Raw genomic sequence first — 72089 nt, forward strand, 5'->3', positions numbered from 1 at the left:
ACTGCATAAGTAATTTGTCCTTGAAAATCATACCCATCTCTTTTGCCTGAATCCTCAGTTTGAAACTAGTCGTGTCATGTGCAGTGTGCAAATGTTCGTTGTTCAGCTTGATCCCTCTAATAAGTTCGAACTTGCCTTGCGACCTAGCCGTTAGCTTCCATGGACAACCATCAATGACGCAAACCAACCTATAATATGAACGACTATTGTCCAAATACTTGAATGTGAACTTGTTCAACACAGAAAATAGGATAATAGCCTTCTTAAAGAGGCTGGGGTTGTCAAATAGTTGGCTGTCCCCAGTTAGAATGTCTTCACCTTACTGTTGGGAGTATGGCACCAAACCCATTTCGTGGCAAACACTCAAGCTACCTTGACTAGGCAAAGAAATTCCTCCACCGGCTGTGGAGGGGCTACTACTTAACAAGTTGGACTCCCTACAAAAGGAAAGTAAATGAAACACTTCTCAATGGAAGACAAAAATACAAGTGTGAAAATCTTACTATATCTCTATATACTTATGAAATTTGTAGCATACATACCTGCTGCTTATGTTGCAAGGCAAATGGTTAATAGTCTCTTTTTCTACATAAATGTCAACCTCATCGTCATTTAAATGGAACAACATAGCAACACCATCTCCATCCCTAATACGCAAATGCTTAGACTTGTCCCTAGAAGTATTATAAAATAATGTCTTCCCATCTCGGCTAATATCCATACAAAAGCAAACTTTTTAACTAACTCATCAAACAATATGCCCTCTTCGATGATTGTGGCTTCAGAAACACCACCCGCATTCACTACAACAATTATGGGTTTTTATAGCATTAGTTAATAGCGTTCTTTTAGAAATGTTGTCGTAGGGGTACATTTATAGCGTTCAACAGGAGAAAAAGAAGGAAACCTCGCGCCTTGTTTACAATAGCGTTTCATTATGTAAAAAACAGCGTTCCGCTAAAACTAAGAGGCGCCATCCCTCTGAGCCCTAATTCCATACCCCTTTACAAAAGATTTCAGAGATGGAGGCATGGCACATCTCCTCCCTCTCCCTCTCTCTCTCTCTCTCTCTCTCTCTCTCTCTCTCTCTCTCTCTCCCCATCAGACATTGACATCGACTCATGATTTGCTAAATTTCAAGATTTTAGTATTGGTGTCATTCGCACACCGACTCCCCCTTCGACAATCTCATCAACGCTCTGAGAAACCCTCACATCGATTTCACTAGTTCCTCTCCCTCTCCCCTCCATCTTGTTCTACAAAGAAACCCTAGAACCATGGTGTATCCATGGCGTTCATCTCCTTCAGTAGCACCAACGGTCGACGGCTCCCAACCCTCACCTCTCTACTTCACGAGGTATCTCTCTCGATAGACCCAATATATATGTACGTATATACATATTTTTGTTTGGGGTTTTGATTTCAACAGTATGGCTACCAAAACCCTAGTTATCGATTGTGATGAAGGATCAAAATTAAGTCCTCCTGTTTGCTAAATGTAAGTCCTTGATTTCCTCATGTTCGTCAAACTTTGGATCACTCTCAATCTCTATCCCTCGATTGCATAGGCACAATAGCACCCAAGCACAACCGATCTCTGGCTTTGGCGAGCAAAATTCCACTACTAGCAGCCCTAAACAAGTGTAATTACTTAAGTGAACTTATTTTGTTTTCGTATATTCAGTCAATTATCTAGGTTTTGCTTTCTCTTCGGGATTTGCTTATTGATGTTTGATGTTTGTAGGTCTAATTCTATTTTATTTTTTTTTGGTGCGTGTGTGTTTCAGTAAAGCTTTTTATGTGACTAATTTGAACTTTCTCAAGTATTAGGCAATGGAGGTTTTGAATGATTTGAAGATTGTTAACCAACAAATGTTTTTTGTTCGTAGAAGGCTTTACATATCTTCATGTTTTGCTCTTTCAATTGCCATTCAAAGTGGGCCAGGGAATTCATACAGGGACTATTCTTTAAGTGTATATATTTTCATGACTTCATGTTTGTTGATGTCTTTATGATTAGTTTTTTGTGTTTAAGGGTTAGTTTGGATATTGATCGATTGATGTTTGGATTAATTAGTAAGAAACTTAGGTCTACTAATTTTTCAAGTGCCTTACGAGGCAAACTGTTATATATGTTTTCCTCTATTTTTTCATAAGTATGTTCTCCCTTGTTATATTGGGTATTTTTATTTTTACAGCAAGTATTTTTCTTGTTACTCATCCACTGAGTTTGACCCCCTCTACCTACTATCCATTTTTTTCACAAAGTATTTGTTGCTTAGTGATTAATGTATATTGTACTTGTTTTGCAGCAGTCACGATCTGAATTAGGATGGTATCATTGGAAAAGTTAATGGTGATTATTTTGTGGTGGTGTCATGGTTGTAAACTTGTAAGCTTTCTTAAACCGTAGAATTATATGCTTCCTGCATTCAAAGTTCTTTTAGTACTTATTTCCGGAGAGAGTACGTGGTCACTAAAACTTGTCAAACACGGCTATGCAACTGTACGAGGGACTCAATTTCTCGTGTTACTATAGTGGAGGTATAATAAGATATATAGTCACGTCGTCTTTCATGGGCATTTGGCATTGAACTCTAGTCATTAGCTTGGTTTTATTCTTAAGAAACAGCTACACGCATTCTCATTTTTCTTTGGCTATTAGTAATTATTCTTCTATGTTTGTTGTCGATAGTTGGTGATGTTCTATTCGTCCCATGTATCTGCAACCAATTGCAGGGTCATTGGGAAACTTCAAGCAGGTATGGTCTAAGTGTTTAAATGATTAAGACAAACTAGTATTCGGTTGTGCAATTTAGGCTTATATATTGTGTACGTACTCCTTTTGAGCATGACGACATATTTGGGCATGACCCTATCTAAGTCCTGATTGTATTCTCTTTTTAGGTAATCTAGTGAGGGATTGGGCTTTTTGCTAAGCCATTGGGTTTTCCTTTTTTATGTTTGCCTTTTCTTGCTGATCTATTAGTGCTTGAGGTTTGAGTAGCAGGAAATGGGAATTTAAGCAACTTGTTGTATCTGTTACTCGATTTTACAAGTATATGTTTTGATCACCAATTTTTGCAAGTATATGTTCTTCTTTCCAATGCTCTTTCAGCCTCATTAATCCTTGTTTTTCAGAAAATGGATGAACTTTGGAGATCCTCAAAGTTAAGATTAGGTTAAAAAAATGTCAAGGAAAAGAAAGGTATGTGCATTTTGGTGTAGTTTTAATGCTTGTTGGCAACTCGTTATATGCGTTAGGTCATTATATTGCAAAAAAGGTGTGAAAAATGACATGAAATGGTTGTTATTAGCCTTCACTTAGTTCTATACTATGTGTCTATGTGTTTGAGAAAATGCTGATGCAGAACATAGATAAAAATAAGTTTGAACATTAAAGCAGAACAAATGATTCATACATACTGCATCCAGGTCTCTATGTTAAAACTTACAAATGTAGTCAAATAAAAATAAGTTCGAGCATTAAAGCAGAACAAGTGATTCATGCGACGTTCCTACGAACATGACTATATACATCAACAACCTCAACGAGAAGATCAAGCTTGAAGGTACTCATTTCCCTTTCCCTATCGTATTTTTTTGGAGTATTTGTTTTGCCCTAGTTCCTCTTTCTCTCTCAAACGGAGCTGTTTAAGTTTGAGTTTGATTTTTTCCAGAGTTGAAGAAATCCCTGTTGGCCGTTTTCTCTCAATTCGGGAAGATATTGGAGGTTTTAGCGTTCAAGATGCTTAAACACAAAGGTCAAGCCTGGGTTGTGTTCGAAGTCGTGTCTTCCGCCTCAAGTGCACTTCGCCAAATGCAAGGCTTTCTGTTTTATGACAAACCTATGGTATTGCCCCATATTTCGCTACCCTTTCTTTTCTGTTTTCACGAGTACTTGATGGCATCGTCAGGTTAAATTCAGTGCAATTTAAGTATCGCAAGAACCGATGTGATAATTAGGAGAACTGCATCACATATTGCTGATTCTTGCTAGTTTATAGTTATAACTGGAGCGGCCCAAGGTAGCCTCTCTGAGGACCTTGACTAGGTGTTACTTAGCTAGAGCTCCTCGTAGTCAATGTGCGTGCTACAAATTGTTTAGTCAATTGAAAAATTGGAACTATGGATTCTAAGATAGTTCATTTCGTTATGTTACTATTTTGGTGGTGTTATCGAACTGAAGTAGCAAAATTCTTCAAGGAAACAAAAAGAATTCAGGAAGAACTGTATTTAATTTGCATTCTCTTTCAGTAAACTCTAATATTCTTCGTGGTTTCTTTGTGTGAATTCTCTACCGCGGCCAATTTCTGTTATATCATGGACAGTTGTGCATTTATACGGTTAGGATAACTTAATTATGAAGGCAAAACAGATCAATGCAAGTTATATTCTTCTTTTTTCATGACATTGTTAGTTTCTTTGAATGAGAGCATATGACGATAGTGTCGACCATTAGCATCTACGACGATAAATACCATTTGATGACAATAACACCATCAGACAAATCAAATTTCATTTTCATGGTATAATTCTCATTTTAACTATGTAAGGGTCTCGTATGATGAGCCACCTGGTCCATGATTGAGCCCCGTGGACCACAGTTAGTCTTGTTCCCAAGCAAGAATTGAACCCACTGAAGATGTAAGAGTTAGGCATGTGTGCCTTTCAGACAGCGACCTTGATTGGTTGCCATACGCAATAACTTGAATTTGGACAGCTTATTTTTCAATATCACATGCAATACCAAGCGCTACTGGTCTAGGATTGTTTATATAACTCTTATCTAAGGTTTGAGGTGGCAGTCCATAACTAGTAACCTGCGGTCGGGCAGCTTGATTTTCATTGTCATTAGCAATTCCGAGCACTGTTGAAAGTACCAAGCTCTATACAAGTATGACTTTGTGTTGTTAATGGTTGATAGTGGTCCTTTGAATGGTGGCCTAGCTATGTATTAGAGCTGGAGCTCCTTATTTTTTCCCTCCTGCCTGCTCCGTTTGAGAAATGTTTACATTCGAGAAGATTCAATGGGAGTTGAGAAATCTGTCTCCTTGGTGGAACAGATACTTTATGATTGCGGTTGCAATGTTGTTTAGTTCACTTTTTTGACATCATGGCCATGTCATGTTTTTTGCTATAGTGCTCAACTAGCTTATTGTGTTCTCTCATATGGATGTTTTCTTTGCCCCTGTTTTGTTGCCTACTTGGCTCTATAGGACCAAATACTCAGGAAAGGGACGCCAGGTTTCTGGTAAGGTAACCAACTGATGCACGGATTTTGTGTTTTGACTGGCCTATTAAAAGAAAAAAGGTAATACTTTTTTCCCCCTTGTATACATATCAAAAAGGAATATGATTTGTTCTATTCCTTTGTCTATGAATTTTGTGTAGTTGAAATTTTTATGGCTCTATCAAATTAAATGTTTGCTTCTACCATATGTAGGTTCATAGGCTGATAAACAAGAGAAGTTCTTTTGTGACTTTTTGCTGAAGAAGTAGATATCATCTTGCTAGTGTGCAGGTTGTCATGATCCTTTGGTTAAAGCCTCTTTGGTGGCAAGACTTGTACTCCACTTTTTGGGGTACATAGTTGTTTTGGTTGAAGCCTTTTTGTTGGTATTTTGTAACAAGGCTTGTACTCGACTATTGGGATAGACGGATGTTTTGGAAGGATGTAGTACACTAATTTTCTTCTATGTAATGCTAGTCACTTTGATATTCCGAGACATTGTTGGTTTTGTATGCGATATTGTTAATATAAGGAATGAGTATCCGGGCCATCTTGCTTTATTTGATAGCGGTTGTTGTATGAGCTTGCTATGGAATGCTAGGGCAATATGAAAGGTCGAACGAAAATTGCACAAAAAACACTATAAAAAATATACAACGAATAGCAGGCAAGAAACACTATAAAAAGTGTACAATACATAGCGGGTCAAGAATGCTATAAAAAGTATACAATAGATAGCTTGCAAAAAACGCTATAGAAAGTACCAAAACGACGGCGTTCGAAAAACGCTATTAAAAGTATAGAAATGACAACCTTTGTAAAACGCTATTATAGGTACAGAATAGATAGCGGGCAAAAAACGTTGTTGAATGTCTATGGCTTTTAATAGCATCGGCTAATACACCGTTTCCTAGAACGCTATGTATACCTTTCCATAGCGTTTTTGGAACGCTATAGAATGTGATTTTTGTTGTAGTGATTCACCATGCGCTCACCACCGGAATAACAAAAGCACATCAACTTCTGAGGAGTCGTGGACATGGCTGCACAACCATATTTCCGATTTCATTATATAACTAGTACACAATTGATAGTCAATGAAATGATACAAGGTTATTTATAGACGAAATGTTAATTTGACAAAATTGGGAATTAGAGGATAACTAAATGCAAATTTCACACTTCAATACTAATAGATACATGTTGAGAAAACTCATGTCCACACACAAATTTAATGTTCATGTACCACTGACATAGTTCTTGGATACCACAATAATAAAACATTAAACTAAGTTACAAACTGTCTACAAATATAAATGCCACAAACAGAATACATTGGAGTACTTAATATTGTCTTCACATATTACATATAAGAACCATCTTAATTGTCTCCACAATCAGCTTTGATTACATGTTCTTTTGACAAAAAGGAACCACCTACTGGTCCCGCTTTGCAAACTTCAAAAACCAAAGCATACGATCGCTCCTCCAACGAGGCAATCCCAAATACTTTTTTTCAAACTCATGACCAATCGAAATGATAGCAAAAATGATCACAACCAAAATGGAATATGCAACCCACGCTACCCACATCATTCCAGTGGTTTCCCACACTTTCGCCTCCAAATCATTAATCTTTTTCTCAAATTCTTTCATCTTTCTCTCATACATCTTACATTTGGTCTTTGATCCTTACACTTAATTTCATTTTCTTCCATCTTGCTCTCATATTCCTCAATACGCTTATAGAGTGATCTTGTGTCCCTCCCAGCTCGGCGAGCCACTTTCTCTTGTTCACCTATGGGACCATCCAACTACTCGAAGTAGTTGCAATGTGGACCATTCCTCTTTGGCGCACCAGGAACCAAGAAAGGGCACCCAAAGAACCTCCTACCCGGATTCAAATCAGTCCAGGAGGTGTGCACTACCGTTTCCTTGTCATGGTCGCAAAGTCGTATCCTCAAAGGACTTGGAGTACCACTATTAGAACTAGATGTCATGACTCCCCTACCATTAAAAAAACGACTAAACATGAGAATAATCTAATTCTTGGAATTCCAAACAATATTCCAATTCATCTTCAATATTATTTTAAGAGTTAAACTATGTAGGTAAAGTCAATAAACATGGCTTCTTCCTTCGGTAGAGTAATAGTAAAAACTAAATATCTACCTAATAAAACACAAGGGTGTGGACCCCATACAAGCACAAGTTGTTAGAATGGCTAAGATTCATTTGATCCTAGGGTTGAAAAGCTTTCTCTTCATTTGATTAAAGTGCCCATAGTTTTAAACTTAATTACAAAACTGCCATTAAATCCAAGGCCCCAAAATTGCCCCCCAAATCCTACGGAAAGCCTCTCTCTCACAAACAGTGTACTCTCCCTTCTGTTATCGGTCACTGTACAGTGACGTAACACCATTTTTCACCCTTTTTCAAAATTTTAGTTTTTTGGGTTAGAGGGTTCGATATGATTTATGTGTTTGGATGCAACTTAGTAGAAAAAGATGCAGTAATGATTTGAATGCAGCTTAGCAAAAGTGGAAAAAAGGTTTGGTAAATTTTGATTTGAATGCAGCTTAGCAACAGGCATTGTGAGGGAAGAGGGGAAGTGCTCCTGGGATCTCCAACCACCAACTTCTCACTCCATCCTCCTCTATCACCACCACCAGGTCGTCAGCCCTCACTGCAACTCATTCCGACTGATATTTGCCCCTCTTGGCCTTCTTCCATCACTGCTTTTGCTCACGGTTTAGACCCAGCTGAGAAGGTATGCTTTTGCCTACAACATGTTTGTGAAAATGCATGTTCAGGAGATTCAAACAGAGGGGAGGGAAATTATATGTTTGTAGACAGTGTACTCTCAATTTCATCCCTATTTTTACCCATGTCTATCCTAAATTTTCTAATTGCACGCCAATTTCTATATGTTTGGATGCTAGTTTAGGTTGGGAATCATAAAAATATATTCCTATGGAAGAGTAAGACCAAACTCAGTCATCAATCAAAATCCAAAATTGGTTCTAGTTGAATAAAATACATGAGAAAAAAATGTGACTAACGGTGAATAAACCTACCATTATTTAAGCTTCGGCATGATTTTTTTTTCCCGACTCAAGAAGAAGAATTTTATTAATGGGAAGACGGTCAACAAGCCCTAATTTCTTCTAAGCTAGAGATTGCAATGTCCTTTTGCCATGTGAGATAATTGATAGGAAAGCTTTGAACAAATTTGAGTATTTCAAGAAATCAAATTTGGAAGAAACTGAAATCTTTCTTTTCGTCACCATTTTGCACGATTAAAGAGGAGTGCCTTGTATTTACTAGGATTCCATAACCAAATTGATAGTTCTTTGTAGCTAGCTTAAAAGTTTAGTTGGGGGAGTGCCGTAAGCATGAGTAATTTTCTTTCGTGCCACTAAGAAGAGAATCACATACAACACACTAATGAACCAATTTAGTGTTTGCGGCACTAGCTAGCAAGTGCCTTAGGCACGGGCAATTCCAATCGGGGTGCGTAGTGCCGTAGGCAAGGGCAAGCACTAGTACCCAGATAACCTACAAGTTTGCCAAAGTTAATCAAATATCTATCAGGTTTTTTAGTTGCAGGTGAAATGTGCATATGGACCACATACATGTTCTGTAAAGACAAAGTCACCTAATCATAAAGATCAAAACTCTATACCGACCATGGAAACCATAAACTCTGTTCAAATCAAAACACTCAAGTTACACGATATCTGTATTAGTACAAACCCACATGCCAAACAACAACATGAACTAAATAGAGTGTATGAACTAACAAAATCAAACACAGTGACCTAAACATGGACATAATACAACAAACTCACCAAAGTACTTTCTGTCAAACCTTCAATCAGGGTTCACACAACAATTTGGGCCAAAATTTGCATAAACAACTAAAAATTTGTCTCAATGGCCGAATACTACGAGTGTCTGTATGTATGTGTGTGTGTGAGAGAGAGAGAGAGAGAGAGAGAGAGAGAGAGAGAGAGCGAGCGAGAGGGGGGGGGGGGGTTTGGAGTGAGGTTTTCTTCGATTTTTAGAGGACATGCACACGCACAGCACACACAGGCAGGTAGGAAAGAGAGAGAGAGAGAGAGACCAATTGTGCAGAGGCCCTTTTGCTCATAGAGAGATGGAGAGAGAGAGAGTCGAGAGCGGATGAGAGCAGATAGGGACAGATTTGGGAGGGAATGAGTATTAGGGCTTTTTACTAATATATATATATATATATATATATATATATATATATATATATATATATATATATATATCGGGATGGTTCAAGGGACACCCAAAAAAATACCTAAAAAAACACCCCAAATCTCAATCTCATAGTTCCCGATCAAATTTTTATGATCCGAACCGTTCAATGTGTGCAGAATGTGATTTTAAGAGTGCCCGTGAGAAATTAGCAAAAAAAATGACCGGAAAATACTTTATTTGAGCAGTTTTTATTTGAATCGTTCAATAAAAAACTGTTCAAAACTATTCGGATCAAGCCCTTCCCGGTCATTTTTTTTGCCGATTTCTCACTGCTACCCTTAAAATCACGTTCTGATCACATTGAGCGGCTTAGATCCTAAAAATTTGATCGGGAACTATGAGGTGTTTTTTTAGGTGTTTTTTTGGGTGTCCCCGGAACCGCCCCGTATATATATATAGGGTTTAATTGTCAATTCGACTAGGCATACTATGTGTTGGTAAATATTTCCCCTCATGTCATGCGAGTGGTGATTTTGAGAGTAGAGACCATCAGTTGGTGATTAAAGCCAGTCCACACATCCTGCCGATAATTTTCCCATTGAGATTTGTTCTTACCCTTTTTCTACCCAAACCCAAAACTTGAGTAAAACCACTTGAAACTACCTCCAATGGCATACCCTTTTGCCTACCCATTTTGAGTTCTACCTTTTTCTTAGCCAAATGAGGGGAGACCCAAATCCATACCCATTTTTCTCAACACGTCTTTTCACTTTCTTAAGTACTAACAAATGTGCCATTTTGACTCAAATTTTGGTGGGAAAGCCTAAAAAACATTAGGATTGGGTAGGGAAAAAATGGTTATGGCATTGGAGAAGACATATCCAATAAAACTTTCAAATTTGGGTCAGAGCTGGAGATGGGTCTTCTTTTCTTTTCTTTCCCAATTAAGTAACATGGTTCTTCTTTTCTTTTCTTTCCTTACTCTTTCCACTATCTAAAGGGGCTGTAATAAGTGAATCAAATAATCTAGCCTCGAGAACGTGTGCCCGATTTCAAGCACTTAATGCCTTGTTTGGATTTAAACTTGAAAAAAAAAAATTCAACTCAAAAAACACTCATTACCCATACTTTCAATCATTACTCTCATTTCTCTCTCCTCTTTCCTCTCTCCAATCATTATTCTCATTTTTTTCTCTATCTCTCTCTACTCATTACTCTTATCTCCAATAATCACTCTATTTCTCTCTCCACTCATTACTTAGAAACAAAATCCAAAAATTTTCAAAAACTCATCCAAACAAGACATAAATGTTGTGCGCAGGGATCACCACGCAGACAACCCACATACTGATTTCAGAGGAAAAACTCAATTTATATATATACTCACACAATATATACAAACTTGAAAAACCCTCTCCGGGGAGAGCCACATTCCGGCTCACCGCCAGGGAGCCACAACCGGCTCCCCCACTCAGACCTCACCCTCTCCCTTACATCTCAGCTCACCACACCTAAACCTCTCAAATACAACACATATTTATAGGGAGAAAATAGGGGGAAACTTCCAAGAGCATTCAATGCTCTTTGCACGTGAGGATTTCCAGGAGATCTTAAGGTCAAGATTTGGCAGCCTAGTCTCCTTTGGCACCCTCAAAACCAGCTGCAATCTCAGCAGCCCATGTGGGAAAATCAACACTAAAAAATGAATAAACAACAGAAATGGCAAGGAAAACCCAATGTTGGGAATACCCATGAGTGAAAGCAATAGAATATAGGAGGAGGAGGAAGAAGATGAGGAGAAGGGGTTAGTGAGGGGGTTACCTCAGTGGAGAAGATAGGGATAGACGAATGGGTCTGGTGGTACTGAATCTAGACAAATGAGGTGGAATTATCGAATTCAATCGACTCCTTGAATATCCTATTCCTTCCTCTCTAGTTCCTAATCTAGAATTGGATGGGATAAAGCTTCTGATAAAGGGTGCCGACATCCTTTGAACACTACTCCCACACAAGCAACCTCTGAGACTGAAGACAGATCAGACTCTCTCTTCTCTCTCACTCTCTCTCTCTCTCTGGCATAAACAAGTAGGGACTAGGGACATTAGAAATGAGGTAGAGATGAGATTATTCAATGCCCCAGCGCCTGACTTATTTATGTTTTCGGCCCTAATGTATATGTTAAATGTCATTTTGCATTCCCAAATTATCAATTGCGCGAATTTGCTCGTTAATGTTTAGAATGTACATCAAATGGCTCATAGCTCATTCGGTGGTAATTTTGGCCATCAGAAAAAGGAGGCATTGTGGTAATTTTGAGGAACTGGCTGCTCTCCCATTACTCTCTCCCCAGTCCCCATCAACAACAATCGGGACCGTTCATGTTGTAAATCTCGTCAAGAACTTCAACCATACCAAAAAATCATCTTGATCAAATATCGTTTGATACTTGATCAGTACACCTTTATATTAAAAATATATATCGTTCACACTGGATTCGAACCCACTTATGTGTGTTTTCTCAATCTAAATGTGTGCCGATCAATTATTAAAAGGTTTTAAATCAAGATGATTTTGGGTGTGGTTGAAGTTCTCAACAAGATCTACAACATGAACGGTTTTCGGGCCCACAAATTACAAACTGGATGGGGACGGGAGAGAGAGTAATGGGAGAGGAGCCGTGTAACACCCCCAAATTCTGGGTACGTTAATAAGACTTTTTATTACAAAACAAGTAAGTCTGGCTCATTATTACATCTCAAAGTCTTACAAGAGTACTTTAAAACAAACAAGGAGGGAACTAGGGTTCCTAACTACTGCTTTGCTTCTTCCTCCATCCGGGCTAGCTCTTCGGCTCCGGAGGCCTCCAAGGTGTAGAGTTCACTCTGTTCATCTATGAGGTCTGACATATTATACCGGCGTCGCCACCAATATAATAGGTCAGGGTCACCAAAAAGGAAACACCGTGAGCTACAACGCTCAATAGAATAATCCAAACCCTCTAACCCTTAACTTACAAACAATACATCATAAAGTCAACAATTTCCACATAACACATGCTAATCTAGCCAAAATAATTAACAATGACAAATCCACATTCGATATTCAATCAACGTTGGTGTCCAAGAGTTATGAGTTTCTCCTACGCGACTCATCGTAGACCGTGTCACTATTTTCACATACCAATCATCATTTTCCAAAATCCTTTGTTTAACACACCCAACCTCGGTTCCGCCGTTCCGGGTTCCCGAGTATCCTCACAATGGTTCCGCCGTCCCGGGTTCCCATTGGCACACATTGCATTGGCTCCTCTCCACGGATAACCAAGCACACACCCAACCTCGGTTCTGCCGTTCCGGTCTCCCAAGTATCCTCACAATGGTTCCGCCGTCCCGGGTTCCCATTGGCACACAAAACACACACCACACAATGGGCTACCACGTCCGGCCACATTGCGGTTTTCAAAACATTTCACCCTTTTCAAAACACGCCTTTTCATAAACCACACCCTAGGTGTCATGTTTCTACTTTCTCGATTTCCATGTCTCGTTTTCATGCATTGACTCTGCGGTAGGACTTTTCACATACGACATCATTCATTGTAATCTTTTAATCTAGCAAGATCATCCAACTCAATATTATACCACAAGCAATTCATGTATGCATGCTCATAACCAACCTAAAGATCAAAATACGAATACTTCTAAACAAGCGATAAGTTTTAACCTTTCAAAAACCGTTCTTTCTTCCTTTGTGGGAAGTTCAAAACAACATATGTTTATTAGAAGTTAAAAGTTGATTATTCCAACATGCTCAAACTTCCATTTAGCGAAAATAAGTTTGTAAATTATCATGCATTTCAAACGTCATAGGTGAAAGATAACCATATATACTTAAAGAAAATGGTTAGGGACATTCTATGTATACTTGGAGATAGGGGATAAGGATAATCTACCTTGATCAGAAAACTAGTCGGGGCCGAATAAGCTAGTTGGAAAATCCTACGGGTGATGAAACTCTCAAATCTGGATCGAACTTTGGATGGTAGTAACTCGGTCAATCTTTAGTCGAATACGATGGTTCTTGGGTCTAACTTGAAGGTCTCGAAGTGCTCTACAACTTTTGTGAAAGAAGTTGATGTAAAAAACTAATCTAAGCAGGAGAAAAATGAGAGGGACAGTATGCTGTCTGGAAAACGAATTGGTTTCTAGAGAGAAGTGAGAGCAAATGAGTGAAGGTGTGAGTTGAAATGGCATGAGGGTGGCTCTATTTATAGCCAAAATTGGACTCCCTTTCTCTCTCTAAAGGCCGGCCCCTCTCTCTCTCTCCATAGCTTAATCTTTCACATGTCAAGCTTGATTGAAAGCTTGATGGGTTAGGCCATGGGGCTATCTAGGCTTGCATGGCTAGATTTTTATACCTTGGATTGGATTTTGGAAGATTTGGTGGAAGGAAGGATAGTTTGTACAAGATTTAGTCTTTAAACAAACATAGAAGGACAATGAGAGGATAGATTTTGGCTGGGAAGAAGATACACCCAAGGATTTGAAAAGATGATGAAGATCATGGTGGTACAACCCTATCTTTCTTTCTTCTCTCTCTCTCTCTCTCTCTCTCTCTCTCTCTCTCTCTCTCTCTCTCTCTCTCAAGTACACTATATATATATAATAATGGCCAATGGTACAAGTACTAGATTTTCAAAATCAAAATCCCAATAAAGAATTCTAATTAGACACATGTTTCTATTAAACTAATAGATATTGTACTTTTGGAAATCTATATCTATATATAATATTGTATATATGTACACATGTCTATATATACATAGGTACCAAGAATATATGGCTTAAGATTTCCCCGTTAAAATATAATAAAGTACTAGTACTTAAGTATTATTAAAGTACTTTAGAAATCTAGGGATTAAATTTACCCACATATTCTAATGCATAAAAGCACATGGAAAATCAACACTTAAATATTTAATAGGATTCTAGTACTTAGTAAGAAGATTAGAGCTATTACCCAATGGGTAATAGTTTCCCTAGCGGTTAATAACCAATGGGTAATGGGGAAAATGATAAAGAATGCATATTTGTCCTTTGTACATGGGAAAATACACCAATATAATACTATATCTTTGTACTAATCAAATATTCTAATGAATGGCCTATTGTCCAATAGACAAAGATTACCCTAACAATGGGTAATGGTCCAAAGGTAACTAAATGGATTGGTAGTTAGGTCTCTCTAACTAATTTGGTTAAAAGCTGACTATACTAGCCAAGAGATGAAATCTAAGTATGACGGATTAACAAAGATCAACGAGAAAATTAGTAAGCCAGTCAAGAGAAAATAAAGAATTTCAAATAAACAACGAGATTTTTATTCACTAAAAATCGGAGTTGTTACAAGCCGATTCCTTTTGCCTTTATGGTAATTTACATTTTTTGGTCCACAAACGTATGGGGCTAAATTAGTGTCATTTGTGGCCCGTAATGGAAACATTATGAATACGCAAGTAGATAAGGTTATTGATTTTGGCGCTCCAATTTTTAATAACAATACTTCATTATTTGTTTTTTAGTGTTTAAAATACACATGGCATGATCATTAATTTAGAAGACAAGTATTGGAGTTTGATTACCAAAACATGAAGCGCCAAAATCATTTCTCTATAGATACATCCCTCCTATTGCTTATAATCAACCCATTCTTCTCTTTCTACAAATGTCAACCACAGTTCAATGGGAAGATCACCTACAAAGAATGACATAGAGTGCCATCATTGTCACAAGAAAGGGCACATGAAGTGGGAATGCCTAAAACTCAAATACAAAGAGAAAATTCAAGAGAAATGTGGTGAAAAGAGGCAAAAAAACACAACTGCGATCACTTCTTATGGTGAACTTATGATTGTATGTGATGAAAGTTGTGTTAATTTGGTAACATAAGCCAAGAGACTAATCGGGCAATTGATTCTGGTGCTTCATTTCATGTCACTTCAAGAGCCGATTTCTTCACTTTTTACAATGAATGAGATTATGGATTTGTTCGTAATCTCAATTTGATCTCTACGGGAAAGCTAGATGATGAAGGCTACAACCACCATTTGGATGATGGAAAATAGAAGCTCACAAAGGGTTCTCTCTTGTGGTGGCTAAAGGAAACAAGACTTGCTCACTTTATAGAATGAAAGAGAAAATTAGCAAAGAGCGTTGTGAATACACTTAATGATGATTCTACAACTAAATTGTGGCACAGGAGGCTTGGCCACATGAGTGAAAAGAGGAAGCACGTTCTTGCCAAGAAAAAGCTCTTACCCAGTATGAAAGGTACACTTCTCAATACTTGTGTTTATTACTTGGCCGGTAAACAAAATAGAGTTGCATTTCATTTCAAATCTTTTTAAAGAAAATCTTTACATTTTGGACTTCGTGCATTTGGATGTTTTGTGGTCCCTTAAAAGTTTGATCTCATGGCGGTGTACTTTATTTTGTTACTTTAATTGATGACCATTCAAGAAATTATGGCTTACGTACATATTTAAAACTAAAGATCAAGTTTTAGATGTGTTTAAGCATTTTCATGAAAGTTGAAATGTGTTCGTGCCGATAATGGTGGTTAATATCTTGGACCATTTGATGAATATTATCATAGCCAACGCATTAAATATCAAAAGACTATCAAGAAAACTCCTCAACAAAATGGAGTGACTGAGAGAATGGACCGCACTATGGTGGAAAGAATGAGATGTATGCTTACAAATGCAAAATTGCTAAGAGTTTTTTTGGGCTGAGACAATGAGGCAGCGATTGACTTGATTAATTTGTCTCCTTCGGTTCCTTTGAATGGTGATGTGCCTGAAAATGTTTGGTCGAGAAAAGACGTCACTTATGATCATTTTTGGTTGTCAGGGTTCCCATTCCAAAAAATAGAAGGTCCAAACTTGATGACAGGTCAAAACAATGCATATTTCTTGGCCATGAGCATGGGGAATTTGGCTATAGATTGTGGAATCCGATGGACAAGAAAGTAATTCGAAGTAAGGATGTTGTCTTTTTTGAAGGTCAAACAATTGAAGATATTGGCAAGGATGAGCAACCGGAGAAAATTGCTTGCGATCTTATTGATTTGGAGCTAATTCCTACACCTACAACACATAGTGACAACAATGAAGAGGATGTTCAGTCGCCACATGAATATAGTGAAAAAGTTGATTTTCCCGACAATGGAGGTAGCAGTAGTGGTGTTGGAGAGAGAGTACTGGGAAAGGGCATGGGCATGGGCGCATGGTAGGAAAGGGCTAGGGTTTTCAAGTGGGTTGGGGTGACGACAATGGGGCAGAATGAGCAAGGCATTGACCATTTTTAGGAAGTACTTAAGAACGGGTGGCATTAACAGGCGAGTATAGAGTCTGAGCCATGAAGGTCACGAGGAGGTGCTGTGGTGAACAGTGAGTGACTAAGTGGGGTGACAATAGTTCATTTTTTGCATTAAGATTTTGGCTGATTATGGAACATTTGGCTTTCTAGAAAAAGTAAATACATTCTGTAGTAGCAGAGAAAAACTTGACGGTGTGAAACAAATTGCCCAACTTGCAAAAATTTACTAATTTGTTTTCCATTGAAACGAACTGGAATGCCTCTCACCCTCGCACCAACACTTACATGAGGCACAACTTAGAAAGGCTGTCTTTAGAACGACCCAACTACCCTTTATTTTGAAAAATAAACCATTGTACAGGTATACATAACGCCATCAAACATCAGCTATAAATAATAACACAGGCCTCTTCACTAATTTACCCTTAGACAACAAGAAATTAATAAACACAGACACGGAAAAAGAATGGGTAGTCTGGACATAATGAAGTAAAACATCACAGACTGAAAGGGTACGTAAAATATTAGAGACTGACAGGCAACTGAGCTCGCTCTTTCCAATAACAACCTTTGCGAAGGGGCAGTTATGGTAGCCTTCCATTGATGACTGATTGTTATGGCATAATAGCATTGCCATAGCGCGCCCAACAACCATTTCGAGTGCTGCAAGCCCATCAAAGCATCACCAATGCAACAAGGGATGCTTAGTGTATAATAACCCATCTAATTTTCTATTGCCCACCGGCAGGGAACCTCTGTGAACAATAGCACTGCACCTGCCAATCAATAATGTGAATTCCTTACAAATCTAGGAAACTTGGGAGCGAAATTAATCTCAGGGCAATGTATGAGAAACATACCTGTCATACCGGTCAATGTCTCTTTCAGCTCCAATCTGAAAATGGAACCAATATATTTACGTCGTTGGCCGTGTCATTGTCGATAAACCACGCCCCCCCAAAGGAAGAACACTGTGAAGGCCTTCAATTGATTCTTCCTCCACTAAGGAATTTGCACAATAGATAATCAATACATTGAAAACAAAATGTTAGTCCAGACAATAGTGAAGATCGAAGAAACTGACAGAATTTACGGTTAGCAGTTAAAATTCCAAGAATTGTGGGGCATCAGAAGACAAGATAAACCATGTAATCTAATGAGAGCATGATTAGTTTAGCAACTCTACAGTTGAAAGAATATCTATCACACTTTTTAATGGCATCCTACATTTCGTATATTCTTTTGTCAATCATTTATTTTCAGTGTAAGAAAAATGCTGCAGTGTATTAGCATGACATATTATGTGACATTCTACCCGTAAGTAACACCACCAAATTAGTAATACCATTTCTAAATACTACGTTGTAGTTTTCTCACCTAAAAAACCCATAAAAGTAGCTTTATCATTGATTACAACCTATATCAAATAATAATCGCCTTAAGATTCTAGCATAACAACCATGCTAGTTGTATAGCTCAAAAACATGTAAAATAACTGGTGGTTGATTTGTCTTATTGGTATCTCTATTTGACGAATTCATAGAAACCATCAATCACCCAAAGGGAACTTTCTTACGCACACTTGCTATGGCACCCCTAAACCAAAGTTTCTAGCTTTGTCCAAGGTCATAGATGAATCAATCTAGTCGCATCTTTTCTTTTCCCATTATTTGTTGTCCCATTTCCATTTTCGTCATATATAGAAAGCAATGATCCACAGACAACAAAGAAGGAAAACCAGACAACAGAACTGGGAAGATCTTCTTTACCGGCAATTTCTTCTCCAGCCTGAGCCCCAGCTACACCAATGCAAGAATACAAGGAACTTTCATCAATCTTCAACTGATCATAGGCAAGGTATAGGTCTCCGACTGTGGCAGCTTCATACAGCGAATTAAGATCTTTAATGCATGTTATGTCCTGGAAGTGAAAAAAGAATTCTGAGATATTAACACAAAATAATCAAACCTTCTTCCCTAAAATGAAAGGCTATTGTGGCACACGTGAAAGTAGACATAGTTCGGTCATCTACCCAAAACTAGTGTGTGTCAAAATAAAAAGAGAACAAGACTTCAAAAAAACACAAGGCTGAGCTTTTTGTTATTTTCCAAATTCACCTTCCTTGGGACAGAAGCAGCTTGCAAGTGAGCCAACAATCCTAGCCAATATGCGTTTGACTTGCTTTCAGCCTCATGTCTCATTAACAGGGTCCGTTTTGCCTGTTAATGTTGAAAACAAGTTTCATATATAAATTCTCAATGAGGTATTCAACCAGCAATAAGCAATGTTAACTCTTTATACTATAAATTTCAGATATCATTTCACTGGGCATGACCATGTGAGATTCCATGCTTTATTTTGATCAGACTAACATGACAAAACCAAACTTCGATATCATACTAAGTCCAATACCTTTTGGGAATCATTCTTAAATGGAAATCCCAATAAAGAGAAAAAACTAGGAATTAGATATAGCAATATATTCCAACTTTGGAAAGTAACAAACCCGGTCCAATTCTGTTGGGTCAATCTTGTTGCTATGCAAACCTCTGAGGACATTCTTGCAAGCATCAACAGCTTTATACACCTGAAAGTATTGTAATTACTGGTTAAGAACATAACCATAAATGAAAGAAAATCACAATTTCTAAAACGATCGGAACTAAAACTACACACCTTCCCTGGTGTTGATGTTACTGAGATGACATACCACCCAAGCTTCAGCCGATCAAACAGGTTCAATTCAAATGATACATCATATGTTAAACCAAGAGAATCCCTCACTGTTGTGAAAAGCCTGTAGAAAGGCCATAGAATACTTCAAATGTGCAGTATGATAACTAAATTGGGTTTGTATCGAACAGAAATTATGTGTATATGCCGAGCAAAAGAAGCTCATCTTTCAATACCAAGTTCGGGTTCATTAGATTTAAGAGGAGGAAGGAGGCTTTTGGTACGATTGAGGATCTCAATGGCGTTTTGATTAGAAATTTTAGAATGGTTGTGCAGTTTGAAAAGAACTGAAAAGATAATGTTTCTTGGAAGTCGTTAGTTGGGGGAAAGAAGGATAACAAGGCATCATCTCTTCATAGATGGCAACCTAAATCCGATGAGATATAGAGCAAACAGAGAGCTTCTTATAGTCCTACCTATGCAAATATTCAGCCTTGTTCTCCTAAGGGCTTTTTGGCGTTTTGTCCTTGTAAAATTTTTTCCCGTGTTTGTTAGTTTTGTGCCAAACTTTTGTGAATTATTGATTCGTCTCAACGAGAGGAATCGGAAAACCCAATTTTTTTACTTTTACCCAAATAATTTTGGAAATATCCAAGATAAAGCCCCAAAAGTAAAAATATTTGGGTAAAGTACTCTCGTCAAGAAGAATCAATGATCCACAAAAGTTTGGCATAAACTACCAAACGCAAAACTTATTTGAATAAGGACAAAACACCAAAAAGCCCCTAAAGCCCCTAGGAGAACAAGGAAAGGTGGTTCTAACGGTATGACTAAGTTGGTGGAAGCTAAGGAAGTGGGATTGGGATGGTTGCAAAAGAGCGCAGTTGGAAAATCAATCAATTTCTGTGACATGAATACGGTTCATGTCCTCTTCATTAGCAATGGTATTTGGGATGCTCAGATACGTCATATGGGTGGCCTCTTCAATACTCTTGAGTCTTTTGAATGATTTTCTTAAGGACGAAGATAAGCTGTTGCCAAAATGGTTCTCATCAGTGGAGGCATGGGATAATCAAAATATCAAATCTTCAAGGTGTGTTTGGATTTCTTGTTATGGTGTTCCTCTTAATGCTTGGTGCTCTTCTACTTTTATTAATATTGGAAAGTTGTGGGGTGATGTTATTAAACTTGATGAGTTAGCAGAGAAATCCATTACTTTCGATAAAGGGCGTATGTTTATCCTAATAGATTATCTTGACTGCATTAACGAGATTGTACATGTTAAGATTAATGGTACTTACCATCTATCCTGTCAAAGTAATTGAAGATCCCATGGCAGAAACATGTTGGGAAAAGCATGTGTTTACATCGATGAAGATAAAAGAAGGGGAATGATCATGTTGGGAAGGAGACCGTGGCTGCGACTGATCCTGGGGATGATGATTCGGTGGATTTTGATGTCAATGAAGCTCTAGAGGATGACATTGGTGGAGATTCTAGGGCAGAGTTGTTGGATGATGAATTGACAAATAAGCAAAATCTCTATGTGGAACTTGGTGGTGGTAATTGTGAGAACCCACATGGGCAAAGTAGTCCCACATCGGTGGGGAATAAAAGGGTAAAGTTGTTTATAAGGGATTCCGACCAATAACCTGAGGTTAACCTTTTGAGCCACGTGGTTAGGCTAAGGGTTAACAGGTCAGCTGGGGCGGGTAATTACAATCATAGTGATGAGTTGGCTTTGAAGGAGGCTAGTTCGCTCGTTGGCTCAGTTCTGAAGAGTGCTCCTCCTTCAAAATCTGAGAGCTAGTCTATCACAAGCCCTATTTCTCTTGTGCAGAAGGATTCAATGGAAGGAGTTTCTATGACTCCTTTTGGAAGTAACGTAAAGGTTGGGGAACAAGTATTAACTTGGTAGCTCAAGAGCCCGTACTGGGGCACATCATTATGAGAAAGCAATTCGAAAATTGGAAAGGAGGCTAAAAGATCGCAAAGGAAGATTAGAAAGAAGAAACTCATCACTGAGTTTGGGTTAAAGGCAGTTAAGTTGAAAAATAAGGATAAGGTGGTATCTTTGTCTTCTCTATCATCTCATGACATTCGTAACAGAAATTCCACTTTAATTATGCAAGCTCGTAAATGGATGGATACAGATGCTTTGTTGGGTGCAAAGTACAATGAGAATGAGAATTTCATGTTAAGGATATATATTGAAATGGAGGAGGGTGAAATAACTGATAAGGAGGTCGGTGATTTTGATGATGTGGAGGAAGGTGCCTTCATCTCGTTGGAGCTCTAAGGTGGTGTTCCGCTTTCCCCCTTAAAAATAAGTACTTATTTACAATTTTCAAGCATAAAAATAATAGGCTAACTAAAATCAAAAAATATGCAATATGGATCTTGTTTGCTAGATCTCGACGAGATCTATCAAACCCTGCAAAAAAAAATTGAAAAATTATTTTTGTAAGCCTATTATTTTTAAGCTTGAAAATAGGTCCTTAGTACCTATTTGAGAATCTGGAACAGGCTCTAACTCTTTTGTATCTCTGTTTGCCTGTTTTATGGAGTTATCTAAGGTTTAGTGTGGGTGCTCTTCTGATCAAATGGCCTGGTTGGTGTTTTTTGTCTCCTCTTGTTGCGTGGCGATTTGGGCTAGTGATCCCTTGATGTTGTTTTCTGCTTGTTCCTATTGCTGATTTTTTTATGTCTGAAGGGTGTTTTTGAGGGGGGTGTTTGCTCGGCTGTTTTGCTTCTTTTTGGAGGATCTTTCTATGCTAGTTTTTGTGCTTTGATTCAGCTGTTTGGGAGGTTTTGTTGCTGGTTCTGGTGCTTTGGTTGGCGCCTTGCCTTCCTTGGTTGTAGGGTCTCAGGTGGCGACTACCGTTGTGTCCTAGGCCCGTTTAAATTCTTTTTGCCAATCAAAAAAAAAAATTACTAGCAAACAAGTAGACTCCAAGCTTTGCCTTGGTCATGCCCATAACTAACAGACGACAGCAAATTAAAATCTTAAAACCACAAATCTATGGAAACTGTCTCCAAGATTGAACTGTTTTATTACTGAATAATAAGACATTGCTGGTTTCCTCATGTCAATAACTTTGAAACTGCGCTTCTTCTTTTTCCCACCTCAGTCTAAATTAAACATAATACCTCCATCTACTAACTCTATTAGTCCCAACAACCACGTATCTTAATGGACAGTCTGGTCTCCTTTTCAACCATAACTAGAATAACTTTCATGTCCTTTACTCTCAATCTAAAATCAAAGTAAGTTCCTCTGCTTCTTACAGGTTTCTGTCCATGCCAAAATGCTAAAAGTCTCAAATGAAAAAACCTTTGTCCAAATTACAAGAAGGTTTTGTCCCATGGATACATTCCTTAGATGGCTCTATTAAAAAGACCATATCTTAGTTGATTCCCAGGCGAATTTCGTTATTTCTAAAAGTCCCAACCATGACATCCTAGACCTTCCTCTACTCCTAAAGGACCCCCGTGTGGATCAAGTCTAAGTTGCAGTTGTTGTCCACAGCAAAATCCATATCAAATGACTTCCTCACATGTTGTGCCGCTTCTAACATCCCCACAATGCATTCACTCTTATGATGATGTTTAGTATGGTATGTGCAACAAACGTTGTTACCACTGTCCACCACCAAAAAGTTTTCTTGCTGGTATTAAGCTCCATTTGTAAGTCTCTTTTATTTAACTTCACCCCTATCTGATTTCCTCCTACACCAACACCTTTGAGCCCTCATCCTTTGTACAATTAATAAGGGAGGTTGGTATACATTTTTCATAAATTGAGGAATGTTATCATTATTTACCAATATGCAACAAAAACAAAAAACCACCGACATGACCAGTAAAAAGAAATCTGCAACTAGAACCCCACTGACATTATCAACAATTCCAAGAGCCACCAATAGACCAGTAGACATGGCAATTAAAACCTTTTACTTTCTATACTAGCAGCTTTAAATTTTAAGACCCTTTTTAAATATTTTTTCTCCTTTCTTAAAAGAATATAGTACTATTGTACTAGATTCTGAGGATTTTATCGCTGATAGAGCATAATTAAAGACAGAATTTCGAAGACATTTTTGTCCGCTGATATTCCAATGCAAATTATGCATTTCCAGCCTTGGGTTGAGTCGGAAATTAAAGGAGTCCACAAGATAATGAAGTACAAAAACTAGAACATTCTAAAAAAAGAGAGTACAAAATCAAGAGGAAAGTAGCAGAGGCCAAGGGTATATCGTTACTTAATAATGTTATTTTGCTGCAATGAGTCATCGGTCCGTAACAAATAATAGCCAATTTATTATGTATAAAATCATAGCTAGTTAATTACATCATAGGAGTAAGCAACAAACTAATGAAAGATACCAAGAGAAACCATATTATTCCAATGACTCAAATGATTTGTATTATCTGAAGAAGATAATTAAATGTCGTTATCGAAGACAAACTTGGAAGTGACTGAGAAAAACGCATACCTAGTGATTTGGGGCGGTGTAGTTGAGAGATTGATGCATCATGCCATACATAGAAATGGAAGGAAAAGATATTAAATGGATTTTCTCTCATGTTTAAAAGCTAAATGCAGTATTGAACATAGAAATACCTTGAATTTATTATTTCAGCCAACAAGCCCAATGTAATGGCAAAGAAGAGTGGATGACTGCGAAATCTTCCTTGCGGTTTGTTTTGTGCCTCAGATTTTGATTGGTCATCTGCAAATCAAATTTCCAAGTTTCTTACCTAAACTGGCTTATTGAAGATATACTTTCAATCCAATAACCTGCTAGAACTACATAGTGGTGAAACCTAAAGTTCTGCAAACCACAACATATGGCCACAAAGTAGAATTGTGTGATAAAAGTGCAGACTAAAAAATTGAATACACAGAGCACTTCTTGACATTGTCCATCTAATACTGTTTTCCAACATTTTTTTCTTTAATTAAATGCACTCAATTCCAATAGTAATTTTTCTCTATTTATAGAGGAACCATTAGGAAGTTTCAGAATTTCAAGAAGAAGTTTAATAAACTAATATACGTTGCAAAACAGTATCCACTTATACACATACCCAAGTGGGTTGATCTCTTTTGCTTTTTCTGTATTCGGATATCTTTTTTCAAGAACAACCTAGGAACTATGTTTTTTGTTGATCTACCATATCGGGAGGGGTAGGTGTTGCACTAACATGCTTCGCAGTTGAGACTTGATGAAAGGGAAAACTGAACAAAAACTGCCTGCAGTTCTACGAGAATTGGGAGGGACACCCACCATTTCAAGTCGACACAAAAAGAATAAGATGCCAATAACAAAATAAAATTATCACTTTATATGGAAAAGTCTCACCATTGTCAGCTGACATATTCCCAAGGGATTCGAAAAGGTCAATGCCTTCGGAAGTTAAGCCCCAGCGGTTTGGAGCTGGGCCTGCAATTAATGCACATGCTCTCTCTTCAGTGTCCTTCAAGAAAACCTGTCCAGCAGCAACTTAACAATGAGAGACATACATTGGACGAAACCGCCAAGTTATTAAACCTTTGAGAGGCAGTATAAAACTCCCTATTTCGAAAGTACTATGAAAAAGATAGACTAGCATCACTTCTCACTTGTTGAAACTGCAGATCATGTGGATATGGTCGATATGTGATTGGGCTATATTCATTAGTCATCTTCAAATCTCCTGTTGCACTAACTGTGCCCAGGTAATCAAGTATACAGGTCTCTATATCCTCCTCTGAGAAGTCCCCGACAATGCTTACCTGATGCAAAAATTGGCATATTGAGATGAACAAAAAATACTGTCTTTTGGATGTGATAATCCTTGCAATATCAAATAGAAAAGAATTACACACCTCCATATTATTAGTGACAAATTGATTCATCACTGCACCTCTTACAGATTCCAATGTTAAGTTCTCCAACGATTTTGGTGTAGGCTCTACAAAACGCTCATCTCCATTCAACATTGCTATAAGAAGCTTGTGAGCGATTGACCGCTCTAAGCTTTTGGGAATGGAGCGATAATACGACAAATATAACTGTCTCGCACGATCAAATGCATCTTCAAGCCATACACTATGCTGCATGTCAGCAACAATGATTGAGCAATTGATGGAACATAAATCATAGTACTCACAACTAAACAAGTTTGCATAGAAAGACTAGGAAGATAAAAATCATCTAATCCTAACATATGGCATATAAATAGGTAGAGCTTATTTTGATGTCCTCAATCATGGGTTTTTTGAGCACAATACACGGACCAATCTTCAAGTATGGTGCGATTGAGCAAATGTCTCTGATGATTGCTGCATGAACAAAAACATATACACACATACACAGACATATATATGTACATAAAGGCAGCCCAAATGGGCATGATCTCTACCTGGAAAGTATTATGTGAAAAATAATTAGTTGCACGACATGGGAGAAGGTGCTGGAGCGAATGCGGGGAAGTGAGAAAATATAGAACTATATGTGCATACAGAAAAAAATCTACATATAAACACATACCTGTGTACAACTAAGATATAGATTCTCTAAAATATATTATCTGTGTCAAATTCAGCATTGTTGATTAGTATTTGGTGTCAAATACAAATGTCTTTGCGCAAATGTAAATCAATATTATCACTATATTAAAAAGAAAATACTAGAGCAACTTTCAGTTATTGTTTTCATTTTTGTGTTGTTGCTTCATAAATTTTCTTGCTTGGTAGCTTTTCTTTGAGCTCCATATAGTTTCTCACTTGAGAGGTTCTATCCTAGTTGAAAATGTGCCCCTTCCTCAACAAGGCTGAAGTTCCTAGAAGGTTTTGACATGGGACCGGACACAAAAATGAGAATCTGCAAGGATCAAAACCCTCTGAGATAAAAGAAGTATAAAATAACTAAGTTCATGAAAACCAGAGACAACTGCCACTATCCATCCGAAGACAACCTTAGGGCACATTATTAGGAGTGGATGCAGCTAAAGCCTGGTCCCATTGGTGGGCCACCATGCAGCTAAACCCTAGTCCCATGGCGGGCACCATCTCACTTTTCCCTAAACACACTGGTACCCTTTTGAAATAATAGTACATATCATTTACTCTCTTGAAAGCCTTGTTAGAATAGAGTTGGACTTAGTCCCACATTGGTTGCTTATGTTATGTAACTAGTCGCCACATAATATAAATAAAGCTCACATGTGTTAGGGTTAGTTAACACCCTATACACTTTTCCTTTCTTTCTCTCACAACATGGTATCAAAGCGGGATCTTAATCTTAATCCTAAACCACCACAACAATCCTAAACCACCGTAGCCTTTGTACATAATCCCTACAATCTTAGCCTAAACCCTAGTCTCTGTACATAAAATCACAATCCTAATCTTAGCCTCTGCCTTAACCCTAATCATTAGTTCACAGGACTGTTCACCGTCGGTACTGTTCACCGATTACTGTTCATCGTCGGCACTGTTCACCGATACTGTTCATCGTCTTCACTGTTCCCGATTACTGTTCACCGTCGTACTGTTCATCGCGCACTGTTCATCATTGTTGGGTATTATTCCGTTACTCTTATGCACTGATTGTTCTAGTAATTTTGGATTTTTTGGTCAATCTACGGTTTATCCTCTCCAATAGATGGTAGTTTGGGTATGTTGAAGTCTGATTTCAATTGTTAGATTGTGTTGAGTTATTTGGTCTATGTTGGCATATGAGCTCTTGGTTGTTGCTTGATATTGGGATTATGTTGTTCGGTGGCTACTTTGGTTTTGTTGGATGCATGCGGTGTCGTGCCCTTGGTCGTTAGCCGGTCAATCAGTTCCTTATTTCTTGTTTATTGGCCGTTTGTTAGTGGAGTATTTGGTTGGTTGATCTATCGGTAGTTGACTAGTTGCCTCTCATTGTACGGTGATATGTTTGCAATGAAATCTGGTTCTGATTTTACTTCCGCTGATTCTGGTGATTTTGGTTCTTCATTTAGCCGTGATTATGGGTACAGTGGTCGTTTTGACCAAGTTTCTGGTGGTCATGGTTTTGGTCGTTGTGGATTTAGTCGTACAGGTCACATGTCAAGGAGAGGTGGCCATAGTCGAGGCCATGGTTATAGACTTTGTACTTATTGTGGGGGAACTAATCATACGGTGGACCACTGCTATGACCTACATGGTTTTTCTCAGGCTCATCGGGTTACTTCTCCCAAGGATATTAGGCAAGCTGCACGCTCCACTGCTATGGTGACTATTTCTATGGAGGAGTACCAACGCCTTGTGTCACTTCAGACAAGTTCCTCCATTGCTACGCTATCTCAGACAGGTTCTTCTAGTGCTTGTATTGCAACTTCTCATTTTTCTGTTCCTTGGGTTATTGATTCTGGTGCATCTGATCATATGACTGGTAATTCTACTATTCTTTCTGGCCATCAGTCTATTGATAAACCATCTCGTGTTACCTTAGCAGATGGTTCTACCACTGATATTACTGGTTTGGGTTCGGTTTCTGTTACTTCTTCTTTGACTTTGGATTCAGTATTGCACGTTCCTCGTTTTCCATTAAATCTTATGTCTGTTAGTAAACTTACTAAATCTTTAAATTGCTCTGTCACATTTATTCCTCATGGTTGTGTGTTTCAGGATCTCAAGACGGGGCGAAAAATTGGTGGTGGTACTGAGCGTGGTGGTTTATATTACTTTACTGACAATGTTCACCCTAGTTCTGTTGCCTTTCAGTCTTCTGTGTCACCCTATCAACATCATTGTCGACTTGGTCATCCATCCCTTCAGAATCTTAAACGGCTGGTACCTTCATGTAGCCGTGTTGATGCTTTGCCTTGTGAAGTCTGTGAGTTTAGTAAACATCATAGAGTGTCTTTTTATCCTAGGGTTGAGAGTCGCGTAACCCGTCCTTTTCACTTAGTTCATTCTGATATTTGGGGTCCAATGCGTGTTCCTAATGTTTTTGGCTTTCAGTATTATGCTATTTTTGTCGATGATTATTCTCGTGTTACGTATCTTTATCTCATGAAAGAGCGGTCAGAGTTGTCTTCTATCTTTAAGTCATTTTATATGGAAATCAAAACTCAATTTGATACTTGCATTCGTATATTTCGTTCTGACAATGCAGGTGAATATTTTCATAATTCTCTTTCTAAGTTTTTTGATGACCATGGTATAATTCACCAATCTTCTTGCGCTCGAACTCCACAACAAAATGGAGTTGCCGAACGCAAGATTAGGCATTTATCAGAGGTTATGCGTGCTCTATTATTTCAAATGCAAGTTCCTAAGTCTTACTGGAGTTATGCTATTCTTACAGCATGTTACTTGATCAATCGTATGCCATCTAGCGTTCTAGGTGGTCAGATACCCCATACCGTTTTATTTCCTGGTCGCCCTCTCCACTCATTACCCTTACGAGTGTTCGGGTGCACCTGTTATGTTCATGCTCTGGATCCTGACCGGGACAAACTTGATCCACGGTCAATTCGGTGTATTTTTCTGGGGTACTCACGCACTCAGAAAGGGTATAAATGTTACTCACCATCTCTTCGTCGTCATTTTGTTTGTGCTGATGTCACATTTAATGAGTCATTGCCCTTTTACTCGGGTCACAGTACTCCAGTTGACCTTCCTGAGTCTGAGTCTGTGTTTCCTATTTGTGTACCATCTGGTCCTCCCTTGCAGGTGTATGTTCGTCGGCAACAAGTATTAACAGCCCCACAAGTACCAGCCACCACGCCTCCTCCGTCCCAAGATCCGGTTGCACCTTCACCTCCACCTCCACCCTCACCTCCACCTCCACCTCCACCTCCGCCATCACCTAGTCTTCCTATAGCTCTTCGCAAAGGTATTCGGTCTTGCACATCTCATCCTATTGTTCAGTTTGTTTCCTATGATCATCTGTCTCCGTCCCTTCGTGCTTTTACTACTTCTATTTCGTCCATTTTTGTTCCTAACACTGTTCAGGAGGCCTTATCTGTTTCTGAGTGGCGGACAGCTATGGAGGCTGAGATGTCTGCTCTTCATGACAATGGCACTTGGGAGTTGGTTTCTCTTCCACCAGGAAAGTCTACTGTTGGATGTCGATGGGTATTTACCGTCAAGTATAATCCAGATGGCACAGTAGAACGGTACAAGGCCCGTCTTGTGGCCAAAGGCTATACCCAGACGTATGGCGTTGATTATGCTGAGACTTTCTCTCCGGTGGCCAAGATTAACTCTATTCGCATTCTTATTTCTATGGCTGCCAATCTTGGTTGGCCCTTGTTTCAGTTGGACGTTAAGAATGCATTTCTACATGGTGACCTGCTCGAGGAGGTTTATATGGAGCAACCTCCTGGGTTTGTTGCTCAGGGGGAGCGTTCTCAGGTGTGTCTCCTTCGCAAAGCCCTCTATGGTCTTAAGCAGTCCCCTCGAGCTTGGTTTGGCAGGTTTAGTGATGCTGTGTTGCAGTTTGGTATGCGTCGCTCTCATTCTGATCATTCTGTCTTCTCTATTCAGTCAGATCGGGGAAGAGTAGTGTTGATTGTGTATGTGGATGATATCATTATTACTGGGGATGATCAGAAAGGTATTGATGAGCTGAAACAGTTCTTACAGCGTCAGTTTCACACCAAAGATTTGGGTAAGCTACGATATTTCTTGGGTATTGAGGTAGCAAGATCCAAGGAAGGGATCAGTTTATCTCAAAGAAAGTATACGCTAGATATTCTATAGGAGACTGGTTTATTAGGAGCAAAGCCTGCGGAGACTCCTATGGATCCAAACGTCAAATTGTGTATTGATCAGGGGGAGATATTTCCTCATCCAGACCGTTATCGTCGCTTGGTAGGCAAGCTGAATTATCTCACCAATACACGGCCTGATATCTCATTTGCTGTCAGTATGGTAAGTCAGTTCATGTCAGCTCCTCGTTTTCCACATTGGGACGCTTGTCTTCGTATTGTGAAGTATCTCAAGGCTCATCCTGGACGTGGCTTGTTTTATCGTTCAAATGGTCATTTGCGTGTCGAAGCCTTTACCGACGCTGATTGGGCAGGATCACCATCTGATAGACGGTCCACAACTGGGTACTGTACTTTTGTTGGTGGAAATTTAGTTACCTGGAAGAGCAAGAAACAAACTGTGGTTGCTCGTTCCAGTGCTGAAGCAGAGTATCGTGCCATGGCTCATACTACATGCGAGATTGTATGGTTGAGAGCTTTGCTCGAGGAGTTGGGGCTTGGTGTACAGTTACCTATTCCTATGTATTGTGATAATCAGGCAGCAATACATATCGCTTCGAATCCGGTATTTCATGAGAGAACCAAACACATCGAGGTAGATTGTCATATTGTTCGGGAGAAGATGGATAGTGGCCTGTTGGCTACCCCTTTCGTGTCTACAGGAGCTCAGTTGGCAGATATCTTCACCAAGTCTCTAGTTAAACCACGTTTAGAGTTGTTACGTAACAAGCTGGAATTTTGTGATATTTATTCTCCAGCTTGAGGGGGAGTGTTAGAATAGAGTTGGACTTAGTCCCACATTGGTTGCTTATGTTATGTAACTAGTCGCCACATAATATAAATAAAGCTCACATGTGTTAGGGTTAGTTAACACCCTATACACTTTTCCTTTCTTTCTCTCACAACAAGCCTCACCTGATTTTGGGCAACTACACTAGTAGTAGTACCCCTATGTTCGATATTATTTCTCATTTTACCCTATCGAACTTTTATTTTTCTGCCCACTTAATTATTCCAAAAAAAAAGCCCTGCCTAATAATAACCAAGATCTCACCTTTTCCCTCTGCTTTATCTCTGCTCTCTCGCAATTTATCACTGTTTTCTTCCCCCTCGACCACCCGCAAGTATGCTACCACCGACCAACAACTCTAGACCAGGGACCACCACTCAGAACTCCTCCAGACTCACACTCTCTTGTCTAGATAAGTCGACTAACCTCTGCCTTCAAGATTTGAGTGAAAGCTCTAGGGCCTTCAAGATTTGAGTGAAAGCTATAGGTCATTTCATCTATGTTGATTTATAAGTTATTTTTTGTGTTTTAAATCAGTAATCTCAGGTTATGCTTTCGATATGCTCATCTGTGTACATTATCTATTGATCAGTGAATACATGTCACAATTAAGGTTTTGAGATTGTTAATTTTTAGGGTTTTTGACTTATTCAACTTATGTGTCGTCCATATTCATAATTGGGGCTTTGGTTCCTCTGGGTAAATTAAATGTGTAGGCAGTGAAGCTAAGGGAGAACTTACATATTTATGGAATTAGGGTTCCAATTTCAAATGTAGATACCCCGGTCATAAATTCATGAGTCCTCCATTGTAGGAATATACATAACATTAGGGCATATATAAACATAGTTACTGTATTCGTATAGAGTTTGAATAAGAAAGATTGTCATAGAGATTGTAGAAATATACATAACATGGGGGCATATGGAAACATAGTTACTGTATACATAGAGTTTGAACAAGAAGATTGTCAGAGATAGACCGTTAATCATTATAAAATAGGATTGTCCTGTGGAAAAAAATAGCATAACTTCTTTGTGTTAATTCCATCCGGAAAAATCCTTTTATCAAATCCCTAAAATGACATAAAAGTAAACATTACAAGAATAGAACAAAATCACATGGAGACCTTCAATACAATTGATGACATTAGATGACATTATTTAGTCAATTACTTTTTCATTTAAGATTTATCTTGTCAGTAACATAGGATTTATCGTATCTTAGGATTCTAGGAATTACGGCAAAGCAATGCTTATTCTAGGAGTTACCGGTAGAGTCTATAAAGGACTCTACAAAGGTTGTTTTGATAGTTGGTGCCTTGGTGGAATAACTGAACTGACGTTATAAATATGGTTTTGGTATGTGAATATCATTAGTTTCTTCGGCATGGGAATGCATAGGTTTTTCTTTATTCTATCTCTTCCTACTTTTGCAAAACCCCGTGTTCAAGTATATATCGACTATGAAGTATAAACATAGTAGAGAATGAAAGAAAACCTATATGTATTGACACATGCTCCCTCGTCCTGAAATATGAGTAAGGAAAAAAGTGGAAAAGAAAGTGAAATGCCTCCAAACTTCCAACCTCTAACCTCAAGAAAAATAAAAAAACAAAACCTCACAAAATTATGCTAAAAGAAAATCTGTTTACCGACATAACCAAGTTGAGGCTGAGGTTACCTCAAGAACCATATGAAGAAGCTGGAAAGCTGCACGCATCCCATCGTCTCTTAAAGTAAAACGGAACTCCATGCAAATAAATTCTTCAGTAGACTCCAGCGAGCAATTTATAAGGTGATTCACACAAAAAAGCTCTACCTGCAAATGCATATTCTACTTAGGAAAGGAACTCAAAAACAAGAATAGCGTAAAACAAATTCTGTAAAGTTCTAACTAGAATCATAACAAAGAGAAAATTATGAGATACAAAGTGAATTCAGGAACAAGTTGCCTGCAAAAAGCAAAGAAAGAATAAAAGCTCCAAAACCGTAGCCAGTTTACAACTCACAACCTGCACTCCAATCCCTGCAAATCAAACACATAGGAATTCCTTTAAAGGGACGGATACCAAGACCCAAAAGGTAGTCAAATAGCAATAACATCCCATAAACATTCACAATCTTCCTCCTTATCTCCGAAGACTCGAGCATTGTTTTCCATGCAAACTAGATACCTCTAAACTACCACTCTAACTAAGATAGTCGTCCTTATTCTAACAATATTAACTTTTGCCAATAAAAACAAGGATCGTCCTCCTTATCTCCAAAGACTTATCTTTCTTTTCAACCATGTTGCCCACGGCCTCACACCAACTTGAAAAATGAAAACTTTATACCTTCCAAGACACCTTGCCTTTCTAACTAAGACCGAAAGCCCCTTAATCAATCACAAACTTATGAACACAAGACAAAGACCCTCAGACAATTTCCGCCAACTGAAACAATATCTACCATAAGCCAACAGCAATTAGAAAGGCAAAATTATGTCGTTAGTGTTGTTTACGAAGGAAAAGTGTGTAGGGTGTTAAAAACCCTAACACATAACAATCTTATTTATATAGACAACTCACATATTAAATAAGTAAACTAAGCAATGTAGGACTACTACTAATACTATATTCTAATACTCCCTTGCAAGCTTGTTTCATAGCAACCAACGAAACAATTACCTCAACTACTAACAGTAATCACTAAAACAACCAACTTGCTAAAACAATGGCCAACAACAACCAACGAAACAACTTCAATGACCAACGGAACAATTTTCAACAGCAACGACCAACGAACGACTTCAACGACCAACAAAACCAATTTCAACTATCAACCTCAACAACCAATAACAACTAACGTCAATGACCAACCAACTTCAACAACCAAAAGCAACCAACTACAAAACCAATTGGCTACTACCAACCACAACGACCACGTTCAACACCGCCACCAATCTTCCTCCCCGTATAGAGATCCTGTCTGAGCAAGCGTAGCAGTGGAGGAAGAACCCGCAGCTGGAGACTGGATGGACATAAGCCGCTGGTATTCCTCTGCAGAGATAGCCACCACATTGTTGGCAAAAGAATGAGTAAGTTGTGCTGCATCCTGAGAGATAGCAACCTGATGAGCCTAAGGAAAACCATGAAGATCATAACAGAACTCCACTGTATGATTTGATCCGAAACAATGAGTACAAAACTTGAAATCACGGTCGTGACCAGGGCGGCCACCCCCCCACGCGAACCCCACGAGCACCAAAACTAGAGTCACGACCACCAACACCACGACCAAAACCATGACCACTAAATCCAAAATCACGACCACGGCCACGGCTGAAGGAAGAGCCAAAACTACCAGAAATAGCGGAAGGTAATGCTGAACGATCAGGAGAGGGGGCAGGCGTAGACACAGATACAGAAGACTGACGAAGGCGACTTAATACCTCACTGAGAGAAGGTAAATCTCGAGACCCCAAGAGCTAAGGACTAACATGATCATAGGTGGATGATGCAATCGAGCAACCTGCATACGCTCACGCTGGCGTCGCATAACCTGAATGTCAGATGAAATAGGCTCGCAAATATTGAGCTCCTCACAAATACCGCGAAATTTGGCATCGTAAGCTTCCAAAGATAAATCACCCTTGGATATAGGAAAGGACCGATGAAGATCATACATCCGATGGAGATTGTTAATACTAGAATACATCTCCTGAGCCTGTGTCCGTACCTTTTTGGCAGTATCTACGAAAACAAGCATGCTAGCAATATGCTCTTCCATACTATTCCACAACTCAGATTGAATCCGGGCATCCTCCGATTCCCATGCCGAATAAGTAGAGGCAGTCTTTGCGGGGGATGATCAATTAAATAATGATACTGTGTCTGACCCAAATAATAAACTTCAACTACTTTAACCCAAGCAACATAATTTTTACCATAGTTGTCCAAATCGTATGATCTTCACGATTCGTATCGTACGATTCGATACGATTCGGTGGGTAATCGATACGAATAGGCTACCGAATCGGAAATAGCTGAGAATCGTAAATGAATCGGTGATTTACGATTCGTATCGTACGATTCAATACGATTCGGTGGGTAATCGATACGAATAGGCTGCCGAATAGGAAAATAGCTGAGAATCGTAAGTGAATCAGTGAATCGTTCGATTCACTTAAAATTTCCGAAATTCATTTTTTACTCTTGTTTTGCTTCTTTTGTTGTTTGAAAAGGGTTCAAATATTTTTTTTAAGGTCTAATATTGTTATATGTCATCTTTTGTCTATGTTATATGGATAGATAATAAGAAAAAGAGATTTATTACAAGAGTGAATCGAAAATGAGGAGGATAAATGGAATATAACTACCCTATAGACCTTCTAAGGGTTTGTTTTGTACTTATAACTCTTTCGTACAAAAAGAACCATAAGTAGGCTTTACGAATCATCATCTCTTGGTAGTTGCAATAGAAGCAACTTATCTAATATTCCACGTTATTATCAAATCATCATTTAGAAGAAAGTATTTATTGATTTAGGCCTAAATCTTTCATTTGTAGTATATATTGTTGTTACCCTAATCAATAAGCATAGGTTTCTATGCATTATAGAAGTCATGACCGAATCAGAGCGATTCACGATTCGATTCGATTCACGATTCGAAAAATGACCATTTCGATTCTTGATTCGATTCACGATTTGACAACTATGATTTTTACCATTCAATGGGGTGGAAGTAATAGAAAGCTTCTCCCAAACCGTGAAGAACTAGACACACTTCCAACAATAGTGGAACTAGAAACAGATGTAGAACCAGACTTTGACTCATCCATTGCACCGAATTAACAATCAGTCAAGAAAACCCAACAAAATCAACAAGCAGCAACAACTACCAACAACTAATACGAATACCCACAACTACTGATACTAATAATAGTCTAACACCAACAGCTCTTGGTGTTAGCATAAAAACGCAAACAGGAAGTAAAAAGACGATTATCAGATTGCAGTACACACCATCGGAAGAACCAGAGAACAGATCTGACCAGCCATGAGCGATGGAACTAGAAAACACAAAAAAAAAAAAAAAGACTACAAGACTTGTCGGCACCTGAAGATGCTATGCTGGAGGTCAGCAACAGCATGGTAGGGTTTTGAAGGGCTGTCAGCAACTGGGCAGGCTGGGTTAGGGTTTTCGAGCACTGATTTTGGGTTTTGAAGGTGTCTGTAAGGGTTTTGGAGATCAGACGAGAGTGGAGGGGTTTCTGGTACTGTTCAAGACTACTGTTCATGTCGACGAACACTGTTCACTGCGACTATGGTGATGGATATTCAGGTTAGGGTTAGGGTTAGGGTTTTGAGGGCTAGGTTAGGGTTTCAGTGGGATTTTAGGATTAGGGTTAAGAACCAGCTCTGATACCATCATGTTTAGGAAGGAAAAGTGTGTAGGGTGTTAATAACCCTAACACATAACAATCTTATTTATATAGACGACTCACATATTAAATAAGTAAACTAAGCAATGTGGGATTACTACTAATACTATATTCTAACAGTTAGTGCTCTCCTCATCACTCCAACACCTGATATAACATTGTGCAAGGAAACAACCACCATCAACCAAGCAAAAACTTTAACCAGTATCATTTGCTTTCTAAATCCCATTGAAAGGTTCAAAACGTGGTACCAAGGCTCCAGTATGAAGAAGGGAGAACACAGGGAGAACACAGTACACCACATCCCCTAAACATGGTATAGTAGGGGAAGGGTTCTACGACTTAGAATACGAAAAAAAATGCACCTCTTCCAAATGGTGAACATCTGATAAAACAAAATATTATTTCTAATCTTATTTCTGGAACACCTTTTTAAGGGTATTTTGACCATTTATTAACATTTTGTAGGATCACGTAGGATCGCTAAATTCATCATCTCGGAATGGATATTGTACCATGTTTTGGTACCTGTGTTCCTAGGGTACCAATGTCTTCTAGTAACACAGTGTGGTACACTTGGATTATCACTACTTGAATCAGAACAAGACTTGCAAGAGGAAACTCTTCTCTTGATGAATGAACCACCAAGATAAAAAAACCATCAAGAATCAGCAAGAAAAAACATTGCAATTGGAATTCAAAGTGATCAAGGCCAATAAGAAGAAATCATAAAAGCTACCGATTTGACATGAGATCCAGATGAATTATATAAACGGAAATAATCTAAGGGTTCTGGCCCCCTTTAGGCACACTTATATGATAATTCAATAACAATGGATGTAAATGCATTGGGTAGCAAAGTTAGTACTAATGCAAGAAACCCCCACAAATAGGTAACGGCTAAATAGGCATGACAACTGTAGGTTGACCACAAGCATAACTCCAGTCATAGTGATTGCACCAAACCCAGGAAAAACGAACACTTCATTTGGTTTTGAGTTTTGAGAAAAAATTAATGTAATGAGTGGTAATGAGTGAAGAGAGATAGATAGAGAAACTAATCGAGAACCATGCAGAGAGTAACAAGTTTTTCTCAAAACTTGAACTTGTAAAATTTTTCTCAAAACTTGTAAAAGAACAAAGTGTTAACCTTATATTCAAATCAATTAGGGTCCGCTACATCGTAATGCTATTAATATGACAAAGCATATATCATGCAGTAGAAAACAAGTATAAAATCACAAAATCCACACACACAATTGTTGATTATGTACCTGTTCCCTTGAAAAGTTGCCAACACGACCACCCTCACTTAGAGTTCGAACTCCCAAAACAACAGCACCCTTTGAATTAGGCATTTCAGCTGCTCGGCCACCACCAACTATAAGTCGCATTACACCTCCCTTGGTCTCGCTTCTTGACACCTATCCATCATAGAAAGATGTAAACATGGTACATTAAGTTCTAAAACCAAGGGAAGGGTTCTCCTAACTGCCTCGATCAGGTCCACAAACTAATCCAATTCACATAAACCCCTGATCAATATACTATAGAAATGTGTCTGAGCCCCACAAGCCCTCAAACCCTCATTCCTAATTTCCTGAAATTTTCACTTTTTTCTTTGTATATAAAAAGAAAGAGAGGGAGAGAGAGATGTGGGGAAGTGGGAGGGGGGGGGTAACATAGGAGAGGGAGAGAGACAATTATTCTATGCCACTGGGCACCGTCACGTGGTACTCCAAATTTATTTTTCATCACGTCTTTCAGTGTATAGAATGAGACCAATACTAGCGTACATCGAACATGGGACCGGATAAAATATTAAACTATCTTTTTTATCAACTAGCGTTTTTGCCCGTTCGATACATGGGACTGAAAATAAACCAATGGAATTTTTTTATCTCGTGCATAGAAGGGGCACAAACGCTAATACTAACAAAGAAAGAGATTAGTTTCACTAACATTGCTTGCTAGGATCTCGATGAACATGATTTTCATTTACCTTGTAATTCACACCAATTCCGTTCGATAGACGCCGCTGAATGATACCTGTTTCCGTATCATAAATTTTAGTGCCATTTTCTGGAGCTATAGGAATGAAAGATGGCCTATGTTGCAACCGTAGTTCCTGCAGCTGTGGGGAAGTTATTAATTCTTTAGGCACCTGTAGCTGCAAACCATGAACAAAGAATAAGTTAGCATCAGCATACGAAAAATATGTTCAAGTGCAAGCAAGCAAAGTTTGTAGCAAAGGAAACCTCTGGCTCTGGCTCTATGGGTTCCTCTAACCCTGATCTAATAGCAGCTGTTATTTCACTTGGCGTTATCTCAAACTCAGCTTCTCCTATTCCATCAACATGAATTCTCTTTGGAACACATGCAACAATAGCTGCAGGATGTGGTGCAGATGGCTTTCCAAAATCGGCCACAAATTCTAACACCTTGGCACCAACAGAATTAACCTGCAATCCCAGATAGTCACTAACCAAAAACTTTAAGTTCATCAACATTGTTGAAGGGAAGTAAGCACAGGATCAACTGTAATCTACAAGGCGGCACTAAACAAGTACAGGATCACCAGAAATTAAAGTAAACACTACCAAAACTTTTCATTATCATTATCCTAACCAAAGGAAAAGAAAATGTCATTAGCTCTATAAAATCAACAACACTATCTCAAGAAAGAGATGAAATCAAGGGTTAGGTTATTGAACTATTGGGAAAACTCATAACGAGAACCCTAGATCATACATTATCCTCACATTATAATAATATCATTACAATCTCAAGATGATTGAAACCCCAACATCTTGTCTCGTTATGGTCATTGCAGTGTCTATGCAAGTTCCAACACGAAGTGATGGCACATCCCTATGTCTAACCATCAACACCTAGATTTTAGGGTCTAGGCGTTGATTAGGCATTTTGTACATTAGTTGGGAATTAGTCGGGACTAATCAGTTAGGCGGGGGGATAGTAGGCGGGCCTATTTCATAATTCGGAAAAAATTTAGGATTAGATGTGTAATACCAAAAACACGCCTAGATTCTAGGGTCTAGGCGTTGATTAGGCATTTTGAAGATTAGTTAGGAATTAGTCGGGATTAATCAGTTAGGCGGGGGATAATTAGGCGGGCCTATTTCATAATTTGAAAAAGTTTTAGGACTAGATGGGTAATAGTAAAATCTACAGCGGTTACATGTTATTGTAACAAAAACAAAATTTATATCACATACTAACTTTATGTGTAAAGTACTTAATTTCATTTTGTTTTGAACTTTGTATATCGAACTATGTATTTGACTAGTTACTAGTTACTTTATTCTTTTCTTCCTTTATTTATCATTTATGACATTTCTTGTTCAAACATTTGGGGAGGGAGGTAAACATATAAAAAACTGACTAATCTCTAGACTGCGATTATTCATCGACTAGGCGGCCTAAGCGCTAGGCGCCTCTCATCAGCCCAACTAGCGCCTAGCAATTTATAGAACACTGCCATCAATACACAATGAACCCTAAAGCACATACATCCGTGTCAATGATATCATCAACCAAAACACCATAGTTTGAAGAGTGCAGTTCAACAATTCTAAATGATCAGAAGAACAGAAATTACTTCTTCCAGAGTAACTGTTCCACTAACAGCAACCAAACTCTCATGTCCTTGTCTGTGATCCATCACTGTATGGCCAAGCGCATCACTCTCCATGATGAACTCCAAATTATCCACAGATGACACATTATCAATCATTGCCGCCAACTGTTCACTATCTTTTAAAAGGGCGTCCATATAACGAGCTAATTCACCTTTTGTGACACCAAACTCTTTAAGCCTTCGAACCTGCGCCGAACAAAAAAGAATACAATAAGTAGCACCAGAATAAACAAAGATACGATAAACCATCACAATCATACTCTGGTAGCACAAATATAAACAAAACCTAATTGCCATTGAAGAAACGCAACAAAGACATAAAATCTAACCTCTTTAACAGCAACTTTTATTGCACTTTGCCAATTCTTCGGGTCAGCATTCACTGTAAGAGTAGTTACAGTGCAGCCTTCCCTTCCCGAATCACTATGATCCAATTCGATTGAGGTGAATGGTGGATTGGAACTCTGAAACAAAATATAAACAGAGCTGAATAAAATGATAATACAAATTGCAAACTTGCTAAACAAATGCAACTATACAGGTCACAAGTTAATTATTACACTGAGAAAGATATAGATGGGTGTCTACAAATATACAACCATTTTCAAAGCAAAACTGTATTAGAGAAAGCAGCTCAAGATAGGATTCGCATGCATAAATGTAAGCCTCGTAATAATGGTTTCGGAAAGATTTAAAGAGCCCAAAAAGAACAGCTATTAATGAAGCATAGCTAACAAAAGACTGAACTCTGAAGAGCCGTATGGAGCTCTAACTTGTATAAGCTAGCTGAACCATTTCTTCCAGTTTGTTGTCAATGCATAATAGTTGTAGAATTTTAAACACCATCCCGGACACTGTATTCTTGCTGATCCCAAAAAGAGAAAAGAGTCATCAATGTAATAAAGGAGGATGGTGTGGGAGTCAAAGAACATTTTAACAACAAAGGGCTGAGATTCTTGTATGAAAGTGACAGTAACCTTTAAATATATGCGACAACTGCCATCAGTTCTCATTTATTTGAATCAGCTATCCTACTTGGCTCTCCAACTCCTCTGTCACAGCCCTATATGTGTGCTGTGTCTGCAAGTTTTTTACCCAACTACACGCTACTCTCTCTCTCTCAAAAAAAAAAAAAAAAAACCAAATGCCACAAAATATCTACGGAAAGATGATGAAGAGAAACCCAATCAAGGAAAGAGGAGAGATACATATGGAAATAAAGAACTTCCAGTGCAAGAACAATTTATGGTGATACTAACAACTCGCAATAGTAAACTTATTGATCAGTGGCCCTCAAGTACGGAAAAAATTGCCACCTAGATATGTCTCATGACTATATTGACAAGACAGCGATCATGAAATAGAAGACGACTTTAATTTATTAAAAAAATGCACCTTGTATCTGGTATTTATCCGGAAATGAAGAGCAGAAAGAAATATCCTCTTCATCAGAAAATTACGCAAGTCGCCATACGTTTGGACCTTATTAACGGGAATCTGCCAAAGAAATCACATTATATTTGACAAGAGCGGCAAAAATATCAAACAAACAAGGGCATGAAAAAGCATATCATAGGGATAAGGCAGCAAGTTTTTAATTATCTTTTCCCTTCTTTCAAACTTTTCTATGTTATTTGACTTTATCTTCATCAGTTAACAGGTTAATTCATTCTATGACCACCAAATGAGCAAACAATGACTTTTTCATTTTTAGTGTGCTGTTAAACTTCATAGCTCAATGTGAAAGACATCACCAAGAAACAAATTTTCAAAAAAAGCGAGGTGGCATTAAAATTGCATCTCATAATTAGGTCCACACATTACAACTCTATGCCTAAAAAAAGAAAACTAGGTTATTTCCATACCTTGCAGAACATATTAATGGAGAAGTTCTGAAGCAACTCATGCTGAAATATCTGGGGAGGCTTTACATTCTCATTACTCCAAGGGATGGACCAATTATGCTCAACAGGAGGGCGATCTGCGTGCCTTTCCTTTTGTAAAATCTTTGACTGCTCAATAGAACCAACTGATTTGTCTTGGGAAAAATTGCCAGCCAGTCCTGCTGGAAGCTTAGGAACAAGGAAACTAGCAATTCCACCAAATGCACTAGGTGTAGATGTTGTGACTGTCTGATTTCCTGGGCCAGTTTGCCCAAAAGCAGCCTGAATAATACAAATTAAGTAAATAAACAATAACAACAACAACCGCTCAAAGATTAGCCTTAATATCATGAGCGCATTTACATATTCACTTAACTGCATTACATACATTTAGAGAAGCAGATGATCGTCAACCAAAGAAAATAAATATAGGCATTGACGTACTTCAATTTGGTAAACTGTCTTAGAAATGTGGTCAATGTCCCCCACAATGAATAAGGTAGCATTTGCTGGAAAGTACCAACGCTCATGGAATTTCCTTATCTTATCGGCATCCCACTTCTTAATTTGCTCTTCCAACCCAATAGGAAATCTCTTGCTCAGCTTGTTTTCAGAATGCAAATGTTGTAGCAACTATGCTCACCAAAAAGAAAAAGAAAACAAACGAAGAGGTGTTATGCAGGACACATAGGACAAAAAATGGAATCAAAAACTCGCTGATTTCCTAATTGTATACCTGGCAATCAACACGGTATTCTATTGTATTCATCATCTGTAGTTCTGATAATATCGCTTTTCTTTCTTTCTCAACCCGAGAAGCCAGAAACTGTGGGTGAAAAACTATCTGTATCCATGAGAGAGAAATGGAATGTTAGATGCACCATATTTCAGTATATCATCGGTTTTTATTTCATAAAGGCTACTTCTATAATAGTTCCTAAATCTTTTTGTTACATCACCATGCACCTCAATATATTTAAGGACATCGTTAAATACCTCATTCAAAGCATCAAGAACAGGCGGAAGTAGATCATCATCCGAGTCCTACCATGCAATAACCACAGAATCAGTAAAAAGAATCCACATTCTACTCTACAAAAGACCATTATATCTCTGTGCCAATAAGAAACTTACTAATTATATTTCAAATCCAGAGGTAAACAAACAACACTATAAATGAGCTGTGCAAACTATACTACGTGTTCTAAGCATTTCATTTTTGTGAAAATTATCTACTAAACTGCACAATCCAGAGGAAAATTGTATAGAACAGCTATAAGGCCCGTGTGGCTACATGGTACAACATTGGGCATGTAAGAGACGTCACATAGATCAGATGACTAGAGCTGAAAAGAGGATATTGAGGTGGACATGTGGTAAGACTAGAGGAGGTAGGATTAGAAATGAAAACATAATGAATACGCCAAACTGAAGTAAATGCAACAGTAACGAAAATTGAAAACATTATTGGTAGCTAAAATGCTAGGAAGACGAGAAGGCCTAAATTGACCCAGGATGCCCTGGTGAAAAGGGGATGGGATATGAATTTATCTATAGCTAAATAGGTCATGCAATACGTTGGTCGAGAAGAAGCAAGGCAAGAAGTAGACAATTTAAGTAACTCTGACAAGAAAAGCGCATTATACTAGATCATAGATTCGACATATAAATCATAGTTCTTTGACAATAAACATTGGAGCCATGAATGAAAATACTAGAAACCTTTGTACAAGTTGGTGAATGAATGTGATACACGGTATGATGGAAATCTGTGTAAGCATTTGAACGTGCCCCTGTCCCAAGAAGTTTCTCACGCTTCTTACTTCCAAGGAATGCGACATGCTCGATCATATGTGCAATGCCTTGCTCATCATCTTCTTCATCAATAGATCCCACATGAACTTTCATGTGAGCTTCAAACCTAAAATTGCAGAAAGAAAACAATCACAACGAGGTTGAGGAAGGCATGTGCATACAAGATACATGTACAGTGCATATAAGGAATCACTATATATATGATATAATTAGAATGGCGTAGAACAAGGTTACTCTCAACCATTCTTAAATTTTCCATCTTTAAAAACATTGGCTAGCCACTCCCCTACACTTCTCCTTAAGCAAGTTGCTATCCCTCAGTATTTATTCCAAGTACAACAACTGTTTAGTTCCCAAACAACTGCTTAAATCTAACACAAAGCTACTGAAAGTGTCCAGCGATAATATAGCCTACAAAAATCTCCAAGCTAAGACTATGATTAAAGTGACATAAATACAGAACATCCACGCCATGTTCCAACTCTGAAGCACTAACACTTCGCGGAGGTCACATACTGTAACTATTACACAGTCTTGGGTAGAACTCAACCCCAAAAGCTAGCTATTAGTCTTGGGTAGAACTCAACCCCAAAAGCTAGCTATTGAAGTGAGGGTTTCCTCACGCTTATATTTTTCATACTATTTTGGTACCCAAGCGATGTGGGACTTCGCTTCACACCCTCCCTCACGCCCAGCATGCTCACTCGAACGCACCTGCCGCGTGTAGGCTAGGGACACACACCCTACCCATCCTTGGCATACCCGGCTCTGATACCATATTACATGGTCTTGGGTAGAACTCAACCCCAAAAGCTAGCTATTGAAGTGAGGGTACCCTCACGCTTATATTCTTCATACTACTTCGGTACCCAAGCCATGTGGGACTTTGCTTCCCAGTAACGACCCGCCCCGGCTGATCTACTAACCCTTAGCCTAAGCGCGTGGCTCAAAAGGTAACCTCAAGTTAATAGTAGGTTAATAGTAGCTGGTCGGAATCACATATATACCACTTTCATTTTCCTTGAAATGCCAATGTGGGACTTTACAATCTCCTCAGCTTGGCTGCAACGTCCCCGTTGCATTGGCCCAGCAACCTTTCCCTGGTGATCATGTTCTTAGTTGCAAGAAGCTCCTAAAGTGGTGTCTCTCCCTCCTTGGGAGCTCACTTTTGCACTCCCAACCAAGGAGCTTGACGGGAACCCGCTCCCATTGAGATGGGAGCTTGCTCCTTACATAGATAGGAGCTTGGGCATGAACTTTGTACAGAAAAACTAGGATTTATCACTTGGCTTTATAAAATATTAATTGATCTTTGATGAACTCATATACCTAGCCCAAGTCATGATATCTTGAAAAAAAAATCATATATTGTAAGACTAGCCCATTTCTTATACTTATGGAGGACTTGGCCCATATTTTTACTTCCTAAATTGATTGTACTTCAAAGTGAATACTCTATGCTATATTATTGCATAATATATATACACGCTACCACCCTTGGGAGCTTCCGTATACCCCCGCTCCCACCCCCGCTACCGCTCCCGCTTCATGCAACTAAGGTCATGGTGTAGCACTTAGTTCTGTACAACACATCATCAGGCTCGTATCAGATTCTAGAGGTGGCCCCAACCATGTAGACCAAGGGTTGTACTCTGATACCAACTGTAACGACCCGCCCCAGCTGACCTTCTAACCCTTAGCCTAAGTACGTGGCTCAAAGGGTTAACCTCATGTTAATAGTAGCGGGTCGGAATCACATATATACCACTTTCATTTTCTTGAAGTGCCAATGTGGGACTTTACACATACCAGTGTAGGAGACTCACGAGACACCAACACTCTTCAGCCACGTGTCAGACAGACATATCGAAAGCATCCCATTTCTTCTCACTGATTTTCCATTTGGAGATGCCGCAAACACTCTAGATTATGCTCTGGAGTCCGGACACCCAAAGACACTTTATGAACAGTCACCTAACACTTTATGGACACTTGCAAGTCACGCCATGTGGGGAGGGTTAGCTAAATAATAAACATTTGTTAAACTTAAGGACTTTTTGGGGTGATTGAATGATGGTTCATTGATAACAAAGACACGAGTGAATGAGTATTTATGTTACAATTACAACTTACAACTAGCAACACTTTTGAAAATTGCATAATGATAATTATAAAAAGAAAATACATGGATGTTAGTTCTAAATTTCTAATATAAGCCTTGTTCAAGCATCCAACTCAAAACCAATTGGCAATGAGTGGAGAGGCCACCGAAACTCACATACTAGTTTTGGAGGTTAGAATTAACCAATGTGGAACAAGCTCTAACACTTCCCCTCACGTGCAACCCCTGATTTGCTCATGGAGACGGATCCACAACATAGGGATTACAAACAACCAAACAATGTGCACTTAAGGCACAAACAATGGACAATGGGGCAATCGAGTCTGTCCAAAAGGCTCCGTAATCCTAGCTCTGATATCATGTTAAAGCATCCAACTAAAAACCAATTGGCAATGGTGAAGACCCCGCCCAGGCTCATATATGATATATTCCCTCCGTCCCGATTTGTTTGTCCCTTTTCACTATTTGGGACCTCCTACAAAATTGTCTATATGTTTTAATTTATAATGTTTTTTGTATTCAATATGGATCTTGTTTGATAGATCTCAATTAGGTCTAAAATATGATGTTCTCGAAATTTTGTAAAACATTATACATTGTGAGATATAGACAATTTTTTAAAAGGCACACATGTAGAAATTGGACAAACAAACTGGGACGGAGGGAGTACTTGTTTTGGAGATTATAGTTAACCAATGTGGGACAAGCTCTAACAAGCCCAATTTTTATTATTTCAATTTATCTAATTAGCCTAGTTTTGGAAATATGCTTGTTGAAGTGTTAATGCCGCGTCCCATGTTTGCATATGTACTACATATTTCCCACGAAAACTTCAAATTTGACCCAACTTTGTAACCCAATCCCGCACTTCCTTGGACCAAACAATTTTTTTTTTTTGGATGAGTAATTAATTATATTAGAGAAAAGGCATTAAGGGAATGCCACTCATATACAAAAGAAGGCCACAGAACAAAAAGGCCCTATACATTGTAGTGCAACTGCCAAGCCTCACAACCAAACATCATCGAACAAAGAAATAGAGCAAAAATCTTGCAAGATTTGGGCCACTATTTCATATCCTTGCTCTGGATCAAGTAAAGGTCGTGTCACAAGCCCGCCTAGCCCATGGGTTGGGCTTGAAATTACACTTTGCGCACGAAGCCTGGCCTACCAAATAATGAAAGCCCACAGGGTTGGGCTTGGGTTTGACTTCGTGGTCTTACCCAGCCCAGACACAATCGGTGACGACCCCTAGTTCTGTTTCATGAGTAATGCAAATAGCAACCAAATATATAATAGGAAAAAAAGAACTAGTAAAAAGAGATTCTAAGTTCTAGCAATACCAAGATACTCAACAAGCATCAAATCAGTAACAAATCATCTATTCCTCTCTAAAAATTCAAGCTTCACAATAGTAGATCTAAGGTCATGAAACAAGTGGAGAACAATCATTATAACTCCACTGCAGAACCGTCATTATGACTTACTGTGCCGATCCAATGACTAAATGACATGGCTTCTACATCCAAATTTTGTCAGTTTGATGACAAGAAACCAAGGTACCGACAAAAGGTACTTCACATCAGTTGATGACTTGTAAGTCGATGGGAGGAATTCAAGGTTCGGGGAATCACCTAACTTTCAACCAACAATGATGGACCGAGGGGCAAATGAGACCGAGTGACCGCTCTACCCAAGTTCCAAAATTTCTTTACAATCATAGTATTTTTCGTCTTGAAAATTTTAAAATTATCTCTCTTCGCCAGCCCAATGTTTGTAAAAGAAAATCTAACATCCGTCCATTCATGATTTTTTTTTTCCAAAAGTTTCATATGCGTCCTCTTAAGATTCTATGCATCCATAAAAAAAATAATAATATTACGTTTAATATTTTATCTTTTGCAATAGCTACGGGTATAATATCGTATGTACATACTATTATATTTGTCTACATTTTCATAATTGCCTAAGTTGATCGAAAATATCTATGATTATTTTTTTTAGTACATTTTCTGTAATATGTACGTCTTGTTGAGAGTAAACATCTAACTCTCCATCGATCTCGAATCATCCACAAGGAGTAGGATAGAGAATCCTAAAAAAGTTTAGAAGGTTTAAGAGTGTTATAGAGTATTCTAGAATGATGGAGAAGTCCATAGAAGAATGGAGAATAATCTAAACTATTCTACGACAGTCTTAAATATTGAAGAATGTCATATATCTTTCTCGAAGTTTTTTGAAGGAAGTTAGTTTTAGAAAATTCTAAAGAATTCTGGAATGTTCTACAAGATTGTAGAAAACTCTACTATTTACTAGACTAGTGTGGAGAGTTTTGGAATATTGTGGAGATGTGTGAATGAAAGATATTTTCTTGGAGGATTCTAGAACGAGAATGTGAGTTGTTAGATGAAAATAATCCTAGCCTTGAGGAGGTGGATGGCTATAAGAAGAAAGAATGTGCTTCTTTGTGAGTGCGCATTTATGTAAACTATTTTACAAGGGTTTTTGGACCAATAAAAGAATAGCATTTTTAATGTATCCAAACTCAACACTTCCCATATGTGATAATAATATTAAATATGCGCCCACCCATTATTAATGTTATACATCCGTCCTTGTCAACCAAGCTCTTAACTCATTGATTTCCTTTATAACTATCAGTGGCAAGGGTCACGGAAACTAATCCAGGTATATCACAAATAGATAGGGTTCGAGAGATGGATCCTACAAAAACAACAAACAAGCCCGAGGCAAATCCAATTCCGTACGTAAGCAAACAATAAGCAACGAAGCAAACAATAAAGCAACGAAGCAACAGCGGATCTTTGAAAGAAGTTCTCATTCAAAGGCATCTCAACAATCTTATTCTCTTCTCGAAGGGACCATGTCACCAGCACGAGAAATAAGATCAGAAGTATACTTTTTCCTTGTCATTTTCATATAGTATAATAACTCAAATCTACACATTATTCTACTTTGATGTAGCTGTGACAACTGTTGCAGATAAAAATGTTTCTAGATACGAAAATGACTGATATATCACGTGTTCTAGTTGGGTGTTACCTGTTTGCTGGAACCTTATTTGGCAAAATAAGATAGCGCAGTCCATTCCTCAGTTGTCCCCTATATAACTTTGGATGCGAAGGAAGTTTGGAACTCAAAATCCTCTCCAATTCTATTCTTTCCATCTCAAGATCCAACGAATCAAGACTTTGTTCCTCTAAAATACCACCCGGCATGATAGTACTTGCTGCATGAGGCTCATCCGGACCCACGGTTGCATGTGGAATGTGAACTTGCTTTACCTAAGCACAAACAGGCGATGCCAGTCAAACAAATTGTCTTGCAAGCATGGACAGAAAAAAATACCATACACATTTTAGTATGTCACAGAAAAACCTTCAAAGAGCTAACTAGACATCAAAGAAGAGAATTTCCACGAATGCCGAAAAGAAAGTAATAACTAATAATCCAATACTATAATTGAGCATCCCACAAAATCGGATCACAAAACGAAGGCCTTTTGGGTCTAAAGCAGAAATAATAACTTAATTAAAGATTAGAAACATCTCTTTCAAGTAGTCTTCCACAATTTAAAATATTTTCATCCCAAAAAGAGTTTTCCAATTCCAGGAAATACAGGCAAATGCACAACCAGGTTTGAATGATAGTATGCAAGAAGTCTTGTATAACACATGCATCCTAAATGGAAACACTAATAAAATAACATGCCCACACCCATTTATGTGCATGGGCCTCTCCTTTTTTTCTTTTTTGATTGGCAATTTTTTTTTATTAATCTCTGCAAAATTACAAAGATTAAAAGGACAAGGCCAGAAAGGAAATTAAAATTACTTAATCTCCAACACTACCCGAGACCCAATCGCTGGTCCGAGACCAACCAAAAGCCCTAAACCCCCAAAAACTAAAAGAACCAATAAAAGAAGAGAAATGATAATGCCAAAACTATTTTTGTTGGTGCCAAAACTCTAGTGCACAAAAAGCTTGTACCATGTGCAGTGTACAAGATTTTTATGCACTGGAGTTTTGACACCAACAAAAACAGTTTTGGTATTATCACTACCCTAAAAGAACCAATAACGGTACATCAAAAAAGAACCAATAATATTAAAAGAACAGCATGTGCATGGGCCTCTTACATAAAAGAACCAATCACGGTACATCATATTGTTTCAACAGATGCCATCCCTATCATCCTACTCCCAGAAGTTATGGGCAAGGAAGAAAATTAGAGTTTAAACTCCAGCTGGGCAGCCTGATTTCACCTCTTCAATTTAAAATGTATGAGACTGCCTCAGGTATACAGACACATTCTATTGTTTTCTTTGTTAGCTTTTTCAAAACACAGCTTCCGACACATGGCTATTAATCCTGGGAACTCTGAAATCAAAAGCTCCAAATGAAATCCATAGAGCTCATTAATATAGCTATCGAAGAGTTTTTGTTCACACCCCTTTTCCAACATATCAAACGAGCAAAAGATCTCTCATTATTTTGGTATAATGTAATATCCATGTACTTGCAACCTCAAATGAAGCAGTTACCACTCTCTCCATACTCACAAATACATCATTTGTTGTTGTCCCCAAGCCAAATCATTTCTTGATCTTTTGAAAATCGCTGTGACATGTGTCCTTATTGCATCGATTAGTGTTCCATACACGTACTCGTGGTTCTTAGTAGCAATCACCTAAGTGCCTTAAAACCATCTCATTGCAGCAATTGATTTGACAAGGTGATTTGGATACCCTTTAATGGTTTACCTACTGTTAACCAGTAAACACCCCACAAACATGAAACAACTAAATACGTTACAACTTACAACAATGTGCATCAATTATCTGCTTATGTTCCAATCAAAATCGTTGCGCTTAATATAATAGCAAAAAATAGCAACACAAGGAAGCCATGTTTCCAGTTATCACCAAACATGGTGGAGCTGTCAAATACTGCGGAAGTGCTGCAGAAAGGTTTGCATTAGTATGCTGGAGAGTACTGAAGTTGCAGGCAAAACACAGCTCAATTTTTTGTTTCCTTTGATTACTACAACGCTCTCAACTTGGATCAACAAGTCACGATCAAACGTTGCATATCACAAATGATTCTCCAGCATTTAAATAATACATAAAATAGCAATAAGTCAACAACAATGATAAGAGCTCAACTTATGAAAAACACAATCAACAGTCGCAGAACTAAGATATTGGAATCAAATAAGATGATCTTAATCTGGTTGAAAAGGGATAGACATATGAACATGACATGTTGGTCTCCTAATTGAGGATGCTCGGAGGGGTACAACTCACTCATGGCAATTTGGCCTATGTTTATGAACAATGAAATGAATTTGCAGTAGTCACTTACAACGCCGTTGCCAAATCTATGCCCGGATAAGTGAAAAGAAGATTTGTCTGAAAAGACTCTTGATGTAAATCCATTGACACCAATCTGTCTTCTGGGCCGATAACGTAGGCCACAGAAACATTTATGTTGATCTGACGCTCGGGCCGAATGTTCATCAAGCATGGTGGTATGCCATTTCCGGATATTGCATTCCTTCCTAGAATGTACTGGCCCACCAATTCCTCCATTACTGGACCACCTTCACAACCACAGGCAGAGAAAAAAAATTATTACATCCAACACTAGAGAATATGAAAAAATCCATTTGACACCATAAACAACCACCACCAGCACACTATCTCTTTTATTATGCTGTCAAGGAGTGAAACTAACTCAAGAGCATTCTAAGATGGAAACTCATACAATGCTGACTGGTGCACCAGGCAGTACTTTTAACTGAAACATCAAAATTTTTGCTATAACTGCACAAAAAGGAATATGGACGATTAAAAGAATAAATACAAGCTAAGTGAGTAGCACGTGTGGAAAGACGACTGAGAATTAACCACAAGAAAATTGCACATCCCTCTGCTCCGCATCAAAATTTGAAAAACTGAAGAAACAATGAGCAAGGGACTTGCAGTTCACACATACGAAAACAATCCCCCACCTCCAAAATTCTCAGCAAGAGAAAACAAGGGAAAGAAAAAATGACTTATGATCCTATCCTTATCCAAGAGAAAAGGAACCCCAATCCATTTTGATAATCTGAGTTGTTCATTTTAGGTCCCAATGTGTAAATTATCCAGGCGAAAAATCAGGTAAACGTAGTATCCATAAGTATATACGCCTATCGTATCTACTTGAGAGAAATGGACCATCAAAATAAAAATGGTTCATAAGATTCCGGCCGTTTGTTTCTCATGCGACGAAAAACAAGGGAAAGAAGAAACAACTTATGATCTTATCCTTATTCAAGAGAAAAGGAACCACAATCCATTTTGATAATCTGAGTTGTTCATTTTAGGCCCCAATGTGTAAATTATCCAGGCGAAAAATCAGGTTAACGTAGTATCCATAAGTATATAAGCCTATCGTATCCACTCGAGAGAAATGGACAGTCAAAATAAAAATGGTTCATAAGATTCCAGCCGTTTGTTTCTCATGTGACAAACATAACGAATGCCTGATAAACCTTGGTTTTTTTAATGAATAAATTTTACATTGAGACCTCGAAAATGAATGGCTCGGACCATTAAATGGATCTGTTGTGGGTCTCATTTCTCTTCATGTGAAGATCACACCAGAGATCACACAATGAAAGAAACCCATGAGAGGATCCTGATTCGATAGAGAATACTTCAAGACATGATGTAAAGTTCATTCGATGGAAACAACTGCCCTCATTTGAGTCATTTCATACTAATTCCCTTAATTTACCATTGAAGAAACTATATAAAACAAAAAGAATGTAAATTGACAAATTTTCTGACTAGTTCCCATAGCAAAAAATTGGACACTTCTTCTTTCAAGAACATTGCCCGAAAATCTAACCACCATTTTGAAACATGAAGAGTATCTATGTACCGACACACAAGCCACGTTTCTGAAGTTACTCCTTCTCTAGCATTCCACATTGAAAACCTGTTCTGTGGCCATCTGAAAAGCTCACAAATCAGGTTCTTCAATTTTACAAAGTCTGTTTCTTTTATTTTCTGCTTTCTACAATGATTGCCACTTCTCTGCTGGGTAATTTCTCCCCCAGATTCATATGCTCTGTTATTTAGAGTACACTATTGCCGCATATTTTGCTGAAGCTTTAGCTACAGGCCCTTTAGATTGTGAGAAAGGGAACGGATTGAGATTTGGTGAGAACTAAGCATGGGCCAATAAAGTTCCTTTTTCTTCATTTCTCATCTTCTCTGACCTCTTCTGATAATCCAAACAAGTGACATGATTCTTCTATTCTTTTTTTCCACACACTTTCTTACCATCCAAAGGAGTTGTAATTGGATTGAATAATATAGCATTGCACAAGTGTTCCACAATTAAAAGCACCTCCAGCCCTTACTCTTCATCTCTTTTTACTCAAAACCAAAATCTGACTAAACCTCCCAAAACCCACTGCTCTAACTCATACCAAATTGAGTTCTAGTTAAATTTTACTCAAGAAAATCCTAATTTTTATTCAGATTTTACAAAGCTATTATTTCCTCCCTCTAAATTTTGCAACTATATCATTAACGAACGATTCACTCAAACTTGTGCTTTCATGTGGGTATGCCCATGGGCGGAGCTACTAAAAGACAAGTATCTTTGATTTGTCAATCAAAAATATCATATTTTGCACCTAATATTTGCTATTTTGACACCACAATAGAGCTTCTAATTTTCCCTAAATTGCTATTGTTAAAATTTTGACACCCCATATCCAAAATTCTGGCTCCACCCCTTGTTAAGCCTATCATAAAAAATAAAGTTTTTACTCAAACTGGACTAAAATTTTGAGTAAAAGCTGGAGATGCTCAAGGAACCCATAAAGCTGGGAATACCCATGCGAAAAGGAAAGAGAATATGGTTATCAAATTGGGATTTACTTAAACTTTTACTTTTCCAAATCAAGGAAACTCAAATTTTATTACTCAAATTTTACAACACTGAAAAATTTACAACAATACCATTAATACCGTGGAGTAAAATTTTGAGTAAAAGCTGGAGATGCTCGAGGAACCCATAGTAAACAAATTGAGTTTTACTTGAAATTTTTACTTTTGCAAATCAAGGAAACTCAAAAATTTTACTCAGACTTTAATACAAAGCTATTCCCTCCCTCAAATGACCAACAACATCATTCATAATGAACTATTTACTCAAACCTATGGTCGTGTTTGGGTTTGCCTATTGGAGTGCTTCGTAAAAAAATTAAGCTTTTACTCAAGGAACCCATAAAGCTGGGAAAACCCATAAGTGATAGAAAGAGAATATGGTAACCGGAGAAGAAGAGGTCGGTAAAGTTACCTCCTTGGAGAAGATAGGGATAGACGAACGGGTCTGGTGGTACTGAATCTGGACAGAGGAGGGTAACTGGTGGGATACGGCCGAGAAGGATTCAATTGACTCCTTGGATATCCTATTCCTTGCTCTCTAGTTCCTAATCCAGAACTGCATAGTAATTGGGGCATATAGGTTCCTGTTGGAGACGCCGGCGCCAACATCCTTTGGATTAGGCTTAGGCTTGTTCAATTAACTCCCAGCCAAACAACGTCTGAGAGATAAACAAGGTCTCTCTCTCTCTCTCTCTCTCTCTCGCGTGCGGGAAGAAAGAGGAGCGATGTAAACGAAGGCGGGCGCTCTGCTGTGCGGATGGGCAGCAGCCCCTGCCCACCCCTCAAAACACAGTCGTTTTGCTCCCTTTGCACGTACCATGCACTAAAGCCAGAAGTCACTCTGTGGTTTTGCGCCCTTTTTTGACAAGCCAATCAGTTTCATTTCAATAAAAGTGCCCATCAGCAAATACAGGAATCCACCGAGAAGGTAGAGATACAGGCTAAACAAAAAACAAGAAGCAGGAATCTAAACTCTACCACCGAGAAATAAGTACATAATGCAAAGCAGAGTCGACACACAAAGTTTGACCAATAGAGTCGTTCACCGTAATAGAGAATAAGCACCTACGGGAACGAAGCCTGATCACTGAATAAGCAAGAAAACAGGGATCCCTTTTCATCAAATCAATCTTAATCCCGAAAAACAGCCAACGGAGCAAGACCAAAAAAAACATCATCGTCGGACGATCCTCAAAAGGAGCCGGATTATTCGCCCACCAACCCTTCCACACCGGATCTGAAAATCAGACCGGTACCTACTCCGGACTGGGGAGACGAGCATGATGATTTTGTGCACTCCAAATTTCTACTTTCTTTTTCCTTGTTTGGTATCCAATAATCAGCATGATGATTTTGTGAGGTTTATTTCGGATTTCAAAAAATATTTAAATTGTTAATTATTCTAAAAATATTTTTTTATGGATTCTTGTAAAAATTTAGCTCAAAGTGATATCTGTTAGGGCTTCTTTTAGAATTCGTAGGGTCCTACGAATTTTAAAAAAATACTTACCGATATCAGATTGAGCTAATTTTATCGTAGAAACCAATAAATATTTTCAAACTAATGAGTTGTTTGAAACATTTTTTGTGAGCCCCGAAATGGGACCCATAAAAATAGCCAATCAATAATCCAAATTTGAGTTTTTGGCCACTAAATCTTAGATTAACAATTTATTGATCTTTTGTGGGCCTCATTTTGTGTTTCACAAAGATGATTCAAATCACTTATTATTCTCAATTTTTTCATTAGTTCCTAAAAAAAAAAAAATAGCTCAGTGTGATTATTTTTTATTTATTCACGCTCAGCTCAATGCGATATTATTTTCAGAATACGTAGGGCTTCTTTTTTATAGAGACCCTATAAATTCTAAAAAAAAACCCATAAAAATTAAATATTAGATTGAACTAATTTTTACAAGAACACATAAAAATATATTTTGAGAATAATTTACGGTTTGAATCAATTTTTTGGGACCCAAAATGAGCCTACAAAGCATCATGCTCATTTATTGGGTACCTAACAAGGAATAAGATAGGCTGCATAAATTTGGATTGCCTAAAAAGCACAACGCTGGCTTTGTTCGGTTAACCATTTAGTTTTTGTTTTTGTTTTGTTTTCAATTATTATCTTATTTCTTTCTCAAATCATTATCCTATTTTTTCAATTATTACTTTCTTATCTCTATATCTCTCTCCAATCATTACCTATATCTTCAATTATTATTCTATTTATCTTTTCACCCACTACCAAAATTAAACTAAACTTGTTTTGAGGAGTGGACACGGGCTGCTGCCGCATCCGCATACCAGAGCCCCCGCCTCCCCTGGGCTCTTGCTGGGCCTCAGGAAATAGATGGGAGAAATTACACCAATCATCCGTGAGGTTTTTTACTAAGCCTCAAAGATCCATTGAGGTCCTGGAAACTACAATCCCCTCCTTGCTAATCTCCCCTATACCCAAACCTTTCCCTGTACTAGATGCACACAGTATTCACTTCAAAACTAAAAATTGATATTTTAGGGTTGATTACGAAAGCTCTAGAAACAAATATCAACTATGATCTAGTAAGATAAAAAATTTAAAGGCTTCAACTAGGTCCAGGTGGATTATACGTTGGAGCACTTTGAAATTTTTTAGTATTTTTACAATATATGACATAGCACTTTGAGATTTTTAGTATTTTTTATACACTATACATAACATGAATATTGTATAACTTTAGGTATTTTTGTACAAGAAAACATTCATTGTCATCATTAAAAAAATGTGAATTTTTATCATTCACAAAGAAAATTACATGTCATCATAAAGATGAAAATATGAGATCGAAAAATTGCAAATAGAAATACCCTAGTAGTATGCTAATGTGACTTAAATATATACACATATATGGGTATATGTATTTGCATGTGCGTGTGAAAGTGCGCGCGCTTGCGAGTGGAAAGATGGGTTAAATATTAAGTGTTTGTTTGTTGGGAAGATAAGGGAGGGGATAACTGATAAGGGAGGGAGGGGGAGAAGGAAGAATGAGTAGGGAGGAGAGAGAGGGCTTATCCCCTTCCAAGGGAGTTAGGTAACATCTCTCACCCTATGATTAGCTTATTCAATGAAAAAAGACCAAACTACCCCTCAAATCATTTGTATTTTCGATGAAATGATTAAATGAGGGCAACACAGTAATTTATCATATTTACCAAGTGTTGGGTAATTCCCCTCCTTAAATAAACCTCTCTTGTAACATATTCACCTCTTATCCACTCTTGTTTCTTATCCACCTAAGATCTTATCTTTCCGACAAACAGGCTATAATGTAGTGATTAGTAACATGGAAAGCAAATTGTTGCAATGGTTAGACGTTGTGTATGCTATGGAGGTGGTCCTAGGTTCAAAATATGGGCGCCTTCAACATGAGTTGCATTCCTAGGTTCTTATTAGTTACAAAAAATAGGGAAAAATTGTCACTAATGTCCAAAGTTTTTGAGAGATTTGTGACAACTCACGGAAAGTTATTTTCATAATTATCGGGCGAAATGCGTATATTTAGTGACATGTATTTTATACCTTAGATTGTAAACGTTGTACAAAAAGATGATTTTTATTAGTGGTAAAAAATATGACTTCTAATTAAAAACAAGACATATTTGTGACAGCATTTGAAAAATTGTTACTAAATATTTTTAACAACACACTTTAGTGACAATTCTGTGATACGTATTATACCGTCAATGAAATTTACAGTGACAAGCTTTTGAAAATAAGTGACGAAATTGTCGTGAGTTAAAACCAACTTTGTCACACATATTTTTGTTGACAAAAAAAAATTTTGGTCACATATTTCATTTATATATACATATATTTGATTCGCGAGCCTCACCGAGCTAGATATTGAGAGGTTGGGGCTTGGCTCATTTATCAAACGAGTCTTGAATTGAGACTCACGTTTGGTCTGTTTAATAAGCGAATCAAATATGTACGAACCTTTACTTAGTCAAACCTCAATCAATTCACGACCGGCTTGATTGATTTTGTGAAAGTATTATGCATCGTGATCTCGTCATATCTTGTATTTTAGGCATAGAATCGTATCATGATAATATTGTAATCATATCTCTTTGTAATCTTCCATTTTAGCTATAGATTTCTAGGCTTTTCTCTATTTAAGTTTGTGCTAGCATTGTAACCATATATACTTTCAATATTCAGTAATACAGATCAGTTCTCTCTCCCATATGTTATATCACCGATTTGCAGTAATATGTTCTTAAGAGCATCCACAGTGGAATAACCAAAAGTCAATAATCAAAAGTTGCCACATCATCTTTTGGTTATGTATTTAAGAGGTTGCTAAGGTTAGCAATGTAGAGGTCCACAATGGTACAATCAAATTTGAATAACCAAAATTTGCCACATCATCTTTTCAATTTATAAAAATCTAAAAATTGTGAACATAGAAAATAATTTTTTTAAAATAGGTTTCAAACTAATAAAAACAGATTATTAGAAAAAGAGAAAATAGTTTTTTGAAAACTTTGATTTAAAAAAAAAAGTTTTCGTGAAAAAGTTTAAAAAAAAAACAGTTTTTGAATAAAAGAATAGTTTTTGAATTTTTTTTAAAAGAACAGTTTTTGAAAAAAAAAATTCAATAAAAAAAGAACTGTTTTTGCAAAAAAAAAAAAGTTTTGGGAAAAACAGTTTTTGCAAAAAAATAGAAACTTCTTTTAAAAGTATTTTTTTTAGAAATATGTTGAAAATGGAAAAGAGAGAAGGTTTTTGTGTAATGATGTTGTACTTGATTGAGGAAATGTAGGGACAACTAAATTTGATTATTGGCAAAAAGTTGTTAATTTTGATTATCCAATGGTCAAAATTTGATGAGTTGCTAAGAAGTTGCTAAATTTGATTATTCCACTGTGAGCTCTTTTTTGAGCAAATGTTGTTAAACTTAACAACATTTTAATTTTGATTATACCACTGTGGATGCTCTAAGTATATATGTACTTCAACTGCTGGTTTAAGTAGGTATGGTTTTGAATATACTCTATCCATCCTATAATGTTTGGCACTTTCACTATTCATGCCCTATAAAAAAATTAACTGTATCTTTAATCTATAATGTTTTTTATAAGCAATATGGATCTTATTTAATAGATTTTGATTTGTTCTATTAAACAAAGTTCAAAAAAACACATAAAATATTATGGATTGAAAGATATATACAATTTAAAAACGGCATTCATTCTTGAAAATACCAAACCTTATGGGACCGAGTTAGAGCATCCACAATGTAATAATCAAAATCAAAAGATTGTTAAAGTTAGTAATGTGTGCTTAAAAAAGTGCTCACATTGTGATAATCAAAGTTAACAACCTCCTAATCAATAATCAAATTTGGGCATTTGAATAATCAAAAGTAACAATGTGAGAGCATCCACAATAGAATAATCAAAAGTGGATAATCAAAAGTTGCCACATCATCTTTTAGTTATCCATTTAAGGGATTGCTAAGGTTAGCAATGTAGAGGTCCACAATGGTACAATCAAAATTGAATAACCAAAACTTGCCACATCACCTCTTCAACTTATAAAAATCTATAAATTGTGATGTAGAAATTATTTTTTTAAATAGTTTTCAAACTAATAAAAATAGGTTCTTAGAAAAAGAGAAAATAGTTTTTTTGGAAACTTTGATTTAAAAAAAATGAGTTTTTGGGAAAAAGTTTTAAAAGAACAGTTTTGAAAAAAACTATTTTTGCAAAAAAATAAAAAGTATTTTTCTTAGAAATATGTTGAAAATGGAAGATAGAGAAAGTTTTTGTGTAATGGTGATGTACTTGATTGAGGAAATGTGGGGATAACTAAATTTGATTATTGGCAAAAAGTTGCTAGTTTCAATTATCCAAGTGCCAAAATTTGATGAGTTGCGAAGAGGTTACTAAGTTTGATTATTTCAATATGAGCTCCTTTTTGAACAAATGTTGATAATCTTAGCAACCTTTTAGTTTTGATTATACTACTGTGGATGCTCTGAGACTTCACATTGCTAACTTTAGCAACCCTCTAAATGAATAATTAAAAGCTGATGTGGCAAGTTTTGATTATTACGTTTTGAGTATTTTTACTATTTTTCAGTTCCCTCAACAGAAAATTACCAGCCGGTCTTGATTTTGGACTCCTAATTCCCATTAAGGATGGAGAATCTGTTTAATTACGTGGAAGGATAAATTGGAGTTGAAGTCACCGCTCTACCCTTATTCCCTTTATTTTCACGTGTAACTCTTTCTCCCCATCATAAGGTCATCCACAGTGGTATAATCAAAAAAGAATAACAAAAAATTAACACATCAGCTTTTGATTATTCACTTAAGTGGTTACTAAGCTTCACAATGTTAAGCTTCACTATGGTCACTTCTAATTCATAACCAAAATATGGGGTCCACTACAATTTCACACTTTCTCCCTCTCTGTTTTCCGTCATTCACTTCCCCACATTTATGTTTTTTATGGGTTAAAATATATCGATTTTTCCCCTCTCTTAATTTGGGAAAAAAATCGGTGATTTTCTTCTCTCCTATTATGATTTTTTTTTTGTTTTTTTTTTTTAGTTGGGGGAGGGGGGGGATAGAAACAGGAAAGAATAGTAAAACACCTTAATCCGGAGACAATGGATTAAATTGTAGATGATCGAGAGATATGAGTTTCACTTTTGGAAGAAAAGAAAGATAAATAGTTTGTTGGCAAATTGAAGAAGATATAGAGTAGGCGAAGAAGCTTGGCGACATAAAATTTTTAATCTTCAATTTTATTTTTTTAACCAAAAAAAAGAGAGTAGGCGTAAAAGAGAAGAAGAAAATACTAGTTGAAACACGTGTGTATACAAAATTTAGAACTAGTTAACTTATGTAGTGTAGGATCCACAAATTTTGATTATTGAAAAAGGTTGCTAGTTTTGGTTATTCAAATCCCAAAATTTGATTATTTATAAGGATATTGCTAAGTTTGATGTATCATTGTGAGCAATCACCAACATTGTTAACTTTAAAAACAATTGGTATTTGATTATATCACTGTGTATGGCCTAATCCCACTGCTCCTCTTCTCCCCTAAATTCACGGACTTACTCCTCGATCCCACCCCAGCCTCGTACCACGCCTTCTTCAAGTTCTTTGCTGAGGCGTCAACGACTTCTTCTCCATCATCACCGGCATCATGCCCAGCGACGGCTTCCAGTTCTCTTTTCTCACCACCGCTGCAGCACCGATTGTGCCAAAATAGAGGACCCTGCTTTCCGAGGAAAAATCCCCTGCTTCGCTTGTTTCTTGGATGGAGACAAACTGGGTTCTTTTTCTATCGACTAGTTCCTCGCTTACTTCATTCTGAGCTTTGATTCTCTCAAATCTGAATAAGCTTTGTACCTGGGTCCTCTCTCCATCACAAAGCTCTCTAAGGTGAGTTGAAGGAAATTGGGTTTTTCTTGATTGCTTTGGAAGTGGGAGAGGATGAGGGATTTGGGAAAATAAGTGTGTTGGAGGTGAATTTCATTACTAGTTAAACTAGTTAATCTAAACATCAATATCATTGAGCAATGTGAAGATTTGAGTAGTGAATTTAACTAATATTGAGCAATGTGAATTTCACACAAACTCAGGAATTTCTTAGTAGTGAATTTCACTATCATTGACCAATATGAATTTCACACAGTCGCAAATTTCACTACATCAGATCTAGTTGATTTTAAACATTCTGTAATTGCCAATCAACAAACAATAAACATAAAAACAAACTAGCGAAATTCAATAGAAATTCACTATTGAATTTCATTGGAACTCAAAACACAACTAGTGAATTTCATTACTAGCTAAACTAGTTAACCTAAACATCAATATCATTGAACAATGTGAAAATTTGAGTAGTGAATTTGACTAATGTAGGGGGATGAAAACAATTGGTGCTTCGGATCAACTGGATTGCAACGGCTTATTCGTACCTTTCCACCGGAACCCTAGCTCGACGTCTGAACCCTAATCTGCAAAATAGACAGGGGGTGAGCGCACCTTTGCCTCTCGTGGCAAAGGCCCTCCGATGCCTTTGTTAGTATCACGTACTAGAAAACTCAACCCTAATTATCAGTAGGAAAGCATGAATGCAAAGTATTGCGTACCTTTCACCTTTAGGTTTATCTCATATTTATAGATTTATGGATGCTTGCTGTCCAAGCATCCATGTTGCCATAGGATTCCTAACTCGTATAGGAAACCCAGGATATCAAGGAGTCTCGTTTCCTTTATCAGTTTATGGAAAAGAGTCTTTTTAGGATTCTTTTCCTTTAAGAGCCGAACATCCCATACTCGTTGGGTATCTTTCTCAGATCCTATATTCTTGGGATCTTTATCCCTTTATGGGACATGACTACTCTGGAATCTTCTAGAGTATTCCCTTTGCTCCTGCTCTTGATTGGAGCTCCTTCTTTGTTCGACTGTCTCATGGCCGAACAAACTACCTGGACCAGGGACTTTACATGTAACTTTGTCCAAACGTAATCAAAATGCCTCCTAACTGCCGAACAGATAGTTTACACCATTGACTTGTCATGTCATTGGCCTTTATTCAGCCGAACAGATTACATGGACCAAGGACTTCACATGTCATTGTTCCATATCGCTGTTCTTTATACTGCCCGGCGATAAGTCCAGTCGTATTTACCACGTGTTTCCCAAACATCACGTGTTCGGTAACTAAATGTATCTGCTCGGGAATACCTCCCTACAATTGCTCCCCAGCTTCATGTATTTACCACTGTTCGGGGGCAATATATGATGCTTAGAAACAGAATTTTATCTAGACCAAACCCTTTTGATCCCGTGCAGTCATAATTTCAATATCTCTTTGATGCCTTTTGGCGCCTTTGTCATTATACCATCTCGAGGTAATGACTCTACGTGGCACGTTTCGTATGCCTAGCATTAATTTTCGAATTGACGTTCTAAGAAACGGCGTCAGAACGGTTTCTTCTTTCCGTTATTTTTACCTATAACGGCGTGAGACGAGACGTTTCGTCTCCGTCTCTTAACCTTGAACCCCTAAAAGGGCTCTTTTTGGATTTTTACCAAAAACTTAAACGCGCTCCTTCTCTCTCTAGAAACCAGGCGAAAGCATCCCGCTATCCGCCATCACCGCCACCTGCAAATCCAATTGCACTCCAGGGAATCGTCACATTATTCTTGTAAGATTCTCGTTCTCACTCCATTTCGTCTACTTAGGCTTCCCTCTGAGATCTCACTCTCAGATTCGTGGGTCGTTTTTCTAGGGTTTCAGTTGCACCTTTTTCGGTCTTTCTTCTTTCCTGAGTATACCCATGGCTGACGATGCTGAGAATCCCTTGAGACCCAGCAAATTTAGGAAATTATGTGAATCCCCTACTGCCATGGCGGCATTTAGGAAGGAATATAACGTTCCAGAGAACGTTGGTCTCGAACTCGCCCCCCTGGGCGCAGATAGAGACGGAGGTTCCTGGGATCGAATGTGTATCCCCATTGTTGCTATCGTCGAAGGTGGAGTTCGATTTCCCCTTCACCCATTACTTCGCCAGATCCTAAACTAGTATCGTCTTACCCCTATGCAAGTATCAACAAACGTCTTTAGGTTGATAATGGGTGTAATAGCTTTGAATAGGATTCTGGGGACCCAGTTAGGAATTTGGGATATTCAGTGGTGGTACAGCATTGTACTAAACCCTGAATACAACACCTATTACTTCAAAGTTAGAAGGGCCGACAAGCGTCTCGTGCTAAACCTGCCAGACTCTGCTCGGGATCATGAAATCGATTTCCTTTACGTCACTGGAGCCTTTGAGCCACTAGGAGAGGATGGTCAGGTGGTGGGTCTCCACTGCCCCCATATATGGGGATACCCACGTATGCTCCTTATTTTTCATCTTTGCTATTTGTTTGTTTGCTGCTTTCTCGTAGCTTTCCATTGTGTCTAATGTTTGATTTAATAACTCTGATTGTGTAGCTGAAAACGTCAACAAACGTCCAAGACGAGAGCCTAGTTACGTCCGATCAGAGGACATCAACAAAATCCTTAAATATAAAGGCGAACCTGGTACCCGAACAGCTGGTCGGGGTCGAGACGCTGATATACTGCTTGGATACGACCCTTCATACAGAGGGGTCATCGACAGAAGACTTGCCCACCCCAGCACTAGTGCCGCGTCTACATCCACTGCTCCCCAACCACACAGTTCGAGGCTTCAAGCTGGTGTAACTCTTGCCGGGCAGTCCGACGATATTGTTATCCCTGACGGTATTCCTCAAACGCGTGTGGTACTTAAGAGAACAAGTCGCAGGCAGCTCATTGCCGAACAACAACCCTTTCCTCACCAAATTACCAGTCAGTCGTCCTCATCCAGTTATTCTCGATCACCCCCAACCTCAGGTACGATGACGCACCAACCTATCAACCTCAGTTCGTTACTCACTGTCTCCTCTCGGGGACGTGGTGCTACCAATAGGGTAGCATCAACTGGCGCCCCTCCTCCACGATCTCGTCGTAATAGGGGGGATCTGCACGGTCATCATCTTCTCCTCGGGACATTGATACCGCTACAGAGGCCACTGACCTTCATCGGGACAAACGCCCAAGAGGGGATAATCAAGATGGTTCTGCCACACAAACAGATACCGAAACTCAACTCCCTGCGTCACCAACTGCTCAAATGCTGCCCCAAACATGGACTCCTTCATTCCCAAGGGGTGACCGTCCTGTTCACATTGGGGACAGTGCTGGTTCATCAGAAACAGCACTTGCCCTAGCTCAAGGGTTGTTGCTCCCTGTGGATATGCAGAAGGAATCTGGATCTACACCTGACCGGCTAGTATCCACTGGTCTCGTCAGTGGAATTAAGGTAATGTGACTCAATCTTTTCATATAAGTCTTAATGTATATTTCGTATACCTCATATTAAATACTGCTACACTTGTCCCTTACCACTCGGTGTTATTGCTAGTTCATCCAAAAAATGGTAACCCTGGGGCAAAAGTACCAAGAAGTTGAGGCCGAGCAAATCAGATTGCTAAATGACAACACTCGACTTCTTCGGACAGTTGCTCGTCTTGAAAGAGAAAGAGACAAAGCCAAGGCGGATTTTAATGGTGCTAAGGGCAAGCTGCAAATTGCCGAAGAGAGCCTAAACCAGGCTTTATCTGAGATTGACAGCACCAAGAAGGCATCATATGAAGAGGGCTACCAGAAGGGCTATGACGCCACAACTGCTAGTTACGTGGAACAGATGCCAGCTATACAGGACCAGGTTTGGATTGCCTGCTGGGAAACCTGTCTGACAAAACTGGGAGTTGCTGAGGATTCACCCTTCTGGGTTGACAACGAGCTGCCTAGCACCCGTATTCAGAACATCGAAGACATTCCAGAGCCAGAAGGACACCCAGAGGAAGACTTTGAACGGCAAATTGAAGAATTTGCCAATGCTGAGGAAGATATCCCCACAGATGTGGACCCCACTGAAGCTCCTGCTCGGGATGTACCTTTTGAGCCCATCAACTTGGAAGAGAATGTAGTCGAGGGTGGTGCTGACACTGAGATCAACACTGATACTTCAGAGGTCCAGAACGTGGATTGATTTGGTAAGTTCATGAACTGTTTTGATTGCTGGTCCTGCGTGACCATAAGCATATTTTGGCCCTGTGAGGCACCAGTACAGTTAAATACTTTGTTAACACAGGTATTCGGCCCTTCGTGGCATAACTTTAATGTTTTGCTCGGCTTCCCTGTTTTCTACATCTGTTCGGATGCAATGTAGTCTAAGTATTTCGTACTGTTAACCATCATTTGTTTGCATAAGTATTTCGTACTTACACATGATGTCCTGTTCTGAAGTTTAAGTTTCACGTACTTTAAAAACATTTGTTTCCCAGTATCTCGTACTACTGTTTTTTAGTACATACAAGTGTATTCATACTTGTATTCGTTATGCTTCGCGTACTCACACAAAACCCTCTAAGTATCACGTACTTAGAACTACTCGTTTAAGTTTCCTCGTTCTTTAAAAATCCATACAAGTGTTTCATACTTGTTAAGTATCACGTACTCACACAAAAACGCCTAAGTATCACGTACTTAGAACATCACACAAGTGTTTGTGTTTAAGTTTCACGTACTTAAAGGTTTAAAAATCTTACAAGTGTTTCATACCCTGCTCCCCAATACGAATGAGGGAAACTAAACTCGCAGTTCGTATTAAAAACAAATACCACAACAGTTATACTAAGAAGCGATTGTATTCATAATCTGCAAAACTCAAGAGGGTATTATTCATACCCCTTGCTACTAAAATAGTCAAAACTAGAACAAGGGAATTATATTCGTAATTCCCACACAATCACGTAATGCAAATCTAAAACAGATTTTAATACTTCTAAACAAAGAACTTGCGTAGATTATGAACATTCCAAGGCCTTGGAATTGGATCACCATCCAAATCTGCCAATCGATAGGCTCCTATGCCTACAATCTTAGTTACTCTATATGGGCCCTCCCAATTGGCCCCCAGCTTGCCTTCGTTGGCCACCTTGGTGTTGCCGAGCACTTTTCGTAGCACGAGGTCCCCAACACCAAATTCTCGAGGATGAACATGCTTGTTGTAGCTTTTCATCAGCTGTTCTTGGTAAGAAGCAAGATGTACCAAGGCCTTTTCTCTCTTCTCCTCGGCAAGATCAAGCTCGATTTCAAGGGCCCTATCGTTGCCTCCACTTTCAACCAAAGCTGTCCTGTTGGTTGGCAGACCCACTTCCAGAGGTATGACAGCCTCTGTTCCAAATGCCAACGAATAGGGGGTCTCTCCCGTAGACCTCCTGGGCGTTGTTCGGTGAGCCCACAAAACTAATGGTAACTCATCAGGCCATTTTCCCTTTGCTTTGTCCAACCTCTTCTTTATCCCATCTAGGATAGTTTTATTGGATGCCTCTGCTTGCCCATTACTCTGTGGGTAGGCTGGGGTGGAATAAAAATTTCTTATTCCATATTGGGCACAAAAAGCCTTGAATTTCTTTTGGAATTGGGATCCATTGTCTGTGATCAATGAATAAGGGACCCCAAAACGAGTGATGATGCTTTTCCACACGAACCTTTCTATCATAGGCTCAGTGATTTTGGCCAGTGGTTCTGCCTCAATCCACTTTGTAAAATAGTCAGTTGCAACAAGCAGGAATTTTCGATTCCCAGTTGCTTTGTGCAATGGACCCACGATATCCATCCCCCATTGAGCAAAAGGCCAGGGACTTGTCAAAGGCACCAGATCTTCGGCGGGTGTTCGAATCATTGGTGAGAATTTTTGACACTTCTCACAAATCTTTACATACACTTTTGCATCTTCTTGCATATGTGGCCACCAGTAGCCTTGAGTAATTGCTCGGTGGGCAATGGATCTCCCTCCAGCATGGCTCCCACATGTTCCCTCGTGGATCTCATGAAGGAACTTGTGTACCATCTCAGGATGTACGCATAGCAAATAGGGACCTGTAAAGGATTTCCTATACAACTTACCCTCTGGGGAGAGCCAAAACCTAGCAGATTTGATTCTTATTTTGTGGGCCTCCTTTTTATCAGAAGGGAGTATCTCGTCTCGTAAGAACTCCATAATTGGGTCCATCCAACTTGGTCCTTGGTTCACGTCCAAGACCAGGTCTACACTCCTCCCAATGCTCGGCTCATTTAGGTATTCTACTGCCACCCTTCTTTTGAACTCTGTTGGTACTGCTGCAGCCAACCATGCTAAAGAATCTGCATGAGTATTCTGTCCAGAACTTATTTGCTCAATATGTACCCTCTCGAAGGTATCAAGCAAGTCCTTTGCTGCTTGCACGTAGGCTACCATCTTTTCATTCCGAGTCTCGTACTCGCCGGACAGTTGATTCACAACAAGCTGGGAATCACAATACACCCTGACCCGTTCAGCTTTAAGGGTCTTTGCACTTCTTAATCCAGCCAAGAGTGCTTCATATTCAGCCACATTATTCGATGCACTGAATCCAAGCCGAACAGAGAGTTCAATCAGAACTCCTTGAGGAGGAAAGAGGACAACTCCAATTCCAGAACCAGTGTTACATGCTGATCCATCAACGAATAACTTCCATTCTTTGGGATCCTGTTCGGCTATAGATTGATCCTTTAAGGATGATGTTTTAGCTGCCTGTTCCTTTCTCGTAGGAGGCAAGGGAGCAACAGTGGGGGAAAACTCTGCCACAAAATCAGCCAACACCTGGCCTTTAATAGCTGTGCGTGGCCGATACTCGAGATCATACTGACTTAACTCTACGGACCACGTTGAGATCCTTCCCGAGAAATCTGCCTTTCGAAGCAGTGATTTTAATGGATACTCAGTATAAACCACAACCTTATGGCTTTGGAAATAGTGTGGCAATTTCCTGGTTGCTGTCCTAAGTGCCAGGACAAGTTTTTCTAAAGGCAGATATCTCGTCTCTGCATCCAACAATGTCTTGCTAACATAATAAATGGGGATTTGTTCGATCCCCAAATCCCTCAACAAGACTGCACTTACTGCATGCTCGGAAACAGCTAAGTACAGAATTAAAGACTCACCAGGCTGTGGAGTTGACAACAGTGGGGGCTCGGCCAGGTACTTCTTCAGGTCCTGGAAAGCTTGTTCACATTCTGCTCCCCATTCAAATCCCTCCCTTTTTTTCAATAACTGAAAGAAGGGTCTGCATTTGTCGCTTGACCTGCTGATGAATCTGTTAAGTGCTGCTGCCATTCCAGTCAGCCTCTGGACTTCCTTGGTAGTTTTGGGACTCTGTAATCTTTGTAAGGCATCAATCTGATTGGGATTTGCCTCTATCCCTCTCAAAGTTACCAAATGACCCAGGAATTTTCCTGAACCAACTCCAAACGCACACTTCGAGGCGTTGAGTTTCAGTTTATACTTTCTCAGGATTTCGAACACTTCCTTTAGATCAGAAATATGCCCTCCTTTTTCTCGACTCTTTACCACCATATCATCTATGTAAACTTCCAAAGTCTTCCCGATGAGCTTCTTGAACATAATGGTTGCAAGTCTTTGGTATGTAGCCCCAGCATTCCTTAGTCCAAAGGGCATAACACTGTAACAGTATAACCCTCGTGGTGTGATGAACGAAGTCTTCTCTTGATCAGGTTCAAACATTGCAATCTGATGATATCCTCGATATGCATCGAGAAAACTCATTCGCTCATAACCAGAGGTCGCATCAACCAATTGGTCAATCCTAGGCAAAGGAAAACTGTCCTTAGGACATGCTTTGTTCAGGTCTGTGAAGTCCACACAGACACGCCACTTCCCATTCTTCTTCTTTACCACAACAGTGTTGGATAACCATTCTGGGTAATAGACTTCACGTATTGCCTTGGCCTCCAATAAACGATCGACCTCTTCGATCACAGCATTTACATGCTGTACGGCTGCCCTTCGTTTCTTCTGAATGATCGGCTTATGCAGAGGATCAATGTTTAAATGGTGACAGATCACATCTGCATCCACCCCAGGCATTTCCTCAGGTACCCATGCAAAAACATCAATATATTGTTTCAGAAATCGTATCGACTCAGCCTTTTCGTTTGCTGGTAATGATTCCCCAATCAAAAAATATCTTTCAGGATCAGTCTCGTTGATCTGAATCTTCTCCAGGCCCTCAAGCACTTTTTCAGCCGGGCTTCTTCCAACATCCTTGATGGTTGGTTGGTCTGGTACTTCTAATGTGTGAACATGGTGGACCTTCGGGGCTGTTTTAATGATGGAAATCAAGCATTGCTGTGCCACCTTCTGGTTTCCTTTAAGGACTTCAATCCCATTTGATCCTGGGAACTTCACCATCTGGTGATAAGTCGAGGAGACTGCTCTCATTTTGTGCAACCAAGTCCTCCCTATAATCGCGTTATAGGAAGATGGGACATCGACCACCAAAAAGTCCGTTCTTAACACCACTGATCCGGCCCGAACAGGTAACGTTACCTTTCCGAGGGGCCAGACCGCTCCTGCACCGAACCCAATTAGAGGTGTTGTAGACTGTTCTAAGTCTGATTGGGCCAGCCCCATCTTTTTGAATGCATCATAGTACAATACCTCTGTACAATTGCCCGAGTCCACTAGAATTCTTTCGATGTCGTATTCCCCAACTCGCAGAGTTACGACCAATGCATCATTGTGGGGTATTTGGACCTCCCCAAAATCATCATCACTGAATGCCATGCTCTCTTTGCACACATCAGTCTCTCGCCCTCTCCTCTTGTTTCCCAACCGCATCACATGCTGATCATGCTTAACTTGCCTTTGAAATAGCCTAACCTCACTTCTCGTGTAAGGTGTGGCCAATCCATGTATCATATGGATGACACCTTTGGGGTTTTGTTCGTAACCCACCTCCATAGCCTTCCCTCTCTCTTTAGGGTCCTCTTGGATAAATTCCTTGAGATAGCCCCGAGAGACCAAATCATCAAGGTGCCTCTTGAATATCTCACAATCCTCGGTCATATGGCCCCAATCTTTGTGATAACTGCAGTGCTGATTCGTAGCATGTTTTGCATCTTTGTCTCCGCCTAGACTTGGGGGCCATTTCAAATATGGCTGATTCTTTATTCGATAAAGAATCCTGTAAATTGGCTCCTTCCAAACCGTAGTGATAGAAAAGAAGGACTTGGGGTCAGGAGCTTGCTTGTCCTTGTATGGCTCTTTCTTAGCCTGCCCGTACTCCCTTCTGTCTTTATATGTCTTGGGCTCTGGCTTATCCATTTTCTTGGCAGGTGGCTTCAGCTGTTCGGCAACCGCCCTGCCATCCTCACGGAGTATGTCATCCTCCATTCTGGCATGTTGCTCTATCCGTTCCATCAATTTAGCCAAGGTGGCTACTGGATGTTTATTCAACGAACGGCGCAGCTCTCCCCGAACAGGCAAACCAGTTTTGAACGTAGCAATTGCGTACTCCTCACTGCAACTTTCAATCTCGTTGAAAGTTTCCCAGTACTTCTTTGCATAATCTCTAATTTGCTCATTCTCTTCCTGTTTCATGGTGGAAAGACTCTCAAAAGTCTTTGGGGCCTTTCTGCTCGTTAAGAACCGAGCAGTAAATTCCTCTGCTAGCTGCCTCCATCCTCGTATGGATCGTGGGGCCAACTTATGAAACCAGGATAAAGCTACTTTGCCAAGACTGGAGGGAAACATCTTGCACAAGATGGAATCATCCCCCTCATGCATAAACATGGCCTGTTGATAATGTTGTATGTGAGCTACGGGATCCGTATTTGTCTCGTAAAGTACGAATGCTCCATGCTTCACTCTGCTCGGCAACCTTGCTTCTTGTAGCCTCTTTGTAAAGGGGGAGGCTGCAATATTACTCAGGGCCTTGCGTGCTGCTTCTCGTGCAGTCACTATCCCATCCTCTTGCTCCTTTGAGTTGTGGGCCGAAGCCTTGACCCAATCAGCATCAGGCCTCTCGTACCTGTCTCGATGATGCTTTCTCGTATCCTATTCCTCAGGGGTAGAACTTCGGTCTCTGCTCCTCCTTTTTCGTGAAGAAGTCCTTCTCTATGGTGTTCGGCTTCTACTTTTTCTTCCCCTTTTTCGTGGAGAAGCCTCATGATGCCCTATAACAGGACTTCTGCTCCTGCTTCTGCTCCTTCTTCTTCGTGAAGGAGCTTTTCTGTATTGTACCACAGCATACCTACTGCCTCTAGAATTTCTTCGAGACAGTCCAGAATCCTCCGGATGCTCCCTAATTCTTTCCAATTCTCTGATCTCATGCTCTCGTTTTTTAATCAGACGAGCATACTCCTCGACTTCTTGCCTCTTCCTATCAAGAACGTCGTCGCTATGGTGCACACTCCTGGAGTGCGCGATCGATTCATCCCTTTGCTGGGATTTACTCCTTCTCGTGGATCTTGAAGCCGTCTCTCCATCTCCTCTATTTTTGGAGTTATGATGCACGGTAAGGGGGCGGTCCTTACTCGTGTTACTCCTGTGCCCACCCTGGGGCTTTCTCGGAGCCCCAGGTGGGGATTTGTCCCTCCCCTCATCTAACACATCTTTTGGTTCATGCGGTGTTGCTGGAGTTACTTCCACCATGGTCGTATTTCAAAAGGGAATTCTTTCGTTTCCCACAGACGGCGCCAA

At 38.8% G+C, this 72089-nt stretch overlaps 2 protein-coding genes across 6 annotated transcripts; one reads left to right on the plus strand and one right to left on the minus strand.

Annotated features, from left to right (window-relative positions):
- The first annotated feature begins 1110 nt into the window (after window positions 1-1110).
- Window positions 1111-5559, plus strand: LOC131316844 (U1 small nuclear ribonucleoprotein A-like). Of its 4 annotated transcripts, XM_058346309.1 has the most exons (6): window positions 1111-1357; window positions 2313-2392; window positions 2696-2762; window positions 3681-3853; window positions 5220-5254; window positions 5447-5555. In XM_058346309.1, exons 2-6 carry the CDS (start codon window positions 2333-2335, stop codon window positions 5457-5459), a joined length of 348 nt encoding a protein of 115 aa, XP_058202292.1. In that variant the 5' UTR covers window positions 1111-1357; window positions 2313-2332; the 3' UTR covers window positions 5460-5555. The 4 variants fall into 4 exon arrangements, 1 of the variants encoding a protein (XP_058202292.1); XR_009197302.1 differs by lacking the exon at window positions 3681-3853 and having other exon boundaries at window positions 5220-5314; window positions 5447-5559; XR_009197300.1 differs by lacking the exon at window positions 3681-3853 and having other exon boundaries at window positions 2313-2762.
- Window positions 5560-17153: 11594 nt separating this feature from the next.
- On the minus strand, window positions 17154-54762 carry LOC131316840 (stromal processing peptidase, chloroplastic-like). 2 transcript variants are annotated; one of them, XM_058346303.1, is made up of 25 exons: window positions 54329-54762; window positions 51332-51569; window positions 49010-49251; window positions 43732-43930; window positions 43006-43053; window positions 42746-42853; window positions 42454-42642; window positions 41992-42291; window positions 41522-41623; window positions 40456-40590; window positions 40088-40312; window positions 38727-38930; window positions 38471-38638; window positions 37743-37892; window positions 32723-32860; window positions 25388-25615; window positions 25142-25294; window positions 24882-25008; window positions 24140-24248; window positions 19519-19639; window positions 19349-19429; window positions 18960-19061; window positions 18612-18762; window positions 17703-17844; window positions 17154-17618 (listed from the first exon to the last, which is right to left on the minus strand). In XM_058346303.1, the coding sequence occupies exons 1-24, from the start codon at window positions 54523-54525 to the stop codon at window positions 17759-17761; spliced, it is 3801 nt and encodes a 1266-aa protein (XP_058202286.1). In that variant the 5' UTR covers window positions 54526-54762; the 3' UTR covers window positions 17154-17618; window positions 17703-17758. The 2 variants fall into 2 exon arrangements, with proteins under 2 accessions (XP_058202286.1, XP_058202287.1); XM_058346304.1 differs by lacking the exons at window positions 17154-17618; window positions 17703-17844; window positions 18612-18762; window positions 18960-19061 and having other exon boundaries at window positions 19367-19429; window positions 24012-24248.
- Between the last annotated feature and the right edge of the window lie 17327 nt (window positions 54763-72089).

Source organism: Rhododendron vialii, chromosome 2a, assembly GCF_030253575.1.
Source record: "Rhododendron vialii isolate Sample 1 chromosome 2a, ASM3025357v1".
Taxonomy (NCBI): domain Eukaryota; kingdom Viridiplantae; phylum Streptophyta; class Magnoliopsida; order Ericales; family Ericaceae; genus Rhododendron; species Rhododendron vialii.

Bases quoted from the DNA above. Each gene is read 5' to 3' on its own strand.
- LOC131316844 (XM_058346309.1), top strand. From the start codon at position 2,333: ATGGTATCATTGGAAAAGTTAATGGTGATTATTTTGTGGTGGTGTCAT. The intron at 2,763-3,680 runs GTATGGTCTAAG...GATTTTTTCCAG, and splicing joins CATTGGGAAACTTCAAGCAG to AGTTGAAGAAATCCCTGTTG. The intron at 3,854-5,219 runs GTATTGCCCCAT...TTGGCTCTATAG, and splicing joins TGTTTTATGACAAACCTATG to GACCAAATACTCAGGAAAGG.
- LOC131316840 (XM_058346303.1), bottom strand. From the start codon at position 54,525: ATGTTGGCGCCGGCGTCTCCAACAGGAACCTATATGCCCCAATTACTA. The intron at 25,009-25,141 runs GTGAGAAGTGAT...GCTGCTGGACAG, and splicing joins ATGATCTGCAGTTTCAACAA to GTTTTCTTGAAGGACACTGA. The intron at 17,845-18,611 runs GTAAAGAAGATC...CAAATTCCTTAG, and splicing joins GGCTGGAGAAGAAATTGCCG to TGGAGGAAGAATCAATTGAA.